The sequence below is a fragment of the Gossypium hirsutum genome, chromosome A02, assembly GCF_007990345.1.
Source record: "Gossypium hirsutum isolate 1008001.06 chromosome A02, Gossypium_hirsutum_v2.1, whole genome shotgun sequence".
Classification (NCBI taxonomy): domain Eukaryota; kingdom Viridiplantae; phylum Streptophyta; class Magnoliopsida; order Malvales; family Malvaceae; genus Gossypium; species Gossypium hirsutum.
Window position 1 is genome coordinate 104,616,331 of NC_053425.1, and position 70,013 is coordinate 104,686,343.

Below are 70,013 nucleotides of genomic sequence, written 5' to 3' on the forward strand. Positions count from 1 at the left end.
AGAGGACATTTTAACTTAAAATTAAAAATTAATTTTGGGCAAATCATGATAAAATATTTGATTGTAAACTACAAGTTGCCCCACAAAGAGGATCTTTACAACGAATTCTAGCCGTGGATTAATATTTTTTAAAAGAAAAGCAAAAAATAAAAATAAAAAAAATTGATGACGTGGAACGTTGACTGTCACTCTTTGGATCTTTACTCTCATCTTTTCCCTCCATGGCGGCCCAAATTTCCTAATACGACACCGTCTTTCATTTCACCCACAGTAGAAACTTCTTTTTTGTCTTAGCGATTTCCTCTCTAAAGAACAAAAACCCGACTCAGTGGCGACCCGGTGACTCACTACTTTCGATTCTTTTATCTCTTTTCAGCGGAGAATACAAAAAAAGGGTGAAGAATCCGACCAAATCCAGCTAAATCGTACGGGAATTAGGGTTTTAGGGTGAGTTGATCGGGCTTGGAAGATGGCGAGCCCGTTCACGCCGGGTACTGGTAGGGCTTTGTCGATAACTCCGGGGTCTAGGGTTTCGAAGAGTTCTCTTGGTGATGAGACGATCTGGAAGCGACTCAAGGAAGCTGGATTCGATAAGGAATCTATCAAGAAGAGAGATAAAGCTGCCCTTATTGCTTATATTGCGAAGCTTGAAGCAGAGGTCTGCTTTAAATCTTTATACTGCTTATCTGAATTAATTTTCGTGGTTTTTGGTTTGCTGTTTATTTCCCTTTTTTAAGGTTTTATTTTGTTTTTGGTGCAATAGGTTAAAGAAAAGAGTATTAGTATATTTTGAACATTTAAATTGTGAATTGTGAATATGGATACAAAAGACGATATATATATAAGGCATTTCAGTTTTAGATTTTTTACTGGGATTTATGGGGTCAATTTTCAATGTTGAGCAACCAAATAAAGTCTTGAACATTGCTCGTGGTTAGAAATTTTGTATTTCACTTGAACGCTAAATGCCAATTTAGTTGCATAACATGTGTTTACATTGTATGAGCTTTGATTGAACAAACTTGATTTTCATTTACCTGTCTGTTTGCACTTTTTGGTCGAGGTGTTGTTTCTGCTTGTGGTACCATGGAATTGAGTTGTTAATTTTGTAGGTTTATAAGAGCTTTTAGGAACATTCATGGTTTGTTTGTTTCTAGCTTCTTTTATTTGTTTCATCCTCGTTTTGGTCAGTTTTTCTCGCCTTTGTGTCATTATTTTGGGGTTGAGTGCTTTTTATGTGGATATTTTTCCTTATGAGTTTTTGCTCTTGATAGTTCCAATGGATGTGTATTATTAAGCTGTGATATTTACCTATCTTAATTTGAAAATGACTGCTTTGTACAAAGGATAAGAGTGTGGAGTGAAGGCAGTTTTGTTTTAGCATATGATGATCCTTGCATCATTCACATGTTGCTCTTAAGTTCATGCTGTAAATCTTCATTCATTCTCTGCTTCTTGTCTCACAGCTTACTAACATATTTTTAATATTTATTTATTCTTGTATGTAGCTCTCTGACCACCAACACCACATGGGCCTTCTTACATTGGAAAGAGAGGAATTGGCTTCCAAGTATGAAGAAATTAAAGCCTCTGCTGAAGCAACCGAGCTAATGCATAAACGAGATCAAGCTGCACATATATCTGCTCTGGCAGAAGCAAAAAAGCGTGAGGATGGTTTGAAGAAAGCTTTAGGAGTTGAGAAAGAATGCCTAGCAAGCGTATGGTTATTATTTGAAGTCTCTCTTTCTTGTAGTTTTTTTTTTTACATCTCTTTGAGGACCATAAATTTCTTTGGGCTTTGTTGTTGGATTTTATAGATCGAGAAGGCTTTGCATGAGATGCGTACAGAATCTGCTGAAACTAAGGTTGCAGCTGAAAGTAGATTAGCTGAAGCACGTATTATGATAGAGGATGCTGAGAAAAAGTTTTCAGAGGCTGAGGCAAAGTTTCGTGCAGCAGAGTCTTTACAGACAGAAGCTACCTTCATCCAACGTGATGCTAAGAGAAAACTCCAAGAAGTTGAAGCACGTGAAGATGACCTTAGTAGACGAATTGTATTGTTCAAAAAAGAGTATGTCATATGCATTGCGTTTTCCTTTATGTTGTTTGTTCCATCATTTGCTTTTTTGATTGTTTCTCTGTTTTATTTCCCCATCAGTTTGCAGTTGAGATTCTCTTATTTCCCAGGAAGACATAATTGTGCTTTGTATATCTCTCTTAATTAGTATAATGTAGTCTTTTCTTTGCTGAATTTCAATATGGATTAGGTCTTGTAATGAAAAGTTCCTATGAATAAGAATCTGCGACATGATTGCTTGGTAATCTATTTAAGCTGTTTATATGAGACAGACATGATTGATTGCATGTTGTGAAAGTGAACAGGTGAAAACTAATTGGCTGTGGCAGGGTGGTTTTCTGCTGATACATGCCTACTTTGTTGCATTTTACGGTTTGCTGATGACATTATAATTCATATGATAGCTTTTTCCATGATTTCGTATTATGCAACAAGCCTATAAATTCAAATAAAATTTTGTCTCAATGAGTCGTTAATTTTTTGGTTCTATGTTTTAGTTCTGATGCAAAAGAGAAAGAGATCAACCTTGAACGGCAATCGCTGAGTGAGAGGAAGAAGATTGTACAGCAAGAACATGAAAGACTACTTGATGGACAAGCTTCCCTGAATCAAAGAGAGGAGCATATTTTCAATAGAATGGAAGAACTAAATCGTCTTGAAATGGAGTTGGAGGCTTCAAAAGCGGAACTTGAAAAGGAACGTAGAGCTTTGAAGGATGACAAATCCAACCTTGAGTTGACTTTAGTTTCTCTATCAAAAAGAGAGGAGGTTGTGTATTTCCTTTGCCCATAGCAGTAATGATTTGGAGTGCACTTTCATGTGAATTTGTTTATTTTACCTCATTGAAAGTCATAATAATTCAGTTCCTCCCATGCAGGCCGTTATTGAGCGAGAAGCTTTGCTTAGCAAGAAAGAACAAGAGCTGCTTGTTTCTCAAGAGAAACTCGCAAACAAGGAATCTGTGAGTTACTTTGTTGAGCACTCTTTAGGATTTTCAACTTTGTTTCTGTTTCTTTTATGAGAAATTTATGCTTTTGAGTGAATTTCAGAAGGTCATTGCTAGTCATGAAAATGAATTGAGAACCAGAAACTCTGAGTTTGAGGCTGAGCTTGAGCTCAAGCGCAGAATGGTGGAAGATGAGATTGAAATGAAGAGACGGGCCTGGGAGTTAAAGGAGATGGATATAAATAACAAGGAGGACCAAATTTGTGAAAGAGAACATGGTCTTGATGCTCGATTGAGGATATTAGCAGAGAAAGAGAAGGATGTAGCTGAGAAGTCAAATCTCATAGATGTCAAAGAAAAAAATATGAGTGCTTTTGAAAAGGAACTTGAGTTGAAGAAAGCTGCTTTAGAAAAAGAAAAGGAAGAGATGAGTAAAATGAAACTAGAGCTTCAGAAGTCATTGTTGTCATTGGAAGATAAAAGAAATCAAGTTGATCATGAAAAGGAGAAACTAGAAGCCCTGAGAAGTGAGACACATGAATTATCAACTTTAGAATTAAAACTGAAGGAAGAACTTGATTTGGTTAGGGCTCAAAAATTGGAGCTTATGGCTGATGTTGATAGGTTGGAAGTAGAGAGGGCAAAATTTGAAACTGAGTGGGAGTTGATTGATGAAAAAAGAGAAGAGTTGCGGAAGGAAGCAGCGCGTGTTTGCAAGGATAGAGAAGAAATTTCGAAGTATCTCAAGGATGAGCGTGATAGATTGAGAAGTGAGCGTGATGTGATGCGAGAGCAGCATAACAAGGATGTTGAATCATTGAATCGTGAGAGAGAGGACTTCATGAAAAAGATGGTGACTGAGCATTCTGATTGGTTCAACAAGATTCAACAAGAGCGTGCTGATTTCTTGTTAGGAATTGAAACCCAAAAGAGGGAGGTGGAGAATTGTATTGAGAAAAGGCGTGAAGAATTGGAAAGTTCTTTGAAGGAAAGAGAGGAAGCTTTTGAGCGAGAAAAGAAAAATCAACTTGATCATATTAATGCTCTAAAGGAAATAGCGGAGAAAGAGTTGGAACAAGCTACTCTAGAAATGAAAAGGCTCGATGCTGAGAGGACAGAAATCAAGTTGGATCGTGAGCGAAGGGAACACGAATGGGCTGAGTTGAACAAGTCTATTGAGGAGCTTAAGGTGCAAAGACACAAATTGAAGCAACAGAGGGAATTATTGCATGCTGATAGAAAAGAGATACATTTTGAGATTGAAGAGCTAAAAAAGTTGGGGGACTTGAAAGCTGCTTTGGATAATATGACGGTGGCTCAAATGCAGCGCTCTATTGTAGAACTTAGCCACCTGAAAGCATCCGAAAGAAATAATCTGAAACAGCAAGCTGTCCTGCAAAATGTGGAATCTGGTTCAGATAAAAATAAGATTTTTGCTGTGAATGGCAATGGATTCAACTCTCCGATGGCAAAACCAGATAGCAGTCCCTCTGGCTCTGCCCGTTTCTCTTGGATCAAGCGCTGCAGTGAATTGATATTCAAACATACCCCCGACAAGGCTCAAATGAAGCCTGAAGAAAGATCGTTGGAATTGGATGGAGAACCAAAGATACTGGAAGTGCCCTCTGAAGGTGAGGTTTTTGAAAGAACTCAAGCTGGAAGGAAAAGGAGACTTGACAACATACCTTCAAATGGCACCAAGAAGAGTAGGCAAAAGGATGCTTCTGTACTTGAAGTAGAGGATAACACTCACCGGTATCCACTTCTGTACTTGCATTATTTTTTATTTTTTCAACATGTTCTTTCTTGATGCGCATAGCTCACTTTTCTTTACAATAAAATTTGTTCCTTTTTCAGTGTACATTCAACTGAACCAAATGTAGTGCTGGATCAGCCTGAATTAATGTCATACGATCAAAGTGAAGGAGGGGCTGATGAGACCAATGAGTTGATTGTTGATAGAGTAATTAATATTTCTGAAGCAATCCATGTAAAAGAGACTGTAGATGATTTATCCAATGTAGAAAATATAGACCAGTTGCAGGATACGGGAGCGAAGGATAAATCTGGGGAACTATTAGCGGTACCTATGGGGAATGTTTCTCAACTTACTATCCCTTGTCAGGTAATTTCTGGTCGTACCTATTGGCAAGTTTCTTGCATGCTGATGACATTATGAACATTTTACTAGACTCTTATTTACAATTGAATTCTTTGCTCTTCTCCCCTTACCGATATATCAACATTTTTTAACAGTAGCACTTGTAATATGCATACAAGTTGATCAGGTATTGATACAATTTCCATCTTGTAGGAAATGTTCCTTGGCATATTTAGTCAGAGCAAAATCACCTTCTTATTGCTGTCTATGTTTTCTTAGTTTGATATATTCTTCTTTAGTTACGTTCCCTTGTCCGTCCTTATTCTGTATCCCTAAGGTTCATGCAATTATTTTTATTCTGCAGCCAACGGAAGACATGTTGGGAAAAGGCAAACAAAAACTTGAAGACAATGTTACTGTCCGACCAGATGACAAAGTGAGAACCAGATCGAGGGCAGGGCTGAAGCAATTGTTGTAGAAATATAGTTTCTTTCTAGGTGCTAAAGTTGATTGATGTTTCAACTATTTTTCACAAAGGTACTCTTTTCTTTCCCGCCTTCCATCTTAGCCTACTGTGAAAGCATGAATTATGAGAGATCAATCATTGAACTTAAAGCAGCCTTTTCTAATCACTCCTTTTGGTGTATTGCAGAATAGCTGAAAACACTAATATATACTTGAGAAGGGATAAGTTTGCGTTGCAGTAACTAAAATAAGCAAACCGTTTTAACTAACTCAGATCTTGTTTAAAAGAGTGAACTTGTCAATGATTGTGCATCCTCTTCTTTCTTCAGGTATGGCTTTTTAGTATATGGTTTTCTGATATTTTCTTGGTTCATTGGGCGATGGTGTGATGGGTTTTGGTTGAGAGAGTCTTGTGTTGGTTTGGTGGCCGAAGTGATGGCAAAATATTAGTGGTTTATCGGCGTAGTTTGGTATGTGGTGTTGGAAATCGTTGGGGACGGATTGATGCTTTAGTCCCTAAGATCTCTAAATGTGTTTATATATGAATAGAAAATGAGGGAATGCGGTTTTATTCATATCCCGGAACTTTGATATGTTATTTTTATATATTATAGAGTTGATCATGGTTTCTTGTTTCTCTGTTTCTATTTTTTGCTGAATATGAATACGTGTATGTATTAAAAATATAAAGCTGATTAGCTGATTGCTCGCTTAAAGTTAAAGGCAGCGCTTTCTTTTGTTTATACTTATTCAGGTAAAAACTTCAGTATCCTTGTAACAGTTAAAACAACATAATTGTTAATGGAGATTACCATTTTTGGGTTAAAAAACTAAATATTTATTATGCCTGTCAACATTCATTTTCCATAGATTCCCTTTATGTCTATTTATATATATATATTAAGAAATGTTAAAATTTACAATTCCAAGAGCAAAAGTATGAGTTATAGTTAGGGGTAAGTAAAATTAGTGAAGTTTGTGTTGTTCAAGTCGGTTTTATTGGTTTGGTTATGGTCTCGATTAAGTTAGTCATTAAACCAATTTAGTATATATTATTTATTTTACCTTCAAAAAATATATTTATTTTAAAAACACAATAATATATATTTTTATGTCAGTTCTGTAGCTTTCCTAGAAGATACTTAACAGCGGGTGGTTTCATAACACTTTTTCAATCAAGCAAAGCTTGGTTGGATTTATCAGGAAGCTGGAGGATTAGAACCAACTTTTTGAAAATGAGTATTGGCTGTTCATTTACGACCCAACATGAAAACATGCTTTTCACAGACAACCAGCTTTTCTCCATCACCTACAATGGGTTCAACCAAAAATCTTATTTTGTTTTGACTTTTAAAATGAAATTGTTAATGACATACACTAATCCAAGGCCAAGGTTTCTATTTTTATTCAAATAATTCTATTGATGTAATATGCTTTAGAGTTCAATTTGTTTTAGTAGTAGCGATTAACCCCTCAACTTAGGTGCTTTATTTTAAACTTCAATGCAAATCCTTCACTAAAATAATCAGGTAATCCTGATATCCCTTTGAAGGGCTTTTATTTATTTATTTACAGAAACTAAATTTCCTTCCTCTACTACAATTGCAATATATATACATGAAACAGAAACTAACGACATGAACAATAACATAATTTTATAATAATAATAACTCCATGGAAAAAAAAAAGCATTAGTTTTGATGATATTTATTGTAGTTATGGTCATTGGTTATGTTTTCTAATATTTTATTTTGGTTACAGTTATTCTAACATGTATTTGTAGTTGTGGCTGTACTCATGTTTGTAATTAGGAGTGGCAATGGAGCAAAGCAAGGACGAATATTGCTAAATCCATTGTGGCTTCATAGTTGGCACACTCTATCTTACCATTTGACTGCTTTGTTTTGAATGTGTAATTTAAAAAATCAGAATCACTTCTATAAATGTTAGATGCACCCATTCCTATTCTATAAATGTTAGTTATTTTTAATATTTTTGGCCCTTTTGAAGGGAAGTAAGTTCTTCAAAAGAAAGAGTAAACATAAAGCATGAGTTTTTTTTTTATTATGTTATAATACATTTTTACTCTTTTAATAATTATATATACAAGAGTAAAATAATAATTTTATATAGTAGAGTAAGTTGAGATAAAGTAAGCAATTGCCATAGTTCCATATCCATTGTAAAAAAAATATCGGCTTGGTTCATCCAACATTCACTTAAAAAAAAAAAGTTTACTCCATTCAATCGGAAAAGATTCTTTAATATTGTAACCTAAATAAAATATCCGCTCAATTTGGATTTTGCTATTCCTATTATAACCTAAAAGAATTGCCCAAGCTTTTGTGAGTTATTATGCACAAATCTTTTTTGTTAATTGAAAACACAATATGATTATTACCTGCGTTTATTAGATAGGTTGGGTTATGTTTAGATTAAGTCTATTTATAGTATTTATATCATACATAGGGATATTATTGCCTAAGCTTGGCTTATATTACAAATGAGTATACTTTTTTATCCAACCCTTTTTTTTAGTCTAATATTTTTGCCTAAACTCTCTAAAATATTGGATGTGAGTTTAAGCTTAGACGAGCACTTGAACCTTTAAACAAGTCTAATAACAATGGCCTATCAAGAAGTTAAGCATGCAAGATTAACCGACTTAATTGACATATATAATACATTTTAATTATTTTAAATATATTTATATAATAAATTCCAATTAAGTGATTTAACCTATTGAACTGATGTTAAGTCAACTACACCCATAAAATTCAGTTAATTTAATTATAGTAGGAGGATTAATGCTCTTTATATTACTCAACCCAGTTTTTGACAAAAGAAACCAAAGCCATGAAAATTGATTGTAACTTCGTTCATGAAAATTTTCTGAGCAATTTAATTTCTACTAGCTATATGAAGATAAGAGAACAAATTGTTGATTTGTTTAAAAAACACCACATGAAAATCGAGTTGATTATGTATGTGACATGTGAATGAAAATAATTTTCACTTATCTTTACAAGGAAAAAGAATCTTTCTAGTATTTTCTCCATACTTTTTTGGTAATTATAATTTTGTCCTTATTTTCCTCTAAGTCGTCGACAACGAAATCTCCAAACTATACAATATTGACATGCTTTTGCTTTCTTAATTCCAGAGCCTGATGACTAAAACCTATGATAGCTATATAATAATAAATTGAGTGCTTAATTTTTTTATCAATTTGCTTTTTTTAATTAAATTTGATTATTAATTTTTAGAAATAGTCAAATTACATTTTTTTAATGGAAATGTTAAGTAAAATAATTTTTTTTAATTATGTTGGCATGGTAATTCACGTGACAGTTCATATATATTTTATGTTCATAGAGCACTATTTGTTGTATATGTCATATCAACAAAAAATTAAAAATTATAAAAATGTTTTAAAAAATTTAAAAGATAAAAATAAAAATTTATAAAAAATAAGCATGAACCACACACAAATTGTCATGTCCATTGTCATATTTAAAATTTTAGTAAATATTTTTGTTAAAAAAATATTATAGTGAAATTTGACTTTTTAAAAAAAAAATTAACATCAAATTAGTTTAAAAAAGCGATTAAACCTTTTTTATTGCTTCAAAACCGCGTTATAACTCTAAACCTGTATTAAGCATTAATTAAATTAAACCCTAAAAATGTTCAAAAAAGGCACATAAATTTCACTTTATAGATTTCTTGCAAGCAACTCCCCAAAGCTTTCGTATAGTTGGTGGATCGACTAGGAAACAAAATCGAAAAACAGTTTTTACCTTTATTTTCATATAATCTAAACCTCCACAAAATCTTACTTTTTGTTGACGAAATATGTTGCACACGTAAAATAAAGAAAAAGAAACCACATTATTGAGTGTTAAAACTTGAATATGACATTGTTAAGAGAGGAGAACTATGAACCCTAAAAGAAAAAAAAGAAAAAAAAAGACAGCTATTTATATAATTATAATAAATTATTTCTATATTTGATCATCCATGGTGGATATAGCATAAACACACTACGAATCCCATATGGGCTGAGTGCAGTTTCTCTGTTTACAAATTAAGAAATAACTTATAAAGAATAGGCTTCTTCAAATCTCTAAACAACTCCTACCCTTTCTTCTCAGATATCAATAAAATGTTGACACCGAACACAGTTGATCTCAGTCCCTGTTGGATCTCTAAACAGCTTCTACACCTTTCTTCTTATATATATTTAAATCCATAATATGTTCACACCGAACGCAGTTGACACCAGTCTGGTTTGGATCTCTAATCTTCTCCTATCAAATACATAAATGCATGTTCACACTAGGTAAAAGTTATGGCTTGAATGACTTTATCGTTGATCTTGTTCATTGAAGGATTGAAACGGTAACCTGAAAATCCATTTCCCAACGTGGGATTCTTTCCTTAACTTTTCCAACTCTTGGTGATTATGTTTTTTGATGGAACCAACGAAGGATTTTAACCTTTGCATGGCGAGTTCAAGTGTATCTTCCGACATGTTAGCGAAACAAACCCTAAACCACCCTGGTTCATTACAATGGCACGAAGAACCAGGAGAAATGTTGAGTTTAACATCGTAAATTATCCTTTCCCAAAGCTCCATTTCAGCTTCAAACGTGTCGGAGCTTAAAAGATGTCTCATATCAACCCAACAAAACAACCCAGCATTGCTTTCTAAGCAACGAATCCCCAATTTTTCCAGGCCGGAAACCAGTTTCCTCTGTCTCTTTAAAAGCCTGTTTTGGTTTTTAACAATGTAATGGTTCCTGAATTTCTTGTCGGATAACATGACTGAAAGAAGGTACTGAGTTTGTGAAGAAACAAGACCGAAACTCGACATTTTCACGGCGGCGGACACGACGGTGGGATCGTTGGAATAAATTGCACCGACACGAAAACCAGGGAGACCCAGATCTTTAGAAAGGCTGTAAACAATATGAACTCTGTTGTTCTTCTCCATGTTCATGTCTTTTAAAGCTTCTATTATGCTTATGAAGCTTGGGGAATTAAACACGGTGCCGGAGTATATTTCGTCACTGATTAAATGGATTTGTTTTTCGGTGATGAAGTTGATGAGCAGGTTTAGTTCGGGTCTTGTCATTGTTGTGCCTAAGGGGTTTGATGGGTTGGTGATTAAGATTCCTTTCACTGTTAAGTTTTTTTTTTGTGCTTGTTGATAAGCTTCTTCAGTGGCGGATGCTGTGATTCGGAAACAATTGGAGCTGGTACAGTGGATCGGTACTATCTCAACACCGGTTCTCCATTTGAGATCTCTGTCGAATCTGTGAAACAATGGCGGAAGAAAATAATTCATATAGTTTGTCGGCACGTATTTGATGATTTCATGCATAAAGTAACAGGTAAAATTTTTATTTTAGTCCTTCTACAATGCTAAGCTTTGACATTTAGTCCCTATATATTAATTTGACTTAACTTAATCCTCTACTTTTACAATCCCATTAGTTAGTCCATTGTTAGCTATTTCGAGTAAAATATGTATATGGATTTTTTTTCTTAAAAACACTGCTTTTAACTCATCATTTTAAGGGTGAAATTAAAGGTAGGTAAGGACCCTAGCCCCAAAAAGGTATATCTACTTTTTAGTCCTCTAAAAAATTTTAAAATTAAAAGTTACTATGGTAAAAATTATATTTTGGCCTCTTAAAAATGAAAAAAATTATATATATTTACTTAAAAAATGATGAAATCATAAGTTCATGCATGATAAAATTACAGTTTGATCTCTCAAAAATTTACAACTAAATTTCACCTCTAAAAAATTTTTTAGTTTCTCTCTTGTATCAGGTTGACATAAATTTTTTGTGTTGGAAAAGGTGTTTTTAAGAAAAAAATATACATTAATATTTTAACCAAAATAATTAAATATTAATGTTATTCTAAATCTAAAAGGATTAAATCATGTCAAACTAAAATGCAAAAGATTAAATATCCAATTTGATCATAATAAGGGGACCAAAATCATAATATTGTCCTTAATAAAACATACCCCGGGTAATACGGCGTAGGAAGAAGAAAAGCATCGCAATGTTCAGCAAGACAGAACATGAGAGTTTCATTGGCGGAAGTTGCACCGGCGGTGAGGACTATGTTATTTGGATCAAAACTCACTTTGTTTCCTCTGATTTCAGCCATGAAATCAACCAATGCCTGTTCATAACAAATATCATCATCTTTATTTCATTTATATCATTAAAATAAAATGGAAGTCTTTATTTTTATAAGCTTTATAAAGCTTATACCTTTTTAAATGCAGGAAGGCCGTGATAATCTTGGAAAAGAGCAAGCTCTCTAAAAATGGATTGCCCATCTCTCTTGCACCCTACAGCTTCTGGGTTTTTAGCCAACCATGTCTCTAAAAGATCAAACGACAGCTGCAAATAATAATAATAATAACTGCATCTTTAATAAGCTATATATATATATATATAAAGAATCCCCATTTTTATGGGTTTTTTTTTTTTGAATTATTGTGAGTTACCTGATTCTCTGCAAGACCCATTTGAATGATACCATTAGGGTTATGGAGATGATGGTAAGGGTTTTTCTCATATTCAAGCCATCCTAAGAAGTAAGAAGAATCTTGGCCGTGTGAGTTGCACGTGGCTTTTCTTGACAATAACCCCATTTTTTATCTTATTTGATGCCACCAAATATGATATGATACTTTTATTGCAATCTTGTGTTTGTTGTTTGATAAAAGGAAAAAAAAGCTTTGATTGTTGTTGTTAATGGAGATCGATTGGATTCAGCTATTGCTATTGGGTATATATATACACATTTATTATTCAATAATAAAAATTCATAAATAAAATACTTGACCAACCTGTAAAGTCCATGCTGAATTAGGACTCTAATGTTTGAAACTGTGGCCCTTATGTTCCCTTTTATGTCTTACCCCATATAATCCATGTCGGCCACTTTGTTTAATGTCCCTCATTCCTTTTTTTATTATAAGCTCATAAATTCAAGGTATTAACTACCCCATGGACGGTGGAGTTTGGTAAATCTTTGTTCCTCAATGATAAAGCAAAAGAAAAGAAAAGAGATAGGCTTAGATTCCTTAAATTCTATTATAATATATGTTTATTCAATTCAATATTCGATAATACATATATAATAAATAAGTTGTTGATCATTAGAGGTGTTTATGGGTCGGGTGTAACAATGATGTTTACATACTTTTTAATGTGTTGAGTGTTGAAATCGTATATTCGACTAGTCTATGATGTAGATTTCACATGTTTTGGAAACTAACAAAAGTAAATATATATAGAAATGTTTGGCTGTAAATGAAACCGACATATGATACCCTCCCCCCCTTGACAAGTTGCATATATACAAAGGCAAATTCAACTTTGGCTCATCTTCCTTTTCTGTCATGCTTAGCATTTCTTTGAAATTCCTTCATTTTATTTTCAATTAGGGGTTTTCCCCTTTTCCAGGACTTGAAGAAGGCCACGTGGTTTTGTTGTAGGAGAAAGGTTATTTAGACATGTGAATGTGAAACCCTTGTTTGGATGAGTCGAATCGAAGATTACAGTCAGAATTATAAAAATAAGTAGGAGTCTTGACTCCTTTATTTATATAATGAAATTGTAATTTGATATTTAGAAATTTATAATTTTATTTCGATTTTTTAATTTCAAAATTTTCGATTTCACCGTCATATGGGGGCAGCCCCAATAGGCTATCTTAATCTAAAAGCGTTTGAATTTTAGTCTATTCCTCAATCTTCTTAGGGGAGACATCAATGGACCCATCCCACCATTAATGTAACCTTTTCTTCAGTAACGTAGGCCCCTCTCCAACCCTCCATGAAATGATCCCTTTGTTTCTTCTTTATGACATTGATGCCTTGTCGTGGGTAAAAATCTAATTCAGTACCCAAAGAAAGGTTATCGAAAATGTTGCTTGGACTTTTTAATTTTTTTAAAGTGCTCAGTATCAATATTTATATCTCACCTATATTTAGGAATCTAATTAGGGATGAAGTTAAAAAATTTATTTAGAGATTCAAGATGAATTATAAAATTTTAAAAAAAATGTGTTAAAAAAATTTAGATTAAATTATTAACTTTTTATAAGACCAAAAATGCAAATTCTACTTAATGAAAAGCTAAAAAAGACTTAAATTTAATGTTTTAATTTATAGGAGGGCTTAAAATAAAAATTTCCAACCTAACCAAAGGGGTTAATGCCCCTGTTTGCCTCTGATTATCTCCCATAACATAACCTTCAATAACCTCCAAATATATGAAAAAATTTATAAAAGAAAAAATTTATTTATACTTTTCAGGAATATACTTATATTGAAATTCATATTTGAATTGAGTTTACCTCCTTTCTTTTTTAAAAGTCTATTTTGATTAAAGACTTTACATAGAATATATATATAAAAGAGAAAACAGGGAATATAAGTCGTGGAAACATTGAACTACAAAAAATTCAAAGATGAGATGTAGGGTTTTTTCGTGTGTGATTGAAGGGTTGAGGATATTAGTAGGAATTATAGTTAAAATTTGCAATGGAAATTTATATATAAATAGGATAACTTTGTGTTAGGTCAAATTCGTTTTCTTGAAGCTTAAAAATGGCTTTTGGACGGTTTTTAAATTGATTTACGAAAACCTTAGTGTTCAAGTGATGTGATGTTCATGTTTATTTTTCTCTAGGCTTGGTTGGATATTAATCAAATATTGTTAATTCCACAAACATATTAAACATTAATCAAACATCTCTTTTAATTTCATTTTAATTAATATCAGTTCTACTTAAATCTAGCTAAAATCTTATTTCATTGTTGGGTTTTAAATCTTAATTTAGATAGAGAGGAAACTGAGTTATGGTTTAATCTCGCGTTGATATGATAGTTAAGGTGTTCACCGCTTCAGATTTAGTTTGAATTTTTAGTCGCGCTAATTGTATTGCTGTTAGGACTTTACTCTTTTCTAATAATTCACAAAAAAAAAAGTATGGAAGAAGGTTAAATAGAAAGGAGCAAAGTATAGGAGAGATTCTCGCGATTATATTGTACTTGGAAGTTGATTTTTGCACATATTTTAGTCATGTATTAGCTATAAACTAATCACAATTGTTCATTTTTAGCCACTCATATGACTTGCTTGTGTCAGAGAAAGAAAACCTTTTACTTATTTTGAAGATGGTTTATTTTTTACAAGTGTTTTTATTCATCTTCTAATTTCAAATTTAAATTTGAACTAATTATTCTTTATTTTATGTTTAATTATTTTAACACATATGTATTAAATAATTTTTTTCCTCGTATTATTACACTAATATCCAGCCGTAACATTAATTAATTAAAATATTTGTTTAAAATTATTAAAATTCTATTTGTTAAATATCATTAAGAACATTTATAAAATATTAATTAACAAACTTGGATTAATTTAAATAACTCTTAAAATAAACTGTACGCATCAATAAAATTATAATTTGACATATTCACAACACTTCTTAAATATAAAATAATTTAAAACTTATATTATAAATCACTTTTAATCTAAATTTTTTAATCATAACTTTTTTTTTTAATTTTTAATCTCATTATTACAATTATGTTTAAATTTAAACACATTTAATTGTAATTAATTTTACCACGATTATTTTTAAATTTTGGAACACTAATCTATTTGTTACCACTAGCAATGTTTTGTGCTTCACGAAACATAAAAATCTAAACCCTATTTATCATGGGCTGGCATAACAAATTTCAAGTGACTAGAATTTATAGACATGTACCCACAATAATTTCATTTAGTCTAGTGTTATATATCCAAAGTGGGTCTAGATGTTAGCAAATTATGAGCAACCAGTGCACTTTATTCTAATATATTAAAGGAGTTAGTTTTAAATTGATTAACATCGGTATTATTATCAATGTAAGAGAATGTAGGTTTAAGTGTACTGAAGTGCATTATCCTCCTATTTAAGAGTTGGGGAGGGACTATGGGTAGTTCTAGTCATTCTATCAAAAAAAACAAATATGATAAAAAAATTAATGTTTAAAAAAAATACATCAAAGGAGCCTCTCACCTTTATGAGCTTGTTCTTTTTTTTTTAAATTATTGGTTGCATTAGTTTATATTAAAATAATGACAACCAGACCATGCGGTTTGCCCCATTGATTTTAGTTCATTGTGACTTGATTGTATCCATCCTAACTTAAAAGTGATTGTTAAAATTTGATACCAATTATGCGATGGTATGACAAGTTTCAAATGAAATAATCCTTGGAGACTATTTTGGATTTTTTTTTTATAAAAATGACTCAAAAGTGTTGATTATTTATGAAAGTGGTCCACCTTGAAAATCATGTACGTAAATAATCTGTTTTGAACAGTAAATCAAGGTGTTGTTGCTGCCATTGGAAGCATCACCCATCATAATCACCTAATGATTGATCTCTTAGAATAAAAAATGATTTCTTTGGGTGTCACTGTTGACATTGGTGACACCAGTATAAGTATACATATACCCACTCGTTTAAAGTGATCGTTTTCCTTAAAAAAAAACAATAATTTTGTAGATAGGTGCTGCCAATGTCAACACACCAAAAAGAAATTCAAATTTTTTACATGGCTAAAATTCAAGTTTTGGGTCATTTGTATAAAGAAAAGGTAGAATCATAAGGGCAAGGTGGTGGGCGTTATCAATTGTTGTTGAAGGTAAAGATCGTTTTTAGGGTTTTATTCTTTTAGAAAAAACACATCATAAAGAAAGATGATTCTAACGACATGTAATCACAGTCCAATATTTTTCTTTCGACACTATTGATCTTGAAAGTGATTGTTAAGTCTCTTTTCCTCATTTTCAAGCAAGAGACTAATCTTGGGTGTTCACTTGCCATAACCCTTAGCTTTATGCAAAATTTTCATGAGATTGTATAACAGTATAAATGACATATTAATGTTTAAAATTTATTCAAATTAATTTAAAAAATACTCAAATTTAATTTAATAATTATTAAACTAAATTCAATCCCAAGTAACTTGAGCAAGCCGATTGCAAGCACCATAATATTCTATTCAAAACTTTATACTTTTATATTGTAAAATTATACGAATTCAATTTTGAATACCAATGAACTTAATCAAACTCAATTATTGATAAATGTTTCAAACTTAAGTATGAAAATTGATAAATGACTTAACTAGCTCAAATAACTAAATTATGTTTCGAACCGAACTTAGAAATTAATGTTTAATTGAACTTGAGCCGAGTATGAAACTCTGAATTTCAAATAAACATGAGCTTGTCGGCTCAACTCGATTACACTAAGGATAGATACCTATTATCAATATCAACTGATTTTGACCAGTTTGTGTAAGACCCAATTCTTATAGTCACTGGATCAATCCAACTGGCCAACATGGTTTTTTATTCCTACAATAGTGACAAATAAGTATAGTAGCAGATTCAAGATCAAATTAAAAAAAGCATACCATAGGAAGACAAATAGAAATATGAGTAATCTCCTAATGGGAAGCTTGATTTACTTCCACATTCAGAAAACAATATAACTAAATAAATGCATGTATACAACAAAAAGATGTACTTTTCCCCATCGATTGAATTAATAAATATCAAACCTGTAATGCTAAGGGCATTAAACCATTGATACCAACGTCTCTTTTACCAAATTTAGTTCCCCAACAGAGTACATGTTGTATGAGAGCTGAAGATATTTTTACTTCACCTTCAATGCATATGACAACAAAAATAATGGAAATCTGATCTTGATGACTTTTCTCTTTGTATCAGTGGAATGGATTTAGGTGGAATACTTGACATGCTGGCAGGTATGAACTCTTTGATGTAGCCTGCTCAAACTTCTTCACGGCAGTTACATTTTCTTTTAAGCTGATTTGGTCGAAAAAACGAATCCACCAAGAGGAACTCCGCATTTTAGCCTTCAGAAACGAAACAGATGTGTTAATGATAAGGTAAATTTGATCTTGATACATTCCGCAAAACAAAAATGCTGAATGACAGTTTTGATTTTTGATCAAATGAAAGTTAAATATATACTATGGTTCGTTTAAATTCCAAATCCTGTTGTTATAGTAGATGGAGACTTACTGGACGGCCGAATTTCGATAGTTCTGCCACTTTAGCCTTCTGATGACCAGGGGTACCTGATCGACAAATGAAAATATATCATGTTATAGTTATGGTACAGCTTTTTTGCAAGAAAATATATCTGGATATAAGCATTTTCGGCCCGAGTAACTCTTGTTTTATAATTTATATAGAACTTGAAAGAGTAAGGGATTACCTGCGAAAATAATGAGACCATCAGAGGCAACCCTGGCCAACTCAAGCAGAGTCTTGTTCAGGTATTTTGGAGATAAGTAATCAAGTGCATCAGACACAATAACAAGAGAAAAAGACTTTGGCTTATAGGGAAGAGGGTACTTGATATCTGCCACACGTACAATCCCTTTGCCCACAAGACTCTTGCAACTTTCTTCAACATCCTCTATATCATATGGTTCCACACCCCAGGCTTCAGTATCCTCTTCTTTCAAAAGTTTAGAGACAACTGAACAGGTATCGGGTCCTACATGCAAAACCTTGTGCATGCTGTCCCCATATGCCTTCTTCAAAAATGGTATTGCCCTCTGAACTTCTAGACTGCATGTATAGTCACCTACAAAGATAACAAGAAATAATTGATTTTCAGAACATTACACTCAATGAAAACACACCCTTAACAGAGCATGGCAAATCCATTATAATCATAAACTTTCAGTCTTCCATTTATCACAGAAGATGCAAACCATATCTAACTAATAAAACCACCTCTGATAATCCCTTTTATTCCTCGTGCCAAAATTAAATAAAATCCCACCTTATCTTTCAACTTTCCTTCCTCTAAGAAGTTAAAAGTATCATGGAAACCCCTATACTAAGAGTCATATTGCATTTTGCTCCCTCTACTAAAAAATAGGCAAATTAGTCACTGTTTATTAGATCAAAGAGCAAATTGGTCTTTTCTTTTAAAAATTTCATCCCTTTGTATTGTTAAAAACTAACATGGATAAAAGAATAACTAGATAGCGACACATACATGTACGTCTTGTTGACGTACAAGAACTAGTTTTTAAAGGTAAAAATAGATGAAATTTTTTATAAAAGGACCAATTTGCTCTTTGATTTAACGTATAAGGACTAATTTGCCCCTTTTTTTTTCGTATAGGGGCCAAAATGAAATCCAACTTCTAGTATAGGGGCTTCTATGATACTTTTAACCCTCTAGAAAGCACTTCAGGAGAAGATTATGACAAATTGTAAGAGATTATTCTATGGTACAAGTATCAAATGCAAGAAACCTCCATAACCTTGAGATGCAGAATAAGGCCTCTAAGATCAATATTTTTTTTTGTCCAAAATATTCTCTCCAATGAATAAAAATATCTTATATATATGCTCTCGGATACATATGTGCATTGAATCTTAACTAAATTTGATATAACATGTGAACTCATCCTCCCAATTTATCTACTCTACCAAACAAAGCATTAATGAATCCAATAAATATTCAAGTAGTTCCAAAGAGACATGATGACATCAAAATCAAATAAAAATCAGTAACTTAACGAGTTAATTTCATTATGAACATTAAATCCAATGAAGAAGAAAGTAAAAGCATAACTTACCTTCGATCCGACTAACCGCTTCACCTCGGAATTTACCTATAAACGCGAACAGTATGAACAGTGTGAACAATTAATTGAACTAACAAGATCAGCATATCCAACAAACAAAAACAAGTAAACACAAATAAGAAATTCTAAAAAAAAAAGAAGAATACCTGAACCACTATAGGCATAGCCAATGAGAAGGATAGCTCCCTGTAAACCATTTTCAAAAATATTACCCTAGTTAATTTCCTTTTCAAAATGTAACACTAACTGAAAATTTCAAAAAACAAAAAAGAAATGAAAAGATAAAGATATACCACAACGACAAGAGCGATAGATAAAATAGGAGAAGATCGGGCTTTAGAATGTAAAGCACCAGAGAACGGGAAGTTTCCGCTGTCAACAAAGCGGCGTGTGGAACTTACTTGCCTCCTTGACATTTTTGCTTTGCTTTTTACTCTTATAATAATATATTTTATGTAATTGCTTACACTCTACCAAGCAAACAACAGATTTACACAAAATTTGAGCAATTTCATTGAAAAAACAAAACAGATCCAAAAACATGAGAAAGCTAACATAAAATGAAAGAAATTATGAAATAAAAAATCAAAATTCACCTTAGATTTGGATTTTGGATCTGAGATCTGTGAAGGAAAAAAAGAAGCTTATTTGGCTGTTTTTTTTCTTCGAACAGTATACTAGTTTGAATTTACACCATTTTTGGCCAAAAAAGAGAATTTAACAGCTAGTCGAGTTTGAAAGGGACTTGGGTTGGATTGGATACTCAGTATTTTTATTTTTATTTTCAATTTTTTTAATTAAATTTGTTTTTGCTTAAAGCTAAGATCCAACGTGTTTTAGCGCGCCTTCGGGAGTTGTGTGATACATATACATATACAGTTATTAGCGCGTCGGTGATATGATACGACGTCGCATCAATAGCTCGAATAGCAATGACGGCTATTAGATTTAAGGATACACTGCAAGTAAAATAACATTTCCTTCAAAAAAAAAAATTATAAAGTAGTTATTAAATTATTTAAAACTTTTCGTTTAGATAACTGGACTGTCAAAATTTTTGTTGTTTAGTTTTCTATTTGCATAGCATCTATCAATTGAAAATTTTTATTTCTCTTATTTTTTACAGTTTAATTTTTTTTATGGAATAACTTTGAACGTAATAAATTTGAAAATTAAAATTCAACTAATTTTTTTCTCCAGTCTTTGAAACTAACCATCCGATCGACTTATATCTAAAGTATGTTCTACTCATTAATGAGTATTAATCACTACATCGATCATTGAATTTATTATTTGGAGTTCACTAATAATCCAATGACATAAAGAAAAACTTTTGAACAGATCGATTTTCTGCATACTGGCTTGAAAGTGATAGCAAAATTTTGTTGCCCCAATGGCATGTTGAGCTTGAAATGAAGAAATAAAAATCAATGAATCATGTGCAAAACATTTTGAAATCAAAGTTAAAAGCAATCTTAAAATAATCTAAAAGTTAATACATGCCAATGAGTGCCAATTACAATACCAATTGGAAATATAGACTACCTTGTCTCATTTCATGTTACGAGTTATTTGAAGAGAAGACAAATAGAAATATGGGTAATCTCATAATAGGAAGCTAGATTTACTTCCACATTCAGAAAACAATATAACTAAATAAATCCATGTCCACAACAAATAGGTGTAATTTTCCCCATCGATTGAATTAATAAATATCAAACCTGTAATGTTAAGGGCATTAACCCATTGATACCAACATCTCTTTTACCAAATTTAGTTCCCCAACAGAGTTACATGTTGTATGAGAGCTGAAGATATTTTTACTTCACCGTCAATGCATATGACAATAAAAATAATGGAAATTTGATCTTGATGACTTTTCTCTTTGTATCAGTGGTATGGATTTAGGTGGAATACTTGACATGCTGGCAGGTATGAACTCTTTGATGTAGCCTGCTCAAACTTCTTCACCGCAGTTTCGTTTTCTTTTAAACTACTTTGGTCGAAAAAACGAATCCACCAAGAGGAACTCCGCATTTTAGCCTTCAGAAACGAAACAGATGTGTTAATGATAAGGTAAATTTGATCTTGATACATTCCGCAAAACAAAAATGCTGAATGACAGTTTTGATTTTCGATCAAATGAAAGTTAAATATATACTATGGTTCGTTTAAATTCCAAATCCTGTTGTTATAGTAGATGGAGACTTACTGGACGGCCGAATTTCGATAGTTCTGCCACTTTAGCCTTCTGATGACCAGGGGTACCTGATCGACAAATGAAAATATATCATGTTATAGTTATGGTACAGCTTTTTTGCAAGAAAATATATCTGGATATAAGCATTTTCGGCCCGAGTAACTCTTGTTTTATAATTTATATAGAACTTGAAAGAGTAAGGGATTACCTGAGAAAATAATGAGACCATCAGAGGCAACCCTGGCCAACTCAAGCAGAGTCTTGTTCAGGTATTTTGGAGATAAGTAATCAAGTGCATCAGACACAATAACAAGAGAAAAAGACTTTGGCTTATAGGGAAGAGGGTACTTGATATCTGCCACACGTACAATCCCTTTGCCCACAAGACTCTTGCAACTTTCTTCAACATCCTCTATATCATATGGTTCCACACCCCAGGCTTCAGTATCCTCTTCTTTCAAAAGTTTAGAGACAACTGAACAGGTATCGGGTCCTACATGCAAAACCTTGTGCATGCTGTCCCCATATGCCTTCTTCAAAAATGGTATTGCCCTCTGAACTTCTAGACTGCATGTATAGTCACCTACAAAGATAACAAGAAAATAATTGATTTTCAGAACATTACACTCAATGTAATACACCCTTTCCAGAGCATGGCAATTCCATTATAATCATAGACTTTCAATGTTCCAGTTACCACGGAAGACACAAACCATATCTAACTAATATAACCACCTCTGATATCTTACAACTTACTTTCCTCTAAAAAGTTAAAAGCATCATAGGATTCATATTACATTTTGCTCCTTCTACTGCAAAAATAGGCAAATTAGTCACTATATATTAGATCAAAAAGCAAATTGGTCCTTTCTTTTAAAAATTCCATCCTTTGTATTGTTAAAAACTGACATGGCTGAAATAATTAGACAGTGACACGTGGCACTATCAAAGGAAAGAAAGTCCCATAACCTTGAGATGCAGAAGCAAGGCCTCTAAGATCAATATTTTTTTTGTCCAAAATATTATCTCCAATGAATAAAAATATCTTATATATACGCTCTCGGATGCATATGTGCATTGAATCTTAACTAAATTTGATATAACATGTGAACTCATCCTCCCAATTTATCTACTCTACCAAACAAAGCATTAGTGAATCCACTAAAATATTCAAGTAGTTCCAAAGAGACATGATGACGTCAAAATCAAATAAAAATCAATAACTTAACGAGTTAACTTCATTATGAACATTAAATCCAATGAGGAAGAAAGTAAAAGCATAACTTACCTTCGATCCGACTAACCGCTTCACCTCGGAATTTACCTATATTCGCGAACAGTATGAACAGTGTGAACAATTAATTGAACTAACAAGATCAGCATATCCAACAAACAAAAACAAGTAAACACAAATAAGAAATTCCAAAAAAAAAAAAGAAGAATACCTGAACCACTATAGGCATAGCCAATGAGAAGGATAGCTCCCTGTAAATCATTTTCAAAAATATTACCCCGATTAATTTCCTTTTCAAAATGTAACACTAATTGAAAATTTCAAAAAACAAAAAGGAAAAGGAAAAGATAAAGATATACCACAGCGACAAGAGCGATAGATAAAATAGGAGAAGATCGGGATTTAGAATGTAAAGCACCAGAGAATGGGAAGTTTCCGCTGTCAACAAAGCGGCGCGTGGAACTTACTTGCCTTCTTGACATGTTTGCTTGCTTTTACTCTCTTATAATAAATATCTTTGAAATAATTCTTTACACTGTACCAAACATACCAAACAAACAACAGATTTACACAAAATTTGAGCATTTAAAACAGATCCAAAAATATGAGAAAGCTTTTAAATGTTCGCATAAATGGAAGAAATTATGAAATAAAAATTAAAAATTCACCTTAGAGGAAGAATGAGAGGCTTTTGGATCTCAGATCTGTGAAGGAAAAAAAACACTTGTTTTTGCTGGTTTTTTTCTTCGAACGGTATACTGAGTTTGAAAGGGACTTTGGATTGAATTGGATACGCAGTAGTTTTATTCTATATTTCACTGTTTTTATTTTTATTTATTTATTTAAAGTTGTTTTTGCTTAAAGCTAAGATCCACCGTGTTTGGGCGCGCCTTTGTGAGTTGTGTGATACAGATATATACAGTTATTAGCGCGTCGGTGACATGGCACGGCGTCGTATCGATAGCTCGAACAGCAATAGTGCCTAGTAGATTTAAAGGTAAACTACACCTAAATTATTAAACTATTAGTCAGTTACATTTTGATTATTAAACTTCAAAAATTTATAAAATGATCACTGAACTAGTTGAAAGTTTGTATTTAAATTACTAGGCTGTTAAAATCGTTATTGCATGTCATTCTCTGTTTACACCGCTTGCACTAATAAAAAACTTTTATTCCTTTTCTCTTTTATAGATTAATTTTTTTAATGAAATATGTTTGAATATTATAAATGTACTAATCAAAATCCAAATAGCTTTTTTCTCTAATATTCAATATTGGTTGTCAGATCGACTTAGATCTAAGATATGTTATTCTACTTGTTAATGGGTTTTGATCCACCATATCGATCAACAAATTATTGCTTAGAGTTCACTAGGCAAGTTTTTTTTAGAAAAAAAATTAACATCCTAATGATTTAAATAAAAACTTTCAAATAGTTTAATGACTTAAATGAAAGCTTTCAAATAGTTCAGTGAGCATTTTGTAACTTTTTAAATTGAGTGACCAAAACATAAACTTATTAATAGTTTAGTAACATTGGGTATAGTTTGCCCTAGATTTAAATAAACTCAATGGGTTAATACACTTTTTGGCATCTAAACTTGGTAATTTTTTCACATTGGGGCCTAAACATTTTTTGTCCAAGTTAGTCCTTGATACTTTCTTGAAAACTAAAGTTTAAGCTCCCATATGGGAACAATTACCAAGTTCAATGACTAACTTCAAGTAAAATAAAGTTCAAACTTTAATGTGGAACAATTGCTAAGTTTAGGAACTAAATTAAGATGTTAAAAATAATGTTATCTTTAATTCAAATCTCATGTACATTCCTTGATACTAATCATATGGTATACCCACTATTTGGGTGAAAGAAATAAAATTTAATCAATAATTTAATTTTAATAACAATAATTATTAACTTACAATAGGGCCTTTTCTCCATCAAAAACAAAAGTTTAGTCAGTGATAAGTACACTTGAAAACCTTTGGCACCACAAAAAGTTCATATGTTTCTTTGGTTGCTGGTTCATGGGAGAATCTTGACTAACGAGGAATGCATAATGTGAGGTATGTCTCACTATCCTTTTTGTAATCGTTGTAGTTTATTTGTTGAATTTGATTTGCATGCAGTTAGGGATTGTGGCTTTGCCCAAGTAGTTTGGAAAGTTGCTATTCCAAACTCCAGTTAGGGGGTTTTCTTTAACCTTCCCCTTGTCGAGTGGACCTGGTGGAACACTAGGAATGTAAGGAAATTATCAATCCAAAATGGTGAATGGAACACCTTCTTTTCCATTATTTGCTGGTTCATCTGGAAGAATTAGAATGATTTTATTTTTAATAACGATAGTGGTAATAACCATGAGCTTATTGCCTCAACAGAAACGTAGACGAGTCGTTGAATAACAAAACTGGGATGCCTAGTTGGAGGAAGCGGTGGCATTTCCTTAATACCGATTGGACCAAGATTAATGTGGAGTGGCTATTGGAGGAGTTATAAGATGACCCTAAGGGGGATGGCTTGTGGGATTTGGCATGGTGACAAGCTTGGTTGATATCTTTTAGGTAGAAGCTAAAGCGATGCTTGAAGTGTTGAAACTAGCTTGAGAGCAGGGATTCGACAAGTGGAAGTGGAAATCGACAATGCTCTCTTACTGGAAATTTTGCATTCTGGTTTTACTTGTGTAAACAATATAGTAGAAGTCAGACTCCTCCACACTTGGATTGCTAAAGATTGGCAAGTGAAGCTTAGACTTTTATTGAGAGATGGCAACAAAGTCGCTGGCTGCTTGGCTAAGGAAATTTCGGGAAGCTTGACCCAATTGATCATCCTTGATGAACATCCAATCTATGTGCGACATCTATTGGAAACTGATGTTTATCACACCACGTCTGATGTAATCGACGAAAATTAGACTAGTTTTGTTTTAGTCTAATATTTTTCTTCTACCAAAAAAATAGAACAATAATTATTGATAAATTAATAAAATTTAATTTGTTTTTAATTAGATTTTGTTTGTATTTATAAGATCGAGATATTAAAATTATATGCAAAAAAAAATTAAATAATTTAGAATAATATTTTATTTAATTTTTAAAATAAATTAAACTATGTATATAATCAATTTAATATGAGAAATTATAAAAATTAAAATTAGTGAATTTCCATTACTATATAAATTGTGAGACTATAATGCCTACATTATATGTAAAATAAGGTTGAATATAATATATTTAAAAGTTTAAAAAAATCAAATTCATATATATTTTTAATTCGATACTAAATCATCCAACAAATCAAATAAACTTTTTTTAAAAAAAATCATAAATATTACATTCACATTTATTTGATTATTCAACTTATACCATTCTCAAATATTCTAAAGCACAACTTTGTGACATAATCTGATTCTTAGAATAATGTCATCAAATTAAAAAAATCATGGGTGGGAACAAGATGCCAGAATAAATATTGTCCAATTTTAGGACAATAAATCGAAAGTCGGTTCGATTATATAGTGTTCGAATGTTTTTAGTTTATAATTTTAAAATAATTTATTTTTATGTATAATTTTTTGAAAATTTATCGAATAATGTCGAAATAAAATTCATAAAACGAAAACTATTTTATCAAATAAAATTTAAAGTTTAAAGATTTAAAACTTAAAATTAATATACAAATTAAAAATTGAATCAATACTATTTAAAATATTTAAAAAATTCAATCAAATCCAACCCAATCTGGGTTATATTCCCAGCCTCCCACAATTTTTACCTTTTTATTGTTGCATCTCCTAGCTGACTTTGGCAGCCGACAATTTCCTAATTGATAAATTGATATCTTGCACACGAGAAAGAGTTTAGGGTAAATTGTATCGGAAGTTATTAAATTATTAATAAATTTATGTTTTAGTTTTTTAATTTTAAAAAATTACAAATGATCATTAAGTTATTTAAAAATTTTATTTAAGTCATTTAACTTTAATTTTTTTTTGTGATTAACACGTGAACTACAACACAATTTGTCTTGTCAATATCGTTAACATTTTAATGGTTTAGTCTATCTTCTTTTTGTTTAAAAACACAATTTTATTAAAATTTGAATGTTGAGTGCCAAAAAGATAAAAACAAAAAAAAAATCTTATGAGAAAAGTAACAAAAGGAATAAATGTTAGAAATTGTATCACAATTATTTTTAAAATGTGATCAATCATCCTTAAAAGGATGAGCCTTGGCTCTCCAAAATTGTAAATTTTCATTTAGTACCTTTAGAAATTTCGAAATTATAAATTGATGCAACGATAAAATTACATTTTTGACTAAGATGATAAAATATAGTTTTAGCTCATTTAAAAAATTTGAAATTATCTTTGGTTCACCTGTTTCACATTGTTGCCTTCATCACCTTTCAACCAATCCTTCATTTTGAAGGAATCCAAAAGAAGAAAAGGTTTTTTTTCCAGACATTTCGTTTAACACTTTGACATAACCATACAGATAAAAAAAAAGGGTCAGAATCTTACTTTTATTCTGTCGAATATAAGTTAAAATGTTCATGAACCATTAATGCAAATCTCACAGTACATAAACCAAACCTCATCAGATAAACAAATAGAGCAACAATGGAAGTTGAGTATCATTGCTGCGAAACAGGGTTCTTCATTAGGATCACTATCGTTGCTGGTCTCGTTTTGTTTGCCGGATTGATGTCTGGTCTCACAATGGCGCTCATGTCTTTGAGCCTCGTTGATCTCGAAGTGCTCGCTGAATCTGGAACACCGACCAATAGCAAACATGCCGGTATGTAATGTTCTCATGACACCCTCTAACTTGCTTCTTCTTCTTCTTCTTCTTCTTCTTCAAATGAGTTCCCTTTACAGTGTTTTTCATTGATTCATTACAGCAAAGATACTTCCAGTTGTTGGGAGACAACATTTGCTCCTCTGCACTTTGCTCATCTGCAATGCTGCAGGAGGTTCGAAATATGAAACCGTTGGACAACTTTTAAGGTATTTTGTCGACAGTTGAGAGCTTCTAACTTATGAGGTTACATGATTTTATAGGCCCTTCCAATTTTTCTAGACAGCTTGGTGTCAGCTTGGGGTGCAATCCTTATTTCAGTCACCCTCATACTTATGTTTGGTGAGGTAAGTTACTAAGCTGTAAGCTCCATTTCATGTTCTTGGTCACATGTTTTAAGCTCGTCTTGCTCTCTTTCTTTACGATCCAGATCGCTCCGCAAGCGGTTTGTACGCGGTATGGATTGGCGATTGGTGCAAAAGTTGCTCCATTTGTTCGAGTCCTCATTTGGATTTGTTTCCCAGTTGCATATCCAATAAGCAAGGTGAAAACTGAAAACTGAATCAACTTCACTATATCTCAGCTGAACCTCTTATCTGTGCTCTGTGTTTGTTTCATTAGCTATTAGACCTTCTCCTTGGAGAAGGACACGAGGCTCTTTTCCGCCGTGCTGAATTGAAGACACTTGTCGATTTGCACGGCAACGAGGTATGATGATGCCCCTTTTCAACTACAAATCTAACAAATCAATAGCAGCAATGCAAAGTAAAAACAATCTAATCTTTTTGTGTAGGCTGGCAAAGGTGGAGAATTGACACGTGATGAGACAACAATCATAGAAGGTGCACTTGAGCTAAGTAAGAAAACAGCAATGGATGCAATGACACCTATATCAGAAACTTTTGCAATTAATATTAATGCCAAGTTAAACAGGCAAGAAGAGATGTGGTAAACAACATTATAAGTTACATTTACCATAGATGAAATTTAACCAGTATATGCAATACAAAAACATGCAGAGATCTAATGAAGTTGATCCTGGAGAAAGGGCATAGCAGGGTACCCGTTTTCCACGAGAGAATAGAGAACATAATTGGGCTTATTTTGGTAATTCTCTTAATGTCAGTCCAATAAATATTGGGCTAATAGTTATTTTGGTCTGTAGCAACTAATAGTGCTATCAAATTGGATCTACTATGACATTATGTCAAGTTCCAAATTTCAGCATAACAAAGAGACTAAAATCACAATTAGACCATTAAAAATGTTTTTGCAATTTTTGTTTGATAGGGCCACTAATATTCTAGTTTTTCATATTAGGTGAAGAACTTATTAACCATCCATCCAGCATCTGAGGTGCCTGTTAAAAACATCACTATTCGCAGGATTCCAAGGTAGTTTTACTTATACCAAGTACACAACATATTCGAATATGGGTACGGAATACTTGGAAAAAGTTTAACATGCTCGTATTTGACGCTCACCCAAATTAAAGTAACATATACAGAATGTTATTATCTGCTAAGATTTGGTTTAAGATTTGTGTGTTGTTTGTGTGTGTTCCAGGGTTCCTGAGTCAATGCCTTTATATGACATACTAAATGAGTTTCAAAAAGGTCACAGTCATATGGCTGTTGTTGCAAAGCAGAACAACAAAACAGAGCATGCAACCAGTGAACTGTCAAACAAAGAGGTGAAGGTGGACATCAATGGTAAAAAGCATCAAAAAGGGAAATGCTTACCGAGCAAGAGATCAGTCAAGAAATGGAAAGGCTTAGAACGAAATTCAGGGAGAGTGTCGTCCAGAAGCAAGAAATGGGGAAGGAACTTCCACTCGGAGATACTGCAATTCAACGATGATTCGCTCCCAGCGACCACTGGAGAAGGAGAAGCTACTGGCATTATAACACTGGAAGATGTCATTGAAGAGCTTTTCCAAGTAAATGATTTTTTTTTTCATGAATGGATATCTCAATTAATTTTTTTATTTTATTTTTGCACATGCAGGAGGAGATCTTTGACGAGACAGATCATTGCCATGAACATTAATGATATCTCCATAGAGTGAAGCACAAACCGAAAGCAAAGAAGAAGTATTTGACAATGCATAGAATACAGGAAGATTTTTTGAATTATTTATCATGGTTTGTCAATTATAAATTTATAATGACTACTAAAGTTGGCAAGACATGTTTAATATACTTGTATATATATACACCTGTAATGCATGTGTTAGAGAATTTTGATATGTTTAATGAATACTTGTGTTGAACTACAAAGTTAATGATAAGAAATGTATCATTTTCCTCACAAACAGTTACTACCAACAATGTTGTTGTATGGCAACCAAAAGTCAAAAGCATTTCAGATGCTCCTAATAGGCAACCATATCAACAAAGGATTCTAGGCCTGATTAGAAATAAATTGCAGACCAGCCAAGTCATGAATGAAAAAAGTATTTCTAGGAAGGAAAGCCAGATATAATAAATACAAGAAACACCTAAAAAGGAATGATAATGTGCAAAAAAAAAAATGATGCTTGGCATCGAAAAGCAGTGGCTATGGACTTCTTTCTAGTTCTGACTACCTGCAGAACAAGCTGACTGGTTCTAAAGAATATAGAGGCTCCCCCATTTCTCTACTTCATACCAAAGCAATCTGATCGGTAATTTTGTTATTAGGTTCATTACTTGGCAAATGACCACCTTGTGATGAAGTTGTTAAATGCCAGATCTGCTACGGGCTGAACCCCATCGACGTCGACGAGCCCTCCTCTTTCTACCATCTGTCTTTTCCTTTACTTTTTCTTTCAAGTCTCTCTCCCCTCGCCGTTTATACATCTTAAAAGTGATCTCTCTGTCTGCAGCCATCTTCCTCACCTTCTCTGTTATCTCAGCTGCGATCTGCCTGTTATACAGTTTCCTCAAACCCTTCATGAGCTTTGCAAAAGTATCAGGCTGTGGCATTAAATCCGCATCCATCATTTCCATACAATACGAACAGGCTTCCTTCACGTGCCCTTTCGAGAAAAGGGCATGAATCCAAATTGTCCATGCAGACACATTAAGTTCACATCCTTTACTAACGATACAACTCCATACATCCTTAGCCATTTCAAGCTTCTCAGCCCTTAACAAAGAATTCAACAAATCCTTCAAAATCCCATATTGAGGAACACAAAACAGACCCCTTCCAACCATTTCTTTAAAATGCTCACAGGCCTCAACCAAACATCCTTGTGCAATAAAACCATGGATCATAACAATGAAACTATCAACTCCTGGACTAAATCCTCTTCTTTCCATCTCATTCCAAACCCGAGAAGCTTCTTTAACTTCCTCTAACTTACAAGCTAATCGAATAACCACATTATAAATACCAGCATCTGGAACACAACCAATCTTCCTCATCTCCTCTATCAACTCCAAACACTTTTCTAACTCTTCCTTCTTCTCACGAGCCACCATAATATGCAAATAAGTTGACGAATTTGGTACAAGCCCCTCTGTTTTCATCCTATCCAAAAGCTCATAAGCTCTCTCAAGCTTCCCCCACTTACAAAACCCACTTATCAAAGTAGTATAAGCCAAAACATCACCTTGACAACCATTTTTCTCCATTTCATCAAAAACCCTCATTGCTTCCACCATTCTATCAGCCTTACAAAGTCCCTGAATCACAATGGTATATGAACATGCATTGGGGTCAATCCCTTTCCTCCTCATTTCTTTCAATAGATCAAAAGCATCCCCCATTTTGTTTCCTAAAACATACCCACTCAACAAATTGTTATAAACCACAATATCCGGCTCGAAACCAGCTTCTTTCATTTGAATCAACACATGTTTAGCTTCCAAAATCTTCCCTTCTTTACACCAACCATATAACAAAGAAGTGAAAATTTTTAAATTCGGCTTAAACCTCACCTTCATTTCCTCAAAAACTAAAGCTGCGTCTTTTACATCCCCATTTTTACATAAAGCATCTAACAATGCCCCAAGCACGGCCTCGTCTTGTGGACAACCGTACTTAGGCATTTCATCGAACACTTCAATGGCTTTTTTAACCATCCGTGAAGAAGCAAACCTTCTTATCAAAACAACAAACAATTCAGCCGTAATGAAATGGGGATTTTCATTTCTGATTTCTTCAAGTAATGCCCAAACGGCACCAAATTGTCTCATCTTGCCTAAAATCTTAATCATCGCTTTGTAAATTTCATAGCTTGGGTGATATCCAGGTTGTTTCGATGCCCAAGTGAAGAACTTGTAACCCAAATTACCGGCGTCGCCACACCGGTTCAATACGCGTTCGGTTAAACCGTGGCGAAAAACGACGCCGGACTGTTGTAAAGCGAGGTTCATCTTTGGGGCGCGAGTGTGGAATTTTCGGAGGATTCTGTAAATCTTTTCGACATCGGAAGCAAAGTCGTCGACACGTCGGTCGTTTTCGGGTCCAAATTCGGGTTGTGGGGTTCTAAGGGTAACTAAACCGAACCCGGGTTTGGAACCGGTCGAGAAGCCGCCGTCGTTGTTGCTGGGAATGAAGTGGTGGGTGTTTGGATAGAAGGAAAGTGAAAGAAAACGGTGTTTGGGGATAAGAGAGAATGATTTGGAAGAGAATCTTCGCATTGTTTTTATGTTGTTTGCAAAGGGTGAAAAGCTTTAACCTATTTTCTCAGCAGATGTTACCATTTTCTTGCATTTTCTCGGAAAATGAGTGTTCTTTTCACAAGGGTGAAGAACGGAAATTTAAAACGTCAAAATTTATAAAAAGTCTGTATTATGTGTTTTATCCCGATTTAGTCCCTACTATAATTTTTATTTTTGGTCCTCTACTTTTTGCGTTAATTCCGCGATGATGATTCTTGATATATTTTGGTAGGAAGACTTCTTCATTCCTTCTCAATTTCGACATTAATTAAATTAGTCCCTCTAGAACAAATAATAGTAATTTAATGTCGGTCAATTTCGAAAGTGATGAATTAAAGACAATTAATCATTTTGTTATTATTTTCCATCAATTGTACATGATTTTAATTATTATAATAATCAATTTAGCTTTTAAAATTTATACATTATATCAATTTGGTCCTAATTTAACAAATTTATCTTGCAATATTTGTGTAAATGTTGAGGTTAAATTTGTTAAATTTTTTTAGAATTAAGGCAAAAATGTGTAAACATTGAAAGTTAAATTTGTTATCATATTGATTTGCTCAATTTCAAAATTGAAAGAGACTAGAGAGATTTTTTACCGTATATTTTATATGCTTTGGCAAATATTATATGTTTTATTTCATTTTTGTGTCTTTGCAAAAAAAAAAGTGTCCAACTTGTATTTTTGTATAAAAGTGTTTTTTTAAAATGTTTTTTACTCATTCAACTTTAAAATGTTACAAAATGGTTATTGAATTGTTTGAAAGTTTTTATTTAAGTCATTACACTGTTAAGTTTTTTTTAAAAAGTTTGGACAACAAGTTCTAACCAACAATTTGACAATCAGTATGACAGATCAATGCCCATTGACAATGAGAACATACTTTAAATACAACTTGGTTTAACGATTAGTGTCGAAGATTAAAGAGGAAAGTTGTTTGGATTTTGGTTATAGATCCGTAACATTCAAAGTTATTTCATGTAAAAAAAACTGAGCTGTAGAAAAGAAGGGAAAAGTAAACTTTTGATTGGCATAGGTAGTGAAAATGGAGAAAGACATATAACAGCAATCTTAACAACTCGGTGGCTTAAATAAAAATTAATTCAGTAACTATTTTGTATCTTACTAATAATTTAGTGGCATTATATGTAATTTACCCAATTTGTATACATAAAACTTCTCAATTTTTTAATATATTTACATTATAGCATTATATATTATTATAAAGTTAATTTTTATTTGATATAAATTATATAAGGGATAGGGAGAATTTAATTTTTAACAGAGGTTCCATTTGGAGAATTTTGTTCATAGAAAGAATAGTATCAAAACATATCATACAGTTGTACAATGTCCTCATCATACATGCAATATAACACTTATCGATCATGGGGTCTAAAGCGAAGAGGTAATGGTTCCAAGCTTTTAATCTTGGTTGCATCAGTTGACGACAGGAGGAGCTCTATATACCGCCGGAACCGTAGCTGGGAAGAACATCTGTCTCACTCCCTCTGCCTTGATTATGGGGAAAATAATTCCAGATGCACTCTGCAATATACAGGGAAAAATGTTCAGCACAAGGTGTCGACATCCAATATGCTTATACAGATTTTATGCATTCATTTTGGATTCGAATAACATTCAAGAGCTTAGAGGGTTGAAATTTCGTACCGAAATTAACCTAGCTCCAATCCACATGCGTTGGAACGAAGGAAAAGGTAGGAGCAGACGACCGACTCCGTAAATCGCGACGGCAAAGAAATGAAGTACTAAACTCAACGGCCGAGGGTTTAGACCGGAGAGTAAAGCCACTGGTCCTGTTGAAAAAATACCTCCAAGGCTCAAATAGTCGAAACAGGCTTGGCGCATTTCCTTCCTTGCTTCGTCAGGTGAAGCGGAAAACACCTTGTAAAGAGCACCGGCCAGAGTATTTATTGTAGATGCCACAGGCTGCGAAAAAACGTTGTGTTATGAGCGAACCGCAAGAAAATATTGATAGTATATTGTGAAACCAACTGACCTTGCGTAACGTGTAGAATGATTCGAGATAGCTGGTTAAGGAGGCTGCATCATGAAGGTTATGCAAAGGCCTAAGAAGATCTCGAAGTACAACAATATCGGACAATGCTACGGTCATACCACCGCCGGTTAAAGGATGGCGCATGTTGAAAGCATCTCCCATAAGAAGTGCACCTGGAGTCGGATGAGGATCAGCCGGCATGCTTCTATTTGGCATGGTTCGGATATTACCTTTGTCGACTGCAGCTATGAAGGCATCGCGAAGCTCGGGTGGAACCTGAAACAGAACACTCTCTTCGATTAAACCATGATAAAACAATGTCTGCACTGCAGTGGGCAACCGATGCAAGATACCTGCTGTGCCACCACGGTCTTCAAATGATTCGCCATTTCCCCATTAGCAACGGAAGGAACTTTCTTCCCAGGTACATCGACCAAGCAACGAACCTCTGTACTACTAATCGGATAAAACAAGATGGGTGAAGGATCGGCTAGGATAACGTGGCCATGATTCGAAAACGGGAGTTCACAGTTCTCTAAGACCAAACCCACAAAACAAGAGGGTACATCCACCTATAGAACATCACCAACAAAACAAGCATATGCATATTGAATTGTAGTTCCAAAGAACACGATATGTTAGCCATGGTTGTTCTACTTTATAGAACAATTATAAGACAACAACTTTCACCTTAGGGTTGCAAAGGGACCTGCGAAGGTTCGAAAAACAACCATCGCATACAATCGTAAGAGGAGCATAAGCTCTTAGTTCTTCACCATCTTTAGTTTTGTATTGCACCCCTATAATTGTCCCTTTTTCTTCAATCAAAGATGTCACTGTCCCTTGCTCTAGCTTTACACTGAAAATTTATACATAGCAAAGGTTAAAGAAGATCAATTTTAAGTTTATATGACAATGCTGCAGTACTAAATCGAGGAACCAAAAAAGATTTACTTCGGAAGAGTAGCGGCTTTTTCTCTCATCCTTTGTATTAAACGGCCATTATGGAAGCTTCGTCCTGAAACATCTGCCTGAAACTTCTCCAAGGGATATGACAATTTCGTGTTTCTCCCGTCTTTGAAGAGAGCGTACCCGAACACACGCTGAGCATCAATGTCCTCTACGCAATCTGTAAATCAAGAGTACATGAACTTAACAAGTTGCATTTTGAAATCATGGGCAACAGATTCAACCATATGCATATACCTTCAAGGCCTAATTCAACTAGTTTAAGGTACCCTCCTGGCTGCAACAGTTCTCCAACGATCCGATCCGGTTCGGTCAAGTCTCGTTCGATCACATGAACCCGCCTTCCATCCTGGAAATGATTGTTATTTTCGATAGAGCATTAAATAAACTCAAAAAGTTCAAGCACTTTTAATGAATCTAATGCTTCAGAAATTATGTATTAAGCAACCTCTATAACAAGCCGTTTATATGTTACTAATATCTAAGAGTGTCTCGATTGGTTGCGATACGAAAATATAACCTATAAGATGTAACTCAAGTGGTATTATACTTGCAAATATATGACATACATATCTTAGGTTCGATTTTTCCCGCATATAGATAATTACATAATTAACTACACACAATGCCGATCTCTCCTCTGAACTTTGCAGGTTGTGTCTCTATCAATCAAGGCGTTGATCACTGAACTTAAGCCCACAACAGACTTCATAAGGCTCTCGAACTCTCCACAAAATCGGACAACAACCACAAGGACAATAAGTAATAATTATTGGAGACTTTAGTGGATTACACTTCGAAAACTAGTTTCAGCTACCAATCTGATATAGTTTGTTTAGCAGAAAATCCAAATTTGCAGTCATCACCAAGAAAAATCTATATATTATATATGCTAAACTATCTTTTTCATGGCAACTAGGTCAACAAAGTCAAAGTCCAAACCAGTTTTGTTTACGTGAAAGCAAATATAATAATAATAAATCTCAAGCAAAAACAAAATGAATGAAAACCCAGATTTTCATCAACACTGAAATCTCATTTTTCCTGTGAAAAAAATTACAACATTACATAGTACGAAAATTAGAAATTTTACCTTGCCAAGGGTATAAGCAAGCGCAGCACCAGCAACACCGGCACCGACGATGATGACTTCATCGCCGGAACCATTTCCAGGCGAGCATTCTCCTTTGCCGGTACCGGTTTGGATCTTAAATTCCCTAGAATACCCTTTCTCGAATCTCTTCTTCCTGGTGTTATTATCATTATTATTATTATTATAGCGCCGCAAAATGAAAAGAAAAAGGAAGGCAAAAAGGGAAACCAAGAACGTGCCGACAATATAATTATCGAAAACGATCTCCATTTTTTTTTTCTTTCAAATTTGGGAATGAAGGAGAACAGAGAGATAGAAGGTTCTAGGTTTATGCAACAATGGGGTAGATTTTGGAAATGGTGTTTTGTGAAGTATAAATGTAGAAGAAAGTATGATATGTGGTGCTGAATGGAGGTGTGTTGTAGGTATGGGACCAGCGACTAATATGGTAGTTAAGAGTTAAGCTAAAGCATTGAAGAACATTGAATCATAATATTTAAAGTTTTTTTAAAAACAGGGTCGCATTCTCACTTTTACATATATATATATATATCTATATATTTACTTAAAATTTACAGCTTTCAACTTCTTTGTCTTTGAAGTGGGAAGACGACGACCAATACCATGATTTTGGCTGCTATTAAATAGCAGAAGAAGATGGTCTCTTGTCTCTCCATCGGTCTTTTTCTTTGCTTAGATCTGAAATAGGAAGGATTTAGATAAAAATACAAGAATTTGAGTTAAATAATTAATTTTATTTAAAATATAAATTGATTTGTGTTTTTTATAATATTTATTTTTTTGTTAATATATATAATATAATATACTAGGTAAATTTTTAAAAAATATGTTATGTTATCTATATTTAAAATTTTAATAAAATAAAAAATATTAAATATTAAATTAAAATTTATTAGTGGGCTTAAAACAAGTTTAGACAAGCTTAAATAAAATTTAAACTCATATTTTAAACTTAATTGGACTTAAACAAATATAAAATACATTAATATCATACATAAATCTAACCTAATCAATAAACACGGTCAAAACTTCAATGACTTCAACTTAGTTATTTAGATTTGAATCTCATTAAATGTGTAGATGATATATAAACTTTGTTTAGATTTGTTCGAGCTTAAATCTGGTTATGTGCATATCATTTTTATCTCAATTAAATCAACTTAGTTGATTTCAAAATTAGTTATTTATTAATTTAGGACTACTGAGCGTTTTGCCTTTGAGGCAATGGAAAAAAAAACCTCGATATATATATAGTGAAAAAAGTGCCTATTCACACGTAAGTTGGGAAAACAAGGAGAAATGATTTTGCATGTTAAAGTTAAACGTAAAAGAAACATTCAAAAAGAGATGTTATATTTCATTATCAAACGTATTTAATAGATTTGGATTAAAGACAAAGACTGCCAACCGTGCATGAAGTAAGGAATCCAACGACTACCTTCTTTTGATCGAGATTTTTTGATGTGTAAAAGTCATATTAAATCTTGATAAAATTTGAAATTAAGATAAGATGAATAAGAAAGCTCTCAAAACTCTGTGTTTTTTTATCTATAATATTTAAATTCTAAAGTTTATTTAAAAATATTGGCAGTGAGGACTATCTTATCATTTGTGTATAAATAAAAATTTGAATCAAGAATATATAGTTTTTAAAGTATAAAAAAAATGAATTAATAGACGTGGCCATTACCACTGAATTGATTCAGTGACGTGTTCCATTCATTTGTGGCACTGATTAGTTGATTTTTGTGGTTGAAAATTTTTAATTTAAACTTTAACTAAAAATCAAGCACATGGATAAACATTTTTCATGTTGTGAGTCTGCTCTATTTAGCAGGCTGTGTGTTTGCTCAAGGTAGCACGTTTCTATTCTATTTGGGTTTTTTAGGTTTTTGCAATTTTTGTTTTCTCTCATTTTGGGTATAGGTATTGGGTTTTATTCGAGAATATTATGGCTATGGAGGAGGAGATGGCAGGTTTGAATATTAATGATGGAAAAAAGGAGGTGCTGTCATTGCAGGTTGATGTTGGATCCCAGACAGTGACATATGAGTTATGTTTGGTGGGTTGTTTTCTTACGACTAGTATGGTTCATTTTTCAGCCATCATATTGGATACCTACAATCTTTGACTTTTCAAAGATGAATAGTGGCAGAAAGTTGGCACCGAAAGGCACCGAAAGTAGAAAGTAAGATTAGTTGGCATGGGATAATTGCAATTTTGGTCCCTAATTGTATAGGGACATTGCAAGTTGATCCTTAAACCTCAACTATAAATAGGCCTAACCATTTCTTACTTTCTTCATCCCACACTTGCCATTCTCTACTTAAGGCAATTGTTCTCTCTCCCTATTTGTAAACTTTCACTTGTATTTTTGGAGTGAAATATATTTGGTAGTGCCCGAGGACGTAGGCAAAATTTGCTAAACCTCGTTAAAATTCTAGTGTTCTTTATTTTTGTTCTGCATATTTTGCAAGTGTCATTGTAGTGATTTATTGTGCTATTAAATTACGATAGAGGGATATTCTGGCTAGGAAAGATCTAGTATGTAAGCGATCCTCGTGATCCACCTCTCTTTCCTGGGAATTGAACTTAGTGTGATTTTTCAGTACAATAATTTTACTCTTTCACACGCTTCCGCGCAACAATTGGTACCAGAGCCAGGTTCGTACTTGGGGAATACGACCGTTTACGGCACTATTCACGTATACGGCACTATTCACGTATATAGTACTATTCACGTATACGGCACTATTCACGTATACAGTACTGTTCACGTATACAGTAGTTGGGATTGAGGAGAAAAATGGCAGCAGCATCGTCATCAGCAAGGACTACTGTGACAAATGCAAAATTTGAAGTAGAGAAATTTGACGGTACCAATAATTTTGGTATGTGGCAGTGTGAGATCCTGGATGTCTTATGTCAGCAAGAGCTGGATATAGCCCTTGAAGAAAAACCTGACAAGATGGATGACAAGGAGTGGGCCAAGATCAATAGACAGGCGTGTGGTACAATCCGCCTATGTTTGGCCAAAGAGCAGAAGTACTCCGTCATGAGGGAGACATCAGCGAAGAAGCTGTGGGATACATTGGAAGAAAAGTTTCTAACGAAAAGTCTTGAAAATAGGCTTTATATGAAAAAGAAACTTTTTCGGTTCACGTATGCACCCGGTATGTCGATGAATGACCATGTGAACTCATTCAATAAAATTTTAGCAGACTTGCTAAATTTGGATGAGAAATTTGAAGATGAAGACAAGGCATTATTGTTGTTGAATTCCCTTCCTGATGAATATGATCATCTTACCACCACATTGCTTCATGGGAAAGATTCAATCACATTTGATGCAGTCTGTAGTGCGTTGTATAGATCTGAGACTCGAAAGAAAGATAAAAGAGATCACAGAGATACAACTGCAGAAGTCTTAACAGTAAGAGGTCGTTCACACAGCAGCAAACCTGGTAGAAGGGGTAAGTCCAAAGGGAGACCCGCCAAAGATGAATGTGCCTTTTGTCGTGAGAAAGGGCATTGGAAAAAGAATTGTCCTAAGTTACAAAAGGGCAAGTCTATTTCTAATGCATGTGTAGTGGAGCATGATGAGGAGTCAGACTTTAGCTTGGTTGGCATGGCAATGGCATGTCAAACGGATGAGTGGATATTGGATTCGGGATGTACTTACCATATGTGTCCTAATAAGGACTGGTTTTCTAGTCTTGAAAAACTAGAAGGTGGAGTTGTTTTTATGGGCAATGATAGTGCCTGTAAGACAATGGGTGTAGGTACAATCAAATTGAAGAACCATGACGGCTCAATCCAAGTTCTGACAGATGTTCGCTATGTACCCAGCTTGAAGAAAAATCTCATCTCATTAGGGGCCCTAGAATCTAAAGGGCTCACAATCACTTTGAGAGATGGATTACTAAAGGTAGTAGCTGGGGTATTGACGGTGATGAAAGGCACTAGAAGAAATAACTTGTACTATTTAAATGGAAGTACAGTTATTGGATCAACATCAACAGCTTCTGCGAAAGATGCAGATTCAGAGGCTACCAGGTTATGGCATAGGCGATTGGGACATGCTGGTGAAAAAGCTTTGCAGACTTTGGCGAAGCAAGGCTTGTTGAAAGGTGCAAATTCTTGCAAATTGGAATTCTGTGAACATTGTGTTCTGGGCAAGCAGACGAGGGTAAAATTTGGTTCAGCAATTCACAATACGAAAGGAATTCTGGACTATGTTCACAGTGATGTGTGGGGACCTACCAAAGTGGCTTCTTTGGGAGGTATGCACTATTTTGTCACTTTTCTTGATGATTATTCAAGAAAAGTATGGGTGTATCTAATGAAAAGAAAAAAATGAAGTTTTGGATGCATTTCTGAAGTGGAAGAAGATGGTGGAGACTCAGACAGGTCGAAAGGTCAAACGACTTCGATCAGATAATGGTACTGAGTACAAAAATGATCCATTTCTACAAGTATGTCAAGATGAGGGCATTGTGCGACACTTCACTGTTCGAGATACACCACAGCAGAATGGGGTGGCAGAACGCATGAATCGGACTATACTGGAGAAAGTTCGATGTATGTTGTCCAATGCTGGATTGGGCAAGGAATTTTGGGCTGAGGCAGTTACATATGCGTGCCATCTAATTAACCGATTGCCATCAGCTGCAATAAATGGAAAAACTCCTATGGAGATGTGGACTGGTAAACCTGCTACTGATTATGATTCTTTACATGTTTTTGGTTCCACTGCATATTATCATGTAAAAGAATCTAAGTTAGACCCAAGAGCAAAGAAAGCATTATTCATGGGTATAACTGGTGGTGTAAAAGGATACCGTCTCTAGTGTCCTGATACAAGGAAGATTGTTTTCAGTAGAGATGTAACTTTTGATGAATCAACCATGATGAAGAACGATGATTCACAAAAGGATGACAAAACCAATAGTACTTTGCAGCAGGTGGAGTTTGAAAAGGTTAATGATGATCCAGCTAATATTGAAAGAACAAATGATGAAGAAGTTTCGACCCAAGAACTTCTACAGCAACAAGATTCAATTGCATATAGGAGGCCAAGAAGAGAGATTCGTAAGCCTGCTCGCTTTGACGATATGGTGGCCTATGCACTTCCAATTGCAGATGATGATGTTCCTTCCACTTACACAGAAGCAATAAGTAACTCTGATGGTGTAAAGTGGAAGCAAGCTATGAATGAAGAAATGCAGTCTCTTCATAAAAATAGGACTTGGGAGTTGGTGAGACTGCCCAAGGGAAAGAAGGCAATTGGATGCAAATGGGTATATGCAAAGAAGGAAGGATTTCCTGGTAAAAATGAAATTTGATACAAGGCTAGATTGGTAGCAAAGGGTTACGCTCAGAAAGAAGGAATAGACTACAATGAAGTGTTTTCTCCAGTTGTGAAGCATTCGTCTATTCGGATTTTGCTAGCCTTGGTTGCGCAATATGATCTTGAACTAGTTCAGCTTGATGTGAAGACCGCGTTTTTACACGGTGATTTGGAAGAGGAAATCTATATGACTCAGCTAGATGGATTCAAGGTTGCTGGAAAAGAAAATTGGGTTTGCAAACTGACAAAGTCGCTTTATGGATTGAAGCAATCTTCGAGGCAGTGGTACAAGCGATTTGATCAGTTCATGAAAGGGCAAAGGTACACAAGAAGTAAATTTGATCATTGCGTGTATTTTCAGAAGCTACAAGAAGGAACTTTCATATACTTGCTCTTATATGTTGATGATATGCTAATAGCATCTAAGAGCAAAGTTGAGATTGAAAGATTGAAGACTCAACTCAATCTCGAGTTTGAGATGAAAGATCTAGGAGAAGCTAAAAAGATTCTCGGCATGGAAATATGTAGAGATAGAGCTCATGGCAGAGTTAGCTTGTCTCAGAAGCAGTATTTGAAGAAAGTACTACAGCAGTTTGGCATGAACGAGCAGACCAAACCTGTAAGTACCCCGTTGGCTTCTCATTTCAAGCTTTCTGCACAACTATCTCCTTCGACGAATACGGAACGAGAATACATGTTGCAAGTTCCGTATTCTAATGCAGTGGGTAGCTTGATGTATGCAATGGTGTGTACAAGACCCGACATTTCACAGGCAGTTAGTATAGTGAGCAGGTATATGCATAATCCTGGAAAAGGACATTGGCAAGCTGTGAAATGGATTCTACGGTATATTCAGAAGACCGTGGATGTTGGATTACTGTTCAAGCAGGATAATACACTTGGTAAATGTGTTATTGGGTACGTTGATTCTGACTATGCCGGTGATTTGGACAAGCGAAGATCAACCACCGGTTATGTGTTTACACTTGCTGGAGGACCAATAAGTTGGAAGTCTACACTACAGTCTACAGTTGCATTGTCAACCACAGAAGCCGAATACATGGCTGTAACAGAGGCTGTAAAGGAGGCTATTTGGTTACAAGGTATGGCTAAAACCTTGGGGTTGGTTCAGGAGCATATTAACGTGTATTGTGATAGTCAAAGTGCTGTTCATTTAGCAAAGAATCAAGTCTATCATGCACGTACAAAACATATCGACGTACGATTCCATTTTGTGCGGGAAATTATTGAAGAGGGGAAAATTTGTCTTCAGAAGATCAAGACTGCAGATAATCCCGCAGATATGATGACCAAGGTGGTAACAACAACCAAGTTCGAACATTGTTTGAACTTGATCAATATCCTGCAAGTTTAACAGTTGAAGAAGGCACTATCAAGTATTGTTGTCAAAGGTAGAAAGAATTGTGTGAAGATAAGATTATCCTAATCAAATCTTCAAGGTGGAGATTATTGGATACCTACAATCTTTGACTTTTCAAAGATGAATAGTGGCAGAAAGTTGGCACCGAAAGGCACCGAAAGTAGAAAGTAAGATTAGTTGGCATGGGATAATTGCAATTTTGGTCCCTAATTGTATAGGGACATTGCAAGTTGATCCTTAAACCTCAACTATAAATAGGCCTAACCATTTCTTACTTTCTTCATCCCACACTTGCCATTCTCTACTTAAGGCAATTGTTCTCTCTCCCTATTTGTAAACTTTCACTTGTATTTTTGGAGTGAAATATATTTGGTAGTGCCCGAGGACGTAGGCAAAATTTGCTGAACCTCGTTAAAATTCTAGTGTTCTTTATTTTTGTTCTGCATATTTTGCAAGTGTCATTGTAGTGATTTATTGTGCTATTAAATTACGATAAAGGGATATTCTGGCTAGGAAAGATCTGGTATGTAAGCGATCCTCGTGATCCACCTCTCTTTCCTGGGAATTGAACTTAGTGTGATTTTTCAGTACAATAATTTTACTCTTTCACACGCTTCCGCGCAACACATCAAAAATATAATGGCAAATTTGTAGCACCCTTTAGGGGGAGTCTAGATCTCAGACCTAGGAGAAAGGAGATATCTTTTCAAATTTTATCATGAGATTGACATTGAATGGGTGATTAATGGGACTCCGTGGACCTTCAATAATTATCTTCTGATTGTTTAACGAGTGGTGGGAAATGAGGATCCAATGTAGGTCACTCTGATTTTTTTCATCTTTTTGGATTCAAGTCCATGATCTTCCCTCGAGTTTTTTGGGGAAAGTGAGGCAGTACAATTGAGGAATTTTATAGGTAAATCTTGGAATATGGTATGAAACAATTAAGCAGGGGATTGAAGAATTATATACGTATACGGGTCCAAGTGGATATTGGGAGGCCTTTGAAGCGAAGAAAGGAAATTATGATTTCACCATTAAAGTTCACTTTTGTGAATTTTACGTATGAGAGATTAACTCTATTTTGTTTCTTGTGTGGGCACTTAAGTCATGATGATAAGTTTTGCCCAATTAGGCTTAGTCAAGAGTCGAAAGTGATGGAACTTGGGTAGGATTTGTCCTTGAAGTCACAATCAAGGAAAGCAACCACGGTGAATAATTTGATGTATGAATATTAAAAAAATAAAATTCTATTTGTTGAAGATGGAAAAAGTCTTTTGCAGATTTTATTGTTAGAATAAGTTCATAGCCTATAGGGATATTGATATTTGAATTATTCTATATTACTATTATCTCTTATCTTTAATTTAATTTGAGTGTGTAGTTTTTATTTTCTGTAAACAGTTTGGTATTCGAGCCCCACTGGGCCATAAAAAAGAAATATGAAGGAAATGCAAGGGTCAAGAGATCCTATCTTCAAGCTCTCTGCAAAGAATTTGAAATGCTTGAGATGAGGAATGATGAAGGAGTAACAAAGTACTTATCAAGGATCATGGCAATGGCAAACAAGATGCGAACTTATAGAGAAGATATGCAGGATGCTAAAGTGGTAGAAAAAATTCTACTCTATTTAACTGAAAAGTTTAACTATGTCGTTTGTTTTATCTAGAAATCAAAATACATTGATTCTCTCACTATTGATGAATTAAAAAGCTCATTAATAGTACATTAACATAAATTTTAAAGGAATCATGGAGAGGAGTAGGTTTTGAAAGTGACATATGATAGAGGAAAAGGTCGTGATCGCAGTGCTTATAGAAAAGGAAGAGGGAAAGGTCGAGCAAGTTTCAACAAAGCAACAGAAGAATGTTACAAATGTCATAAACTTGGACATTTTCAATATAAGTGCCCTGAGGATAAAGAAGCAAACTATGTAGAATTTGGTGATGAAGATGAAATGCTTCTAATAGCTTATATGGAGCCAAATGGGGTTAGAAAAGAAGATACACGATTCCTTGATTCAGATTTTCTAATCACATGTGTGGTGATCGAGCTATGTTCAGTGAACTTGATGAAGGATTTCGGCATTCGGTGAAACTCTAGAATAACACAAAGATGAATGTGATGGGAAAAGGAAGTGTGAAACTATTGTTGAATGGAGTCAGTCATGTTAGTGAGAAATATTGTATTCCTAAATTAAGTAATAATATTTTAAGCATAGGGTAGTTGCAGAAAAGAGGCTTGGCTATTTTGATCAAAGATAGAATGTGCAAGATTTTTCATCCAGAGAGGGGTTTGATTATTCAAACCAATATGAGTACCAATAGAATGTTTATTCTACTATTTCAGTCACATACTTCTTCTCCAACACGAGTTTATCAGTGCTTTCACATAGAAGCTAAAAACTTGACTCATCTTTGGCATAGAAGATATGAGCATCTAAGCTCTAAAGGCTTGAGAACTTTGTTAAACAAACCCATGGTACATGGACTATCTCAACTCACCACCTTAAAGGTGGCATGTACTGATTGTATTAATGGAAAACAACGGTGTGATCCCATCCCAAATAAAAGTAATTGAAGAGCAACTCAAAAATTGACATTTATTCATGCGGGTATTGGCGGTCTGGTCACTCCTACTTCCAATAACAATAAGAGGTACATTTTGTTATTCATTGATGATTACAGCAAAAAAGCTTGGGTGTATTTTTTTGGTAGAGAAGTTAGAGGCTTTTAATACTTTTAAATGCTTTAAGAACATGGTTGAGAAAGAAACAAGATTATTTTTCAAGTGTCTACACATTGATAGATGAGGCGAATTTAATTCAAATGAGTTCAATGATTTTTTCAAACAAAAATGGAGTAAAGAGGTAACTGACCATCACTTGTACATCACAACAGAACAACATGGCTAAACAAAAGAATAAAGCCATCATGAACATGGCCCGATCGGTGATATATGATAAAAGTATTCCCAAAACATTTTGGATAAAAATAGTAAACTGGACTATCTATGTCCTTAATAGGTGTCCAACATTGGCGGTCAAAGGCGTTACACCAAAGGAGGCCTAGAATGGGTTAAAGCCATCAGTAGAACATTTTTGAGTTTTTGACTGCATAGCACATGACCATGGTCCAAAAGCAAGGAGGAAAAAACTTGACAATAGAAGCATTGCTTATGTGTTATTGAGGGCTATGAGGTATCAAAAGGTTATAGATTATTGATCTTATTACTAAAAGAGTCATTGTGAGTAGAGATGTAACTTTTGAAGAGGGTAAACAATAAGATTAGAATGAGAGTCATAAAAAACACATAGTAGTAGACTTAGAATGGGGTAAGAATGAAGAAGGGGTGAGTGAAAATGATAATAGAGTTAGTACTGATGAAGAAGTGAGTGGTGAGGAAGTTAGAAGAGAGGAAGATAGCTCTAGTGAGAGTGAAAAGAGGAATGGGTGATTATGTTAGTGCAAAGGTTTTGGGCCTATTTAATGATGAGGTTCATATGGCTCAAGTAGTATCAAATGATCTATTATACTTTGAAGAAGTAGTGAAAGCAAAAATTGGAAAATAGCCATGGAAAGCGAAATCAAATCCATTGAGAAGAACAAAATATGGATTGATGTGAGCTCTTAATCGATTTAGAATTACAAGTCACTCGAATGCTCGATCATTTCTAAATAGGTACTTGTAATGAAAGAAATATGATAGGAATCTTAAATCAACGACTTGTAGAAGAAAAGAACCAGTGTTATTGGAACGTAACCCTTTTTCTATATGACAAATAATCGAAAACAAGAATAGATTTTAATGGACCTCGACTCGTTGTTTAAAAAAAGAAACCGAAGGTATAGAAAAGAAAAAAGAATGTCACAAAGCAATAAGCCTTGATAAGTTCAGTTTGTATGTTCTAAATAACTCAAGAGAAAATTCTTACAAAATGTATATTGATTCATCATAGTCTAACCAAAACAGTGTCATCTTGCAAGTTATTTATAGGCCTAATATGACTATTCAAATGCCTATAAAGGACCTTTCAATTTAACATTTAACTAACTGTTAATAAAAGTATTTAAATTTGATTTAACTCATGTTGGGCAACCGATGAGTCATATCTTTTCACTTGATTCATGTGTAGTTGAAAAAATATGTCTCTTCACTTGTTGATGACTTGTTCCCTTAATGTGTTGTTTGGTGTCACTTTATCTCCTTTAAAATCAAATGTCAAAAGGTTTGTGCAAAGACCTCTTAAAATGACATAATAATGAGCTTTGAAGGCACAAAAATCGATCAGATTTGAAAAGTCTTCCTTGGTCCATTTGAACAGCCACCATAATGAACTTTTGAATGCTTGAAACCATCCAAACTTGAAGAGTCATTGGTCCTATGAATAGTCACCGTTTTGAACAACAACCATAATGAGCTTTGAGTGCTTCATTATCCACCAAAAACGTTCCTTTTATGCACTAGTAATTAAGTGACCGAATGCACACTCTTATGCCAAAACTAAATATTCATTTGAATGTGACAACATTTGATTCTTCTTTGCAAACGAACAACCCAATTATAGCTTTAAAATATGTAACCAGCCTTTTGGACTTTCCTAGGACAAACAATTGAACACACAATTAATTTATTTAAGAAACATTAAGCATTGCAAACTTTTCACGTTCTTATTCAACTTGTCAATTAACTAGAGACACACATATTTATTTATGAAAATAAACATACTATAGCTTATACATTAAAAAGTAACAATTAAAATAAATGAAACACTTTACACACTTATGAAAATAACTCGTGCTTAAACATAATTAACAAATAAGATGCTTAAATGCATGGTTTAATTAAAATGCAAACCAAATGAACAAATGAGTTACATAATGCATAATTTAGGATGCAACTTAATTAACATAGGAGATACTTAATACATGACATAATTAAAACACAAACTTTATGAACATATGAGATGCTTTAATGCATGACTAATTAAATGCAGAACACATAATGCAAGTCATAATTAAATATGCAAACTTATTAAATCAAATAAAACTTAATTAAATTAAAAAGTCTTTAAAATTGTTGGCCCAATAATCAATCAGGCCCATGAGATATTTCATTTTGCACTTGGGCCTTTCGTGCTTGGGCCAATCTCGACACCGTCGAACTGCATCATAACATGATGTGGTCGTGCTCACATCATGGACGCTTACTGAGCTTTGTATGGATTAAAACAAGCTCCACGAACTTGGTTTAGTTGAATTGAAGCACACTTTATCAAATAAGGTTTTCAAATGTGCAATAGTGAGCAAACACTATTCACAAAGAAAAGTAGCAAAGGAAAATTTATCATTGTAAGTGTTTACATTGATGATTTAATTTTAACTAGTGATGATGAAGTTATGATGTCTGAATTTAAAAACTTAATGTTGAGAGAATTTAATATGACTAATTTGGGAAAGATAATTTTTTTCTTAGAATTGATGTGTTGCAAAAATCTGATGGTATCTTTATATGTCGAAGAAAATATGTTGTGGAAAATTTGAAGAAGTTTTGTATGGTTGAAAGTAATTCGGTACGGAGTCCAATTATTCCAGGCTTTAAAGTAAGCAAAGATGAAGATGAAATATCTGTTGATGAAACTCATTACAAACAACTAGTTGGAAGTTTGATATATCTCACCGCTATAAGGTCTGACATGATGTTTGTTACTTGTCTCATAAGTAGATATATGACAAAACCAAAGGAGATTCATCTACAAGCAGCTAAGTGACCGTTATCGTGCATGCGCTTTAAAACAAATGATTTTGGAGGAACTATTTTTGAAAAGCGATTTTAACTACAAGCGTACAGTGTCAGTTGTAATATTTATAGTTCCGATAGAATATAGAGTATTCCAAGAGGTTGAACCCAAGGGAGGAGGCAATTGAACAATTCCTGGCCACGCTCATGCAAAGAAGGAATCTAGACAACTAATCGCTAAAAGCTATATTACGCCAAATCATGAAACGAATAGTGATTAAGCTAAATATCTATTAACTACCTAAATGACTAAATCGTAAAAGGATGCAAAGATATGAAATTCACAATTTAACTAAAAAATGTTGGTTGGCTGACCTTGATGTGGTTCACTAATATTTTAATTAATGTTCCAAATTGCTTAAACTCCTAAAGTGGTTATGTTTTACCTCTCAGTCTCAACTTTACCAAATTAGACAAATTAGCCTGGTTTATCTTTCAATCTCACCCGCTAACCCAAGACTAAAGAATTGATGCCCAACAAGATTACCTCTCGGTCTGACTTGCCTAAACCTTTCCTTAGGGTTGTCAATCCTAATTTTTTTATGTTCATTCAATTTAGTCCAATTTGTTGCAATTTAGTTTGTTAACCAAAAATTAACTTACCCACATCTCTATCAACCAACCCACTTAGAAGTTTAGTTACTTATGCTGAAAACTAAATGAACAAGCATAAGAATAACAAACATTGTAGCCATTAAAGGAAAGCTCAAGAAAAAAAAGTTGAGATTTTTAATGACGAAAACTTAAAAGTAAAGTAAATATGAACATCTAATAATAAAATATGGAGCAAGAAGCATGAAAGGTAAAAGCTTTAACAACCAAAACTAGAGAGAACTAAAAATACATTAAGCAAAGATGAAAATGTCAATACAAGTAAAGAAATGGACTGAAATTGCAATTTAACCCTAGCTACAATAATACCTAACTTAACTAACAACAAGAACAACAATAAATTGCAGGAAAAATAAACACTATGCTAAATTATGTAATTATAATTTATACTACCAAATATGACATAAAGAATTTATCATTACACTCTGTCAATCAAACATATCTTGGGAATTACAATTCTTTGCAATTACAAAAAAGTGCAATTACTACCCTAACAATTACATTTTGTTTCAATTAATTTGTGCTATCCGAACAGACTCTTCGTAAATTATCAAATATAATGCGTTACTTTATTTGGTTCATTTGGTTGGAATGTAAAATTTTAATGTTTGGTTGATAAAATGTTAGATTATTTAGAAATATATTTTACTAAATTATAAATTTATTTTTTTAAATAAGTTTAATTACTTTAATTTTTTTAATTTCAATTTTCATAAAATTATGATAAATTATGATAATTCTTATTTTATTACCATTTATATATTAATAAGTAAATATATTATGTTGAAATAAATTTATAAATAATAATTATAATAATTCATGAAAAATAATTATCTCACCAATTAGTTGACTTTTAATATTGTTAGAAAATCAAAATAATAATTTTAAGTAATATAATAACTAATAATATATAAATTGAAAAAATAATGCATGAAAGTAAAACCCTCATTAAAAATTGTGTTTTTAATTAGACTTATATTTTTCTTATATAAAAAAGTACTAAATTGATTAAAATAATAAAAGCTCTACAACTTAAAATTCCAATTGGAATATAAGATTATTTAAGAAAAATATGGTATCCAAATCACTCATTGTATTCCATAATCTTAAGATTATTAGAAATTTGAGATTACTACTTAATGGAAATAGTTAAGATTCGAACATGGTAATCATATTCTCGAAATCTTACTTTACTATCAAGGTTGTAAGATTCTGTGAACCAAACACTCTCCGATATTGACCTACTCGTAGTTGATGTTAACTTTATCACTACATTTGTAGTTCAATCAACTTAAATTATCATTTTGTAAGTATGCTAATAAAATAAACCTAATTTATGTTCTTGGTTCAATTTAATCCTTGAGAATATGAGGGCTTTGTTTTAGGGTCTTAGCCTCATTATTTTTATTGAGTTTGACAGCCCAATGTTATCAATTTTTCTGAGGTACATAGTCCAATGTTTTGATTTAAAAATAATTTAATAATGTTATTGGGTTTAGGATTGTTACATACACTTAAAATTGATGTAAAATTTAACATGTTCTTCTAAAATGTTAACCCCAAAAAATATATTAATTGTTTGAATAATTAAATTAAAAAATATAATAACAAATTACGAAAGAATATGGATATTAATAGGAATGACTAAAAAATTAGTAATTGATTTAAGCGAAGTTGTGAGTTGATTTTTCACTTATTCGATTAAAATAATTAATTTTCACGATTCATTTGATTCATTTTTAATTTTTTAATTAAATAAATCAACTTATTTTTTAATAAATAAATTTTAAATCCAAATTCAATGCTCACATAAATCCCAACTTAACTCAATATATGAATTGCCGATTGAGTCTTAACTCGATTAACATAAGTTTGAGTACATTAAAACGCATTATCCTCCCATCTATGGGTTGAGGAGGGACTATTGGTAGTTCTAAGCATGGTGTTAAAAAAACAGTTATGATCAAAATCTATAATTAAATTATTAAAAAAATTCAATATATAAACTCAAATAAATAAATACCCAATAAAAATATTAAAAACTACAATTAATATTATAAATAGGAAAAAAATAGAAAATAGTTGTATCATCAACTCGTGAAATTTTGTAATTATAATGGTAACTTTTTATATAAATAAATAAATCTTAAAAAGCAAAATATAACTAAATATAAACTAATCACACAAAAAAAAATCAATTTCTATTATTTTATTGATTTTAACCCAATGTGGTTACCAAATATTAAAATCTTTGGATTGAAAAAATAATATCGTGGGTAGGATTACATTTTATTTTATTAAAGAAAAGAGCAAAATAATTCATATACGTTAGATCAAAGAGTAAACTAATATTTCCATTAAAAAAATTATCTATTTTTACTGTTAATACCTTAGCATGAGGTACATGTGACTATTTGATTATCAATCACGTCGAATTTTAACAATAGAATTAGATGAAATTTTTTAATAAAAATAATTAATTTATTTTTTAATTTAATGTTATTTTCTTTAATAAAAAGAATAAAATATAATTTAATTCTTAATAAAAAAGACTTTCATGGGACTGAAAATTAAAATGGGGAAACAATGGATTCAAATCAGAATCAATCAAAAATTTAAAGAAAAACAAACAAAAAAATTTCCTTTTGATCTTTTTCTTTTTTCCAGATTTCAAACAACAGTAACATAAAGAAAAAAGCAAAGAAGGGGGTCCAGGCAATGATGATGAGATGCATGCGATTCTTGGAAGACCCCATTAATGAGAGGATTGAAAGCTAATTTGACCAATCCATCCCTCTGCTGCTTTTGGTGCCACTGCAATTTTTTCGAGACCCAATCAATTCATTTCAAATACCTTATGAAAAAGAAATTTAAAAAGCAGCCATAATTAAGTATATTTAACTTTAATTTCAACATTTTTTCTTGATTGATCCTTGGAAAAGACAAATTTTAGTCCTACATACACTCAAAATTGAATCGATTTAGAGAGTAAAACCTAATAAATTAAAATAAAAATTTTTAGCTTGATTCAATTTTTTGATTTTATTTTTAAGTTAAAAATAAATTTTAAATGAAGTATTTATAGTTTTATTTCCTTTAATTCTTTTTATATAATTTGTCTTCTTTATTCAATTTATTATATCGTATCACTTTTAGATTTTTTTTATTTCAAATTCATTATAAAAATATTAAAATATTTATTTTCTTATATGTCCAACGTATCCTTAATTGTGTTTCCATTAGCTATAAATTAATAAAAATCAAAATAAATATCATCAATTTGGTTTTAAATATTAATTAATATTGGGTTTAATGGCTTTCTATTTTAAAAGTATTAAGTTTTAATGAATATTTAAGTTTAAGATTTAAATTTGGGCTTAGATATATAAATAAGTTATAAATTATGACCTTACAAGTTTGGCCATGATTGGTTTATTCAATTTAAAATGTCAAAATCGAAAATTAACAGAATAAACCAATTAAATCGAAAAGATTTAGTTTTTCAATTTAATTTTTTTTGCACACCCCTAATATTCTTTTCGGTATTTTTTTTTTGAATTTTTTTGTCTAATTATAATTTTCATCATTCACTTTATGAAAATTTAAAATTTTAAGCCTGGTCCTTGGGAAATTATTTCTTTTTAAGTCTTTTAAAATTGAAATTTTTAAGTAACATATAGTAAATTCATACTTTAAACCTACTAGAATAATAAAATTATAATTTAATCCTTATAAAAAATAATAAAATTATAAATTCATACAATAATAAAATTACAATTTATCTCTCATAAAATTTATAATTTAATTTTCACACGCCTTGGAATAAGAATTTTCCATAATATCTTTCCCTCTTTCTTCAGGTTGAATTTCCCAATTTTATGAAAATGTAAAATAAAAAAAGGGTCTCCATTTTTGTTTCTTTTCAATAGTAGTACATTGAATTTGATTCTATTTAGTACCTATGACTTTATTAGTATTAATAAAAGTTAAAAAAAATAAGGATTAATATATTGGTATTTTTTGTAATTATCTAACACCATTAAAATATGCTATTGTGGCATTAACAATATATGATGGCATTTGACAACTTTATATTTTGACAAATGATAAAAAAAATTAATCAATATTATAATAAAAAATTATTTTGCCACATTTCAATTTTGAATCAATGTTGAAGCATCAAAGATCAAACCCATGAAGCAATTGAATTTCATAAAGAACCAATATCCAGAATGTTGCCTTTAATCCATTGACCAAAAGCCAAAATAGTAGTTAACTTTTGTTGCAAGAAAAATAACAAATAGAGACAAATTTTCACATAGGCATGTGATTAAAGAGAATGCTGGTCTGGTCTGGTCTGGTCTCCCACCATGCACACCAGCTCACACATTGACACTCCCACAAGTAACCCCAACTTGTTAAAACTAATTTTTTTTTTAATAAATGCAATCATGTTTCACTCTTCATTTTCATTTTTTTTACAGTTCAGTCCCCACCAAAATTTTTTTTCAAGCCATTGGCACCATAATTGAACAGTACAGGGAAAAAAAGGATCATGGTTGAATTTACTTTATATACATTGTTGAAGAAGAATAAAAATCGGTCAAAAAACATACCTGGGATTTTCTTTCTTTTTTGAATTTAAGCTCAATGATCTTCAATGAAATTTGTTCTTCTTCTTTTTTTTTTTAATAATCAGGCATGAACTGACCAATCTTTCCTTCTTCAGCAGCAGCCATTTTTTCTTCTGTAATTTTCAACCAAATACAAACCCCAGTGAAACTAATAACCAAACTCGCAAGTCCACTTCCTAATCCAATCCCAACAATGGCCAAAACTGATAGCCCTTTACTTTTCATAGGTGGTAAAGGGTATCCATAAAGATCCTTATTTCCACCAAAAGAGGTGGCATTAAACCTTGGTAAATTCCCACTCCTATTACCTAATGATGCTGGTATTGGACCTGACAGCTTGTTGTTTGAAACATCAAAAGCTGACAACCGTGCTAATAGGCCTAATTCTTGAGGAATTTGACCAGTGAGTAAATTATCATGAAGATCAATGACGTTTAAGTAAGCACATAATGCAAGTTGTTGAGGGATCTCTCCTTCAAGGCGATTAGATGAAAGGTTGAGTACTGCTAAGTTGACTAAGTATTGTAAATCTTGAGGGATAGGACCTGAAATGGAATTTGAAGACAAGTCAAGGGATTGAAGATTGGTACAATTGGAAAGAAATGGGGAAATAGAGCCTTGAAGAGAGAGGTTGGTGAGGGAAAGCTTGTAGATTCGACCATTGTTACAAGTTGCACCAGGGAGATAAGATGTGAAACCACTACAAGGGTTTGCAAAGGTTGATTTGGTCCAGTTTTGTAAGTTGTTTAAAGGGTCTTTCAAGGTTTGGCTTAATTGAGTTAAACAAGCTTCGTCGTTTGGATCTGAGGAAGATAATGGAAGTGTAGTAAAGGTTAGCAGCAGCAAAAGAATTAAAAACCCCATGAAAGAACAAAAACAGAAAACCTGGGGGGGGTCTTTGAGATTAAAGGTTTGAACTTTGGTTCTTTGGATGTTGTCTTGGTTATGAAGAAGAAAACTTTTTTTTATAGGCAGATGTTAAGAAACAAAGGGGTAAGGGAACAAAGGGGGCAAATGGGGTTTGGTGAGAGAGAAAGAAAGAGAAGAGTGTGTTTAGGTGGGTAAGGATGGATGGTGACTATACGGGATTTGAGTTGAGGGAAGCTATTGAGTTATGGGAACCAGCAGGCCCGCAGGCATTTGTTGTTGTGTTGTCGTCGAGGGATTGATTGATATGTTCAAGGAACGATGGGGGTGGCCTGGTGGGGGTGCGGGTGAAGAGTAAGGGAATTGAGGGATTTTGAGATTGCCTGCCAAAGAACTTTTTGCTTGACAAAGACTATGATGCTTAATTCTTATAGTGATTTGATTTGACTTGGATTAGTATCTGTAAGGTGAATCAAACACCATATTGTTAAAATTTTATTTATTTTTATTGTTAAAAATTAATTAGGTTTAAAATAATCAAATAACTACATATAATATGTTATTTATACATCATGTTGATATGTAAATACTAATTTATGAACTTTTAATTAAAAGATTAATTTGATCTTTGACCTATCGTATAGGAATTAATTTATCTATTTTTGAGTAAAATGTCAAAATATAATCCAATTCTTTGTACAAAAATTTTCATGATACTTTTACCACTTTTCAAGAATTTTAATGTATTCAACTACCACATAGGAATGAATAATGTTTTCATAAAAGACCAAGTTCAAAATTAAACCAAATATTATATCTTGATCTGCAGTGAACTACTCTCTAGATAAATTCTTATAAACTTAAAAAGAGTATCAAATTACACAACACAATTTAAGTTTGAGCTTAGTTCATTAGCTTTTTATTATCATATTAGGTTAGAGTGAATTTGGGTTTAAAGCGAGAAGATGAATTCCTAAATTTGAATCTATTTCAAATGAGTATTAAATCTATTTCAAACCCAATTAATAAATTAAATTTGAATGAATAATTGATTGATAAATAAATATAGGTACAATGATTTATTTGGTATTTCCACTTAAAAAAATTTATTTTAGTTTTTTATTTAAATTTTTATCTTTTTTATTTCTTAAATTTGTATTTTTTTGTTAAATCACCTTTAAAAGAATGAAAAAGTTAACGTTTTTTTTTAATTTTATTGATATTACATACATGTTAATTGTCACGTGGATGATACATTAGTATTTAATTAATTTTTAAAATTTTAAAAAATTAAAAATCATTTAAATTATTTAAAAAATTATTTTTTAATATTTTTTAAATTTTAAAAATTAATTAAATGTTGGTGTATCATTTGCGTGGCAATCCATGGTATGCTCACGTCAACAAAGTTAATAAATGTTAACTTTTTCTTCCATTTTGGGACAATTTGACTTAACTTTTCTATCCATTTTGAGATGAATTGACAAAAAAAATACAAGTTCAATAGTTAAAAGAGATGAAAAATTAAATAAATGACTAAAATAACTTTTTTTATAAAATTAGAGAGTCAAAAAAATTATTATGCCATTAATATATATTAAATGAAAATTTCTTATTAATATATTGTCCTTAGCTCCAAAATGAAATAAGCCAACCTTTTTGAAAACGGTTAAATTATTCTTCTGGGGCGAACTTGGTAACAATTTTCATATTGGAATTTGAATTTTTTTTTCAAGTTAATATTTAGATTTGGTAATTGTTCTCGTATTGGGGTATGAATTAGACAATTATTCTCACATTGGGGTTTGAACTTTTTTATCCAAGTTAGTCCCTGAACTTAACAATTATTTCCACATTATAGCTTAAACTTGACAAGTATTTCCACATCGAAGCCTAAACTTTAATGTTTTTAGGGAATCAGGGACTAACTTGGACCAAAATAAATTTAACCTTCATGGACTAACTTAAACAAAAAAAAATTCAACCCAATTTAAAAAAATCATATACCAATATAAAAATAACCTCAAATTAAAAAAAATATAATTTAACCCTTTTGAAATAAAAATATTTCCAACATGAATTGACATCACTTAATTAGCTAGTTCGGTGACTAATGTGACACATTCTTTTATTACTAAATTTTGATATTATTAACACTTTAATAATGGGATAAAAAAATTGTGCTTAATATTATTCACCATTAAAAATCACTGAAAAAATCGATTGAATCTTAACTTGATTGATATGAGTATTATTGTCAATATAGGAGAACGTGTGTTCGAAAATATTGAAATGTATTATATTTATATTTATGGATCGGGGAAGACTTATAAACAATTCTAAATATTTTATTACAAAAAGTACATATAATAAAAAAAATTCAAAAGAGTGGGACTTGTGTTTACGGCTCCTATGAGAGTCCTCTGCAAACCCATTACTTTCATAATAAAACTTTGTCAAAATCGTTGTAAAAAAGCCAAGCTTTTGGGGGCAAACACTAATAATAGTTATAGCTTAGGCATGCCTAATTGGTGAGACCAAGCAAAGCCAACGCATGCTTGAGAATGTGATATATCACGTTCATATCTTTGGTTATAATGACCCATCTTCATGTGAGATTTACATTTGGCAATTTTGATAACTTTGAATAGGGAATGAGGCAAAAGAATTTCAAGACCATTTTTTCAAGTGGGGTTTGTCCTAATTGATATTGATTGCTTTCCTAATCATTCTTTTTTGAGCTAAAAATTTCAAAACTAAACACTCTTTGTGTTGAGTGTGTTCACACTAAGGTAATTCTCGTTTACTAATTAAAATATTAATTATGTTGGTTAAGTAAAATTTCAAGTTTGAGTTTTGTGATTGTAGAAAAACAATGACAAAAATTCTTTACCTCCTGTTTAATTTTTTATTTAACTAAACTTTAAATTTAGTCAAAACTCAACACGACTAATGAATATCGAAATATATTTTGCACAATAAATCAAAAGAGAGAAAAAACGAAAATAAATAGTTGCAGGGGAACGTTTGGGGTGAAGGAATGTAAATTTCATGAGGTATTATCTTGAGTAGATAGTATCACATTTCCAATTGTGTCAAGATTTTATTCTATCTTAAGCAATGTAATATTTTCGACAATTTTATCGAATCTTTAATGACTTGAATTTATCTTACTTAAACCAAAACAAAATAATAATAATAATAATCTTAATGAATCAAATTCTCAAGTTGTTTAATATATGTTTTGAGTAACATTTCAACTTTATATATTTATTATAAGTCGAGAAAAATTAATATTTTTCCATTATGTTATATTTTTTCTATTACGTTTTGCTTGAAATATTACTTTTATAATAATTTACCATTTCATTTTATCAATTTAATCAAATTTGCCCTTATACAATAACAAATAATTTTAATAATAATATATTTTTTCTTATCATTTTGATTAAAAGAGAGCCCTAGCTGGCTATCACTCCTCCTCAATTTCATAATATATATTTAATAAAAATATGAAATTAATTTACCACATAAATACATTTATTTATCAGTAAAATAAAAAAAATGAATATTAAAATTTTTGGTCGCTTAACTTGGCAACAAAGTCCACCTTATTACGTAAACTTGGTAGCTTGTTGCGGTCGTTGAGAGCATAAAAAATATCATATTCCCTGTAAAATAATGAAAAAGAACAGTAAAAGGGAAGTAGGGTCGAACCCTCAGGGATCGGATTATACGAACGCTTGTTTCTCGAAATCCTGGGCAGAATCGTGCCCAAAAAAACCTGCGTGACAGAAAAAAAAACAGAATTAAAGATTTGATTTGGAAAAAAAAATAAAAAACAGAATCTAAAGTTGACTGAAATTGTGATTACGAAAATAATAAAAATAATAAAGAGAGTTGAAGGAAAAGAAATTCTTATTGGTAGATTCCAGCCTCCAGTTGTCTCATTCCGCCTTGGGTTCGATCCTCGGCTTTTAAATGACCCTTCTCAACTCAAGTAAGCCAGTTATAGTGGAAGAGGACGCCTACGACCACTAGCTCCAAAGATTAGACTTACAATTTTTAGGGAACCTGACTCTAGCCAGTAATCTATGCTAGATCAACGCTTCTCAATGGCGAATCCCACGCCATTTTGTCTCTTTGGCTCGTCAACCTCTGATGCAGTAAGTTAACGAACCAACTGTGCAATCCTTCCAAAACATACAAAGCGACCGCCTTTGCATATGCTGAAAAGCTTTCTTCTTAAGGGTCATGGACGGAAGCGTCAGCCCGTAGTGCGGAGAAACGATGAATACTTGGCGAGAAGACTAAGTACGGATTCTAGGCCTCAAGAACCCTTTTTGGGGAATATTGACAACTTTCGGTTAGATAGGTTTTAGTGGCTCATGATAATGGTGGAAAAGAAAATAAATATAAAAATAGAAAAGGGAATTTTATTAAAAGAAAATATGAAGAAACAAAAGCCTAGACTTTCAAGGGGAAAGTGTTTACAGAAAAAAGATGAACCCAAATAGAGTCACCCCCTATTTATAGTGCTAGGGAGATAATTAAAATAAAATCCTAAAATTTAAATAATCCTAATAATTATCCTAATATAAATAAAATAGAGTCTTGTAGAATAAAATCTCTTCTTTTTGCGTTTTTAGTCCTTGTGTCTTCCATGCTTGCACTTTTGGCACAATCTTTTTCCTGTGTCGCATATCAGCCCATTGTGTCTCCAAATTCGCACTTTTGTCCATTACTTTTGCTTTTGCCTCCAAATCAGTCCCTAAAAGATAAAAAGACATAAATAGCTCAAATTAGTAGGATCAAGCTTAGAATAAACACATGATTAATACATAAAAATACGTTATTCTAGAGCATTATCAAATTCCCCCTACTTAGCCTATGCTTGCCTTCAAGTATGGTTCCTGTCCACCTTGAAAATTAAATCCTGCCATGAAAGAAATTCTACTCCAAAGTTTTATAAAAATTAGTCAAAATGCATACGAAAAATAAAGAGAACCTTTAGCTTGATTTAAGTAAAATTGAAAAAGTGTTCCAATTAACACACATAAAATTAAGATCGACTTGGATTATTTCATGAAAATTAGGTAATTTACCAAACCTATCAAGACACCCTATTCGTTTTTACCTTTAGTCCTCACATTTTATTAATATGACTTTTTTTCTTTTTTTTATAGAATTTTAATTTAATTTATTTATTTTTACTTAGGGAAAAATATTGAACCTTTTGACACGAAGAGAGATGACAGCCAAGCACCTCACCCCGGTTACTCAGCCCAACACATTCCTAATTTTTATTTTTCCTAAGAACATATCGAACCTTTTGACGCAAAGAGAGATGACAGCCAAGCACCTCACCCCGGTTACTCAGCCCAACACATTCTTAGAAATTAATTCCGGTTAGCAGAGTTTTACCTAACACGTCACACAACCTTTTGACGCGAAATAGGATGACAACCCAAGCACCCTACCCCGGTTACTCAGCTAATCACGTCTTAAGCTGCACTCATAACCATGGAAACATTATTATTAAACGAAATTTTAAATTTGGAGGACTTAGGAAAAACAATCAAGTGTCAAAAATAAGTTTCAGTAACCACCTTAATAGTCATAAACATATTTTAAGCATGCAATTAAGTGTCCTCTTTGTATTTAGACTTAATCAAATTTACCAAAATCAAGATAGGGTTAACTCCATTAATCATAATTGTTTAGACTAAAAGAAATAAAACGGTGGAGATGAAATCTATCAAGCAAAATCATAATTAACTTAGTAGATAAGAATCATGCATGTGGGTCAAACAGTGGGCAAGTCGTGGTCAAATTCTTGGGTATGAAAAGAAGCAAAATATTCTTAAAAAAAATTATATAGGCAGCAACAACCGAATCAGCAGCAACAACAAAGATTCAGCATCTAAAACGAAAGAAATAATAAGGAATACCTCCCCCTACTTAAACCACATAGTCTTCGATGTGGAATAAATAAATAAATAGGTAGAAGAAAAGTTTAGAAGTACTCCTCGTGTAGTTATTGTCGTTTGCGCATTATGGTAATAAGTTCTCCCTATTGTTGCTTCTGTTTACCTAGACAAAAGAAGAGAATTTTATTAATATCTCAAAATAATAAATAAAAAGATAAAATAAAATAAAAATAAAAATTAGGTTGCCTCCTAACAAGCGCTTGTTTAACGTCATTAGCTCGATGCCTTGAACGGTTTTATGGTGGTTCTAACTGATTTTTCTCGACCGTGTGGGCCTGGAAATTTTCGTAAAATGTCTTCAGCCATTGACCATTGACTGTGAACCGCTTTCCCGATTCTTCACTTTCTATTTCAACTGCGCTATGCGTAAGTACTTCAGTCACAACAAAAGGTCCTTGCCACCGAGATCAAAGCTTACCTGGGAATAGCTTTAATATGGAGTTATAAAGTAAAACTCTTTGTCCTACCGAAAAATGCTTCTGAACTATATTTTTGTCATGAAACAGCTTTGTTTTATCTTTATAAATTCGAGCATTCTCGTAGGCATCATTGCGAATTTCCTCCAAGTTTTGAATGTCCAATTTCCTTGCCTTCCCTGCGGGCTCTAACTCTATGTTACATTGCCGAATAGCCCAATAAGTTTTATGCTCCAATTCTACTGGTAGATGACACGCTTTGCCAAAAACAAGTCGATATGGGGTCATGCCAATTGGTTCCTTATACACCGTCCAATAGGCCCAAAGTGCGTCATTGAGCTGAAGACTCCAATCCTTACTGTAAACAGGCCAATTTGCCCGAGCCCACGTCAGAACCAAATCCAAAATAAAGAAACAAAAAATCAAAATTAAAATGTCCAGTGTTATAAACAGTCCGGGGCCCAAAAATATACAATGGTCCATAGCCCAATAGCCAATTAAAACCCAACACTTAATACCCTAGCCCAAATGTAGACCCAAACGCCCAAGGCCCGAACAGCCCAAAATTCCTTAACAAGCGGAAACCCTAGATCACCCCCCTTTTCTCCTGCGCCGCAACAGCAGCCTCCATGCGCCTTCAGCCCCGTACGACCGCCACACACGCCTCTATACGCCTCACGCCAAGAGCCAGTACGAACCCCGTACACGCGCCCTGCACCTGTACTTGCAAAAAAACAAACGAGCAACAACAGTATATACCCAATGCGAAAGCAAAGAAAGAATTTTGTATTTTTATTTATTTATTTCTATCATTTTCAGCTATAAAGCAAAAGCATTCGATCATTGTATTTTTTTTACACAAAAAAAATGCAATACAAATAGAGGTATATTATACAAAAAAGGCAACCAATATTCGAAGGTGATTTCCATTTTCGACTTTTGTTCTTCATCTCCTCCGATTTTTGCTTATTCATATAGAAATAACACGAAAAGAGGGGTTTACCTTGTGAGCCGGCCATTGTTTCCCTTTCATTTCGTCGAAATCGAAAACTGAATGGGATTTTAAGGCTAAAAAACCACCCTTTTGGAGTCTGAAATCATCGGTTGCCATTCGGTGTCTAGAGGAGTGCTTGGGATTTCGACTAAGCAACCAAAAAGGAGGCTAGGGTTCTGCTTTGGTTCGGATGATTGAAGGCTGTATTTAGCCTTATAAGGAAGCCAAAAAACGGCGCCGTTTAAGCCAAATGCAATGGCCTAAAAAACGATGTCGTTTGAAATCACGCCCAACCCGATCCGATTCCTAACCCTCAGGACCCGCGTGTCTTTACGGTGAAGGGTTATTTGCAATACAAGTCCCTCCCCTTTCGCGTTGTATTTAAATCAGCCTGCATTCTTGTTTCTTTTTTTTTTAATTTAGACTTATAATTCGTGCTCATTTGTAATCGGATCCGCGCTTAAACGCAACGTTTTATTGCCTGGATTATTTCCAGTTTGAGCCCCTATGCATTTGCGCACTTTACTTACCAGTCCCTTTTATTATTATTACCTTATTTTCAAATTATCCCTTTTGTTTTGGGTTAATTCTAATTAAATCCTTTTAGTCTATAACTTTCATTCTTAATTGCTTAGTTGTACAATTGTTTTGAAGATTTTTTATTATGTTAATATTTTGTATTTTTTTTTATATATTTTATTTTCTATATACATATATATTTGTACATGCATAATTTTGTTTTGTTTTGTAAAGTCATCACTTTGAATTTCTTTTTGCATTAAGCTATTTTAATATTCTTATACAACCTCTTGTTTAAATATTAATATATATACATACGTATACTTTGTATTAAAGTTAATTTTATTATATATACATTATTAACCTTATATCATTTTACGTACATGATTTCTTTTAAATTTATTCTTGTATTGTATCATATAATTCCTTCTAAATTTATTCTTGCATTTTATTATATAGTCTTACATAATATATCTTTAAAATTATTATTATACATATATAAAATTATTGATACCTATATTTGATCTCCATATATTATTTATTTTATGTATTTTATATAGTTTTCCTTATATATATATAAGCACATTCTTAAAGCTATTATATAATTTATTATAAAATTAACTTAACCTTGTATGTATTTTTATGTTTTTACAAATAATTGTTTTTAAAGTTATTTATGTATATATATGTTTTGTAAATCTATTGTGTATATTTCCTAGGATTATATTTTATCATGCATTCTTGCTTTTTTTTATACTACATATGTTATTTAAATTTTATTTTATTGTGTGTATTTTTGCCAACATTTTTAACACTTTATACATTATGTATTTTTTTTAAAAAAATATTCATTCTATAACACATTTTTTAATGATTGCATGTGTATGTTAAGCTTGTCTTTACAAATGTTTTCTAATTTATCAATCCATCAATTCATATAGTGTGTATCATGTACTTATCATTGTTTTAAAATAGTTTTATACCATATTGCTTCTTTGATTTGCATTTTGTTTTGTACATCTAGTAGTAATCATTTTATATTATGCCATGTATGTTGTCGTTGCATATTATTTATTCATTGCTTTATATCATCATGTTAATTATTCTCCATGCATGATCGAAATTGAGCTATATTTCCAAGTTAGTTATACTTACTTGTTTAAGTGCTTGTTAGTTGATTAAATAAATTGCTTTATCTTCATTCTTCCATTGTCATACTTTTATGCGTACATATATTATCCCATATCATTGTTTTTCACTTGGTTTACGAAATGTGATTTTATAAAATCTGAATTTTTATGACTAGTTTCGTCTTATTTCGAGTCAAATTAATGCGCTTTAAGCTAGTTTTATAATCATTCATGTTTTCTAAAAATCCTTTAAAATGAAGGTGATGTTCGATATTTGGCAATTCGCGGAATCGTACCCTAACGTGCCGGGTTACAATTTCTTGTTTGCTCAAAATAATCAAATGTCCCTTTGGAATTTCATTCATGTTTCCTAAAAAGTCTTTAAAATGAAGGTAATGTTCGATGTTTAGAAATTCGGGGAATCGTGCCCTATCGTGCTGGGTTGCGATTTCCTGTTGGTTCAAAATAATCGAATATCCCCCTTAGAATTTCACTCATGTTTCTTAAAAATTCTAAAAATAAGGCAATGCTCGATGTTTAGAAATTCGAGGAATCGTGCCCTACTGTGCTGGGTTTCGGTTTTACGTTGGACTAAATAATCGGGCATCCTTTTGTAATTTTCAACTTATAAACTTTTGGAAGTCAAAATTTATCGTGTTTTTGAGGGTATAAAAGATCATGTCCTATCGTGCTGGATATGATGCTATATTCCTCCGAAACGAGAAGCCTTTGACGACCAACTCGGGTTATTCAAATGTTATTAAAAAGAACCACATTTCAATTTTTTTTTAATTTTAAACATAAGGACAGTATTTAATCGATTTGGTACCAATTTTGGGCGTAGTGAGGGTGCCAATCCTTCCTCATGCATAACCGAATCCCGAACCTATTTTCTCAAAAGTTCATAGACCAAAATCGTTGTTTTAGTAAACCAAAAATGTTTTATTAAAATAACCAAATTCTTAGGTGATCCGATCACACCAAAATAAAAAGATCGGTGGCGACTCCACCCTTTTTGTTTTTCAAAAAGTCGATCCCCCGTTTCTTTATTAATTTAAAAGTTTGAAAAAGATGGTTTCGACAGCTTGGTGACTCCGCTGGGGACGGAACGAGAGAGTCGAGCCATAAAATTGGTTGTTTGTTGTCCTCTTGTCAAAAATTGAAAATTTGTTTTAAAAATCATGTGTTTTTCAAATGCATTTGTTTGTATGGTTGTTACGGTCCGAGTCTCGTAGAATAATATCGCATTGCATTGCATGACCGTTGTGGTCACACCTTCTAACTGGGAGTAAGAAACTATGCTTTCATGAGGTTTTCACCTCTGCATGGGCTAGTGGATTGCTTCCGGGGTACATCCGTACCTATGATTTCGTGAGATTTTCATCTCCGCATGGTCATAGGGAAATGTATCCCCCTAAACCGAACTCGTTCTATATGAGCCTATAATGGGTGAAGATTGAGGAATCTGCTGGTTTAGGTACCTTATTGCTAGAACCGAACCACATATAGTGAACCTTAGGAGCTATCCTTGGGTAAAGCCACGTCAAGCCTTAGTATTTACCCGTATATACGTTGTGATTATCGTTTATATGCTTGCATGTTATCACTATTATTTGATACTAACCTGTGTTTTGTTTTGATTGTGTTTTGCATGGCATTGCTCACTAAAGGAGGTGTTGATTCATATTCAATTACTAAGTTAGAAAGTTTGACATGAAGAACGATTTTTTTAGTAAAGTCGAGGATAATGCGGCCGTTCGTGCATGGTCAGAGAAGCTACAATCAGAGAAAGAGGATAGCTTGGTAGAAGGATATATATCAGAGTTGCAGGAATTCACTCGCGTCAATGTAGCACAGAATGAGCTGCAAGAGTTGAGAGATATATGGGCTCGTTGGGATGAAGGGATCAAGCAGTTGTTTTATCAAAGCTATGGTGATATATCCTACTCGCTGGACATTAGAGTGGATAAACATCTGTTCTGAGTTATGGTGCAATTTTAGAATTCTGCTTACAAGTGTTTCACTTTTGGAGAAGTGGATTTAGTACCTACCATGGAGGAATACATTACTTTGCTCAGGTGTCCAAAAATTCAGGTCAGAAAGACTTATGCCCGGGTTTCTAGTGGTCAGACTTTCGTGAAGAAATTGATGAGCCTTTCAGGGATGAGTGAGCCTTGGGTCACTGTTCGGATTTAACAAAAGGGAGATAGTAAATGTATCCCCTGGGAGAACTTGCGAGGTTTGATTTTAACGCATCCAGATGAAAGAAAGAGGGTTGATATCTTCGCCTTAAGCATCTACAGCTTGGTAATTTTTTCTAAGGCTTTGAGGCACGTGGACGAGGCAGTTATTGACTTATTCGATCATCTTGAGAAGGGAATCACACCTGTACCAGCGATATTGGCTGAGACGTTCAGATCTTTGAGCACGCGTCGGAAGACAGGCGAAGGGCAGTTTATTAGATGCGCACAATTATTGATGGTATGGTTTCATGGGCACTTTTGGAAAGTAGACAAGATTTCTTTTCGGGTCTTTTTTGAAGGTTATTCCCCGTTAAAAGAAGAGGCGGCCATACAAAGGAGGGAGGATATCTCAGAGGAGAAGTGGATGGAAATCTTCCAAAACCTCAAGGAGGGGGATATAGAGTGGAGAGCTTATTGGATGGTGCCTGATGAGATCATGTATCGATGTGGTGACTTTTATTGGGTGTCGTTGTTAGGAATTTGGGGAGCTACCGGGTATACTTCATTGCTTGCCTTGAGGCAATATAAATCAAGGCAGTTAACCACGACCTACGGACTTGCTTAGTGTGAATTCTCCTTTTAAGGTGGCCACTATAAGAAGAAAGTTCGGGAGCTATCAGATGCTTGGAAGCAAACTCGTTGGATGAAGAGGTTGGCCGCCGGTTCCATGGTGACGCCTAAGTATGATGGATGGTTTAAGAAGAGGGTTAATGATAATGTTCCTAGGCCAAGCTTAGAGAATACTCGACCTGTGGAGGAACAATTACAAGTCACCCCGTCAGAGTTGGAAATTATAAAGCAAGACTTCGAGAAGAAGAATTCAGCACTTGGGAAAAAGATTGAACAATTGGAGGAAGACAAGATGCACCTAAGATTAGACGCTGATGTCCAGAGGTTAGAGGCTGAAAAGTAGAGAAAAGGGAAAACTAAGGCTGAAGAAGATCTAGACAGCTTGAAGACTGACTATAAGAAGTTACGTTTATCTGTGAGGACTGCGGGGTTAGGTAAGACTTCCGAACAATGGCGCTATGAAATTCGAGAAGAAAAGACCAAGGCTGACCGATGGGAAAGGAAATTCCAAGAAGCTCAGGCATGAAATGAAGATTTAGAGAAGAGTCTGTCAGAAAACAGAAATGAGCGAGGTGAATTAAAGGCTAGAGTGGCAGAACTCGAGAAGTCTCTTCATCAGTACTGAAACCGCAACACCGTAATGGAATTGAGGGCAAGTTTGAACAAGATAGAAGAAATGAAAGGAAAAATAGAAGAATTAGAAGCGTCACTGCAAAACTGTGAGGTACCGATTTAGTTTTTCGAGGCAAATGAGGACCGTTGGAAAGAACAGCTTCATCATGCGCAAGATCAAGTCAGAAACAGAGATTACCTTATGGGGGAAGCCATAACCCAGATTCAAGAGGTAGCTGACTACTTGTAAGCTTTAGCGGTACAGGCAGACACACTGAGCGTAAAGTACGAGTTGGAGTCGGATCGCGGGCAAGAGCTGGCCTCGTTGCTTAGGAAAATTAAGACTTTAAGCGTTAGAGTAAAGTTTTATTTGTAACTCAACTTTATGTAAAAGAATTTTATTTTCTAGTGAAGTTTTCTAAAGGGAATTGAATCAAAATTGATGCCTACTTTGCATTCATGCATTTGCATTACATCTCATCATTATGCATTAAAGGTCCTAAAAAGTTTCTAATTAATTAAAAATCATTTCAGTAACCTGGAAACCAACGAAAACTAACCAACTACGCACCCTTACGGTACAAGGAAAAAGTCAATGAATAAAAGACTTGAGAAATTAGAGCAAATGCAAAAGGACATGCAGGAACAAATGCAGTCTCAGATGCAATAGCAGCTAGCCAAGATTCAGCGAGAGATGAATGAGCAAATGATAAAATCCTAAAGGGAAATGATAAGTCAGTTATCCCAATTACTGATGGGAAGAACCGATAAAGGAAAGGGCCCCATGGACAATGTTGAGGAAACTAATAAGGATTCTCAATACCCCCTAGCTTCACTCCGACATATGTACCGACAAAGCCCGAGATTAATTTACAAAAACCATCTGTTACGATCATGCCTCAGCAAATTCAGGCCGGAGCCTCGATATTGATGAATTTCCAAGCCAGCTCAGGCTCTAACCTCGTTAATAACCTGAATTATCCGCCCGTTCCCAATTTGGATGAAGTTGCTGAAGAAGAAAAGGCGAGGATAGATTCACAAAAACAATTGGAAGAATGGTGTAGATGGCTCGAGGAGAAATTCAGAGCTATTGAAAGCGCAGATAATCATCAAGGGATTGATGCTAAGGACTTGAGTTTGGTCTCAGGCTTGGTCTTTCCCCTTAAATTCAAAATGCCTGAATTTGAGAAATACAATGGAATGAGCTGCCCTGAAGCTCACATCACGATGTTTTGCAGGCGAATGACAGGATATGTCCACAATGACCAACTATTGATTCACTGTGTTCAAGATAGTCTAGTTGGGGCGGCATCTAAGTGGTATAACCAATTAAGCCACACTAAAATTAACTCATAGAAGCCTGGCTCAGGCCTTTATGAAGCAATACAATCATGTGACGGACATGACCCTCGACAGAATCACTCTCTAAAAATATAGAGAAGAAGTCAAATGAAAATTTCAGACAGTACGTACAAAGGTGGAGAAAAGTGGCCATACAAGTTCAGCCGCCGCTTCTAGAAAAAGCAACGACGATGCTCTTTATTAACACATTGAAGGCCCCTTTTATCACTCATATATTGGGAAGCGCCACCAAGAACTTCTCATACATAGTGATGACGGGTGAAATGATTGAAAATGCTGTGAGGAGCAGAAAGATAGAATCAGGAGAAAGTACCAGAAAGTCGACCCTGAGGAAAAGAGAAAATGAAGTAAATAATACGAGCACATTCAGTAAGGGTTAGTCCAAGTCATTCACTGTAAATCAACCCAAGACTGTGACCACCAACCAACATAGTACTGTGAGACAAGAATCCAATGCGAGGGAGAACACAGAAAGGCCACAGTTCACCCCTATACCCATGACGTATAGGGAGTTGTAGCAGAACCTGTTTAACGCTCATGTAGTGTCCCCTTTTTACCTGAAGCCACTGTAGCCCCCATATCCCAAATGGTATGGGACAAACGCCCAGTGTGAATACCACACAGGAATTACAGGGCATTCGATCGAAAACTGCACCGCATTTAAGAAGGTAGTCGAAAGACTCATTAAAATGGGGATTGTGAGGTTTGACGACCCAGCCGTACCCAATGTAGCAGGAAACCCACTCCCCAATCATACTGACCAATGAGTGAATGTGATAAGTGAAGGCAAGAACAAGAGGATCAAAAGTGAGGTTACAGAAGTCAGGAACCCATTGAGACGGGTGTGGAAGGAGATGGTCAAGAGAGGATTGATCGCGTTGGATTCGAGGGAAGAATCTGAAGAAGAGAGGAACTACTGCGAGTTTCACAACGAGGTGGGGCATGAAATCCAAGAGTGTGTGGAGTTCAAGGCCCTAGTACAGAACATGATGAACAATAAGGAAATGGAGTTCTATGGAGAAGCTAAAAACCCAGGAGAGGGAGATATATGTGCATCGGAGGGAGAATCGACGGTGCAGAATCAAACAGTTAACTATTTCATGGTCATCATATCTCGGCCCAAAAGTAATGAAACTGGAGTGCAAATGTCACCGAGGGTCATAATCCAAAGACCTGCAGTCTTTCCCTACAAAGATAGCAA

General features: G+C 33.3%; 8 protein-coding genes across 18 annotated transcripts; 2 read left to right on the forward strand and 6 right to left on the reverse strand.

The window, feature by feature from the left end:
* The first annotated feature begins 245 nt into the window (after positions 1–245).
* On the forward strand, positions 246–6,224 carry LOC107935256 (protein CROWDED NUCLEI 4). 2 transcript variants are annotated; one of them, XM_016867824.2, is made up of 9 exons: positions 246–658; positions 1,509–1,718; positions 1,818–2,071; positions 2,575–2,845; positions 2,955–3,038; positions 3,127–4,778; positions 4,881–5,148; positions 5,489–5,661; positions 5,777–6,224. In XM_016867824.2, the coding sequence occupies exons 1-8, from the start codon at positions 470–472 to the stop codon at positions 5,600–5,602; spliced, it is 3,042 nt and encodes a 1,013-aa protein (XP_016723313.1). In that variant the 5' UTR covers positions 246–469; the 3' UTR covers positions 5,603–5,661; positions 5,777–6,224. The 2 variants fall into 2 exon arrangements, with proteins under 2 accessions (XP_016723313.1, XP_016723314.1); XM_016867825.2 differs by having other exon boundaries at positions 3,130–4,778.
* Positions 6,225–9,570: 3,346 nt separating this feature from the next.
* Positions 9,571–12,361, reverse strand: LOC107935250 (1-aminocyclopropane-1-carboxylate synthase CMA101). The gene is made up of 4 exons (XM_041079914.1): positions 12,125–12,361; positions 11,886–12,017; positions 11,633–11,793; positions 9,571–10,907 (listed from the first exon to the last, which is right to left on the reverse strand). Exons 1-4 carry the CDS (start codon positions 12,269–12,271, stop codon positions 9,956–9,958), a joined length of 1,392 nt encoding a protein of 463 aa, XP_040935848.1. The 5' UTR covers positions 12,272–12,361; the 3' UTR covers positions 9,571–9,955.
* Positions 12,362–17,131: 4,770 nt separating this feature from the next.
* On the reverse strand, positions 17,132–20,178 carry LOC107935264 (probable pectin methylesterase CGR2). The gene is made up of 7 exons (XM_016867832.2): positions 19,934–20,178; positions 19,631–19,807; positions 19,484–19,523; positions 19,329–19,364; positions 17,945–18,319; positions 17,749–17,804; positions 17,132–17,579 (listed from the first exon to the last, which is right to left on the reverse strand). The coding sequence occupies exons 2-7, from the start codon at positions 19,751–19,753 to the stop codon at positions 17,427–17,429; spliced, it is 783 nt and encodes a 260-aa protein (XP_016723321.2). The 5' UTR covers positions 19,754–19,807; positions 19,934–20,178; the 3' UTR covers positions 17,132–17,426.
* Positions 20,179–21,015: 837 nt separating this feature from the next.
* On the reverse strand, positions 21,016–23,657 carry LOC107935263 (probable pectin methylesterase CGR2). The gene is made up of 7 exons (XM_016867831.2): positions 23,440–23,657; positions 23,131–23,306; positions 22,983–23,022; positions 22,826–22,861; positions 21,746–22,120; positions 21,550–21,605; positions 21,016–21,380 (listed from the first exon to the last, which is right to left on the reverse strand). The coding sequence occupies exons 2-7, from the start codon at positions 23,251–23,253 to the stop codon at positions 21,228–21,230; spliced, it is 783 nt and encodes a 260-aa protein (XP_016723320.1). The 5' UTR covers positions 23,254–23,306; positions 23,440–23,657; the 3' UTR covers positions 21,016–21,227.
* Positions 23,658–27,270: 3,613 nt separating this feature from the next.
* LOC107935260 (putative pentatricopeptide repeat-containing protein At5g65820) lies at positions 27,271–32,327 on the reverse strand. Of its 9 annotated transcripts, none has more exons than XM_041079948.1 (3): positions 30,159–32,327; positions 29,314–29,448; positions 27,271–28,301 (listed from the first exon to the last, which is right to left on the reverse strand). In XM_041079948.1, the coding sequence occupies exon 1, from the start codon at positions 32,200–32,202 to the stop codon at positions 30,292–30,294; it is 1,911 nt and encodes a 636-aa protein (XP_040935882.1). In that variant the 5' UTR covers positions 32,203–32,327; the 3' UTR covers positions 27,271–28,301; positions 29,314–29,448; positions 30,159–30,291. The 9 variants fall into 9 exon arrangements, with proteins under 9 accessions (XP_040935882.1, XP_040935888.1, XP_040935875.1 ...); XM_041079954.1 differs by having other exon boundaries at positions 27,271–28,309; XM_041079941.1 differs by having other exon boundaries at positions 27,271–28,458.
* Positions 27,394–29,799, forward strand: LOC107935262 (DUF21 domain-containing protein At2g14520). Its single transcript, XM_016867830.2, has 9 exons — positions 27,394–27,571; positions 27,675–27,763; positions 27,835–27,918; positions 28,002–28,115; positions 28,193–28,279; positions 28,365–28,504; positions 28,591–28,678; positions 28,892–28,965; positions 29,138–29,799. Exons 1-9 carry the CDS (start codon positions 27,394–27,396, stop codon positions 29,637–29,639), a joined length of 1,356 nt encoding a protein of 451 aa, XP_016723319.1. The 3' UTR covers positions 29,640–29,799.
* A 1,173-nt stretch (positions 32,328–33,500) lies between the features above and the next one.
* LOC107935261 (squalene epoxidase 3) lies at positions 33,501–36,836 on the reverse strand. The gene is made up of 8 exons (XM_016867829.2): positions 36,313–36,836; positions 35,457–35,568; positions 35,205–35,379; positions 34,941–35,109; positions 34,604–34,822; positions 34,251–34,526; positions 33,902–34,180; positions 33,501–33,778 (listed from the first exon to the last, which is right to left on the reverse strand). Exons 1-8 carry the CDS (start codon positions 36,580–36,582, stop codon positions 33,671–33,673), a joined length of 1,608 nt encoding a protein of 535 aa, XP_016723318.1. The 5' UTR covers positions 36,583–36,836; the 3' UTR covers positions 33,501–33,670.
* Positions 36,837–52,041: 15,205 nt separating this feature from the next.
* Positions 52,042–55,352, reverse strand: LOC107935241 (receptor-like protein 44). Of its 2 annotated transcripts, XR_005904490.1 has the most exons (2): positions 54,092–55,351; positions 52,042–52,289 (listed from the first exon to the last, which is right to left on the reverse strand). XR_005904490.1 is itself a non-coding variant. In XM_016867810.2 (1 exon), exon 1 carries the CDS (start codon positions 54,971–54,973, stop codon positions 54,164–54,166), a length of 810 nt encoding a protein of 269 aa, XP_016723299.2. In that variant the 5' UTR covers positions 54,974–55,352; the 3' UTR covers positions 53,660–54,163. The 2 variants fall into 2 exon arrangements, 1 of the variants encoding a protein (XP_016723299.2); XM_016867810.2 differs by lacking the exon at positions 52,042–52,289 and having other exon boundaries at positions 53,660–55,352.
* Positions 55,353–70,013: the final 14,661 nt, after the last annotated feature.

What these genes read in the sequence shown, in the direction of transcription:
- LOC107935256 (XM_016867824.2), top strand. Translation starts at nt 470, where the DNA reads ATGGCGAGCCCGTTCACGCCGGGTACTGGTAGGGCTTTGTCGATAACT. An exon ending in ATTGTATTGTTCAAAAAAGA is followed by an intron (nt 2,072 to 2,574) that starts GTATGTCATATG and finishes TCTATGTTTTAG; the next exon opens with TTCTGATGCAAAAGAGAAAG. An exon ending in AACTTACTATCCCTTGTCAG is followed by an intron (nt 5,149 to 5,488) that starts GTAATTTCTGGT and finishes TTTATTCTGCAG; the next exon opens with CCAACGGAAGACATGTTGGG.
- LOC107935250 (XM_041079914.1), bottom strand. Translation starts at nt 12,271, where the DNA reads ATGGGGTTATTGTCAAGAAAAGCCACGTGCAACTCACACGGCCAAGAT. An exon ending in GCCTTCCTGCATTTAAAAAG is followed by an intron (nt 11,794 to 11,885) that starts GTATAAGCTTTA and finishes TGTTATGAACAG; the next exon opens with GCATTGGTTGATTTCATGGC. An exon ending in CCTACGCCGTATTACCCGGG is followed by an intron (nt 10,908 to 11,632) that starts GTATGTTTTATT and finishes ATTGTTTCACAG; the next exon opens with ATTCGACAGAGATCTCAAAT.
- LOC107935264 (XM_016867832.2), bottom strand. Translation starts at nt 19,753, where the DNA reads ATGTCAAGGAGGCAAGTAAGTTCCACACGCCGCTTTGTTGACAGCGGA. An exon ending in TGGTCTCATTATTTTCGCAG is followed by an intron (nt 17,805 to 17,944) that starts GTAATCCCTTAC and finishes TTTGTCGATCAG; the next exon opens with GTACCCCTGGTCATCAGAAG. An exon ending in TATCGAAATTCGGCCGTCCA is followed by an intron (nt 17,580 to 17,748) that starts GTAAGTCTCCAT and finishes TCGTTTCTGAAG; the next exon opens with GCTAAAATGCGGAGTTCCTC.
- LOC107935263 (XM_016867831.2), bottom strand. Translation starts at nt 23,253, where the DNA reads ATGTCAAGAAGGCAAGTAAGTTCCACGCGCCGCTTTGTTGACAGCGGA. An exon ending in TGGTCTCATTATTTTCTCAG is followed by an intron (nt 21,606 to 21,745) that starts GTAATCCCTTAC and finishes TTTGTCGATCAG; the next exon opens with GTACCCCTGGTCATCAGAAG. An exon ending in TATCGAAATTCGGCCGTCCA is followed by an intron (nt 21,381 to 21,549) that starts GTAAGTCTCCAT and finishes TCGTTTCTGAAG; the next exon opens with GCTAAAATGCGGAGTTCCTC.
- LOC107935262 (XM_016867830.2), top strand. Translation starts at nt 27,394, where the DNA reads ATGGAAGTTGAGTATCATTGCTGCGAAACAGGGTTCTTCATTAGGATC. An exon ending in GACCAATAGCAAACATGCCG is followed by an intron (nt 27,572 to 27,674) that starts GTATGTAATGTT and finishes GATTCATTACAG; the next exon opens with CAAAGATACTTCCAGTTGTT. An exon ending in TTGCATATCCAATAAGCAAG is followed by an intron (nt 28,116 to 28,192) that starts GTGAAAACTGAA and finishes TTGTTTCATTAG; the next exon opens with CTATTAGACCTTCTCCTTGG.
- LOC107935260 (XM_041079948.1), bottom strand. Translation starts at nt 32,202, where the DNA reads ATGCGAAGATTCTCTTCCAAATCATTCTCTCTTATCCCCAAACACCGT.
- LOC107935261 (XM_016867829.2), bottom strand. Translation starts at nt 36,582, where the DNA reads ATGGAGATCGTTTTCGATAATTATATTGTCGGCACGTTCTTGGTTTCC. An exon ending in AGACCGTGGTGGCACAGCAG is followed by an intron (nt 34,527 to 34,603) that starts GTATCTTGCATC and finishes GTTCTGTTTCAG; the next exon opens with GTTCCACCCGAGCTTCGCGA. An exon ending in TTGGAGCTAGGTTAATTTCG is followed by an intron (nt 33,779 to 33,901) that starts GTACGAAATTTC and finishes TGTATATTGCAG; the next exon opens with AGTGCATCTGGAATTATTTT.
- LOC107935241 (XM_016867810.2), bottom strand. Translation starts at nt 54,973, where the DNA reads ATGGGGTTTTTAATTCTTTTGCTGCTGCTAACCTTTACTACACTTCCA.